Here is a 60,948-nt window from a genome sequence, read left to right on the forward strand (position 1 = left end):
TTGATGCATGAGACACGACACAGTCACCTCTCCACAAAACGAGACATTTCCAAATTAATATCTTTTCTCTTCTGTTACTTCCTTTTCAGCTGTGGCCTTGCATGAGATAACCCAATTCTGCCAGTTTGTAAAGGAAACACAAAGGCCAGCAGACACAATGACTGAGGATATTGAGCAAGGAACCATTCACCCAACTGTAACCCCTTGAGCCATTCTCCAGATGTACCTAGAGCATCCCTACCATATCACATGGAATTTTCTGTGGCAGAGAAGACCAGCTGCCATGCCTGGGACAGAAACAGCAAGGCTGAAACTCTTCTAGAGACATTTTATTAGACATTCCCAGTGTAATAGCAAAGCTTGGAGCAGTGTGACATTTCTTGCTTTGGGTGGGACGAATGATATTTCATTAATCATTGCTTGTTTTGGAGTTACATCACTGTCCATGAAATTGAAAAACAGAATATGTTGTGTAGTTTCAATAGGTTTGACCATCAAATTACACAAGTCATCTGTAGTAGGGAAGTGAACAGGTCACTCTCATGCTTACAACGCCCAGTGTGGCTTTTTTTTCCTTCCTAATGTCTTTTTCATCTGAAAGAACTGTGCCTAAGTTACACTGAAAATGACACAACCGAAAAATTTTGTCAGTGACTTCAGCTCTACCAACGATAATGAAGATGCAGACTGTCCCAGCAAAAACCCCTATTTTTCATGTGTTAAAAACGAGGCATAGAGCTGCTAGAGTGAGGCCTGCTTAAAATTTGTCTGTAAAATTTTAAATAACCCACACTAGGGAGTTTTGTAACTTGCCATATTTATGCATGGGAAATAGACAACCAAACTGCCATCCCCCTTCAGCATTACAAGGCAGGGCTGGCCATTTCCAGCTGTGACCTTTGCCCATGCTGGTACATTGCTCAAGGACAGTAAAATGAATACCACAGGGATGGATGAATTCTTTGTGGGATCCAAGCTATGCTCTGCTGGGTACCCAGATCCAGCCAGCTGCCCTTTGCAGCAGGGGGTCCTTGTAGATGTGAGCTCTTCTGGACAGACATTTCTGTGTGCACAGCACAAGTCAGGATCCTGCAGCAGATGCTGGAATTTTTGTGCCAACTATAAGCCTGGAGAGGCACTGGAGATTTGGCCAGTTCTCGTTCCTGTTGAAGGTAATGGATTTTGACATCATTCTCAATGGGCAGCACAATCAGTCTGCCAGGGGGGATTCTCCCACACGTGTGATTAAATGTGTGTACAAGCTCCTGAGTCAGTATTTCATCGGTCATTCCTTTAACTGAGTTTGTACTTTTCAGACATACAAAATAAACATCGATTTCCTTTGTTAAATGGAGAGCAATAAACTGGGGTTGCACACTTTTATTGTCAGGAAATAGTATAATACCCAGGAATCAGAAGAGTGCAGGTTTGTGTGCTGTACAGCTAACCCCAGGATGAAAACTTCAGAAAAAGATTTTGCTCACCAGTGTTCATTCACATACATGTTTATGTTTGTACATGAAGCAAGCCATAAAAATGTAGAGAATGATAAAGCAAGAGAAACAATATATGAAATTATAATTTTCTCCATCTACAATATTCAACTACATCTGTGTTGGATCAGAGTTTGGCTGCTGAGGATGAGCTTTCAGAATATGTTGTTCCCATTTTTGGTTCTTTAGGGAATTGGGGAGCTTTTCCTCTGAATTTTCATAAGCTCATCTTTTTATATGGCAAAGAGCTCACCAATTACAGAGTCACAGTGTGGTAGACAGGCAGAAGAAAATGCTAAATGGAATTTTATTCTTTACATTTTTTAAAATTCATGTGCCCACAAAGTCTTGGGCAGAAAGCTCCTTGGCACATAATCCTTACATGGCTGGGAGGCAGACACTCTGATTTCTGAAGTGGAAGAAACCAAGATGTTGGAGCCTGATATGCTACTGCAGAGGCTAAAATAACAATTAGTGAATAGTTTCCACCCTGAAATTCCAATATCCAAATATAGTCTGAGACCCTACTGCCACACCAGGGATGGAGCTGGGAAGTCCCTGTAGTAGCTTGTAACAGAAATGACTATTGAGAGACAAGGTTTGAAGTAATTAAAGAAAATATAAAAGCCAAGAGTACAAGTAGCTGGCTACATTTTAAGACCCAAGACTCAGAATACACCATCTGTTGTATGTTGATTTTTAATGAATATCTGTACAGTTCAGTTCTTATCCCTCTTTGAAGATCTATCATTTACCAGGTAGAGAAAAAAAGCTCATTCACTGCAGTTGTTTTCCATCAACAATTCATGATCAAGAGTTGACCACATCCATTGAAGCTGCTCAAAGAGTGAGCCTGTAATTCAGAAATGGCCAATTTCTGTGTGCTTGAGGGCTCTCTTCATTTCCAGCCCCATATTCACATGGCAGTTCCCATAACCCAATAACCCCTGCCTGACCCTGCCACAGGCAATATTCCTAGGGGCCAAATCAAAATCCATGGCTTTTCTGTTTCAGATCTAGCTCCTTCTCCTAAACCATAACTACATGGCTGATTAGAATTGGGGGTTTTTAGTAATTGGGGTTGTGCACTGCAGGCTCAGTCTAGGAGACCTCATTGTGTGATGTGTCCACCCCATGATGAGCACAGTGGTGATGCTGGAGCCCCACAACTGCAGTGCCCCTCCTGACAGTGCCTGGGTGGAGGTCATTTAATCAGTAAATGTTTTCAGCACAACAGTGGACCTTTTCAGCTTGACAGGGAGGGATTCTGGATTGAATATTCAGCCCAGGTAATGCTGCCTGCCCTGTCCTGTTTTTGCTCTGTTATTTTTAATCCTTTGTTGCTATGGGAGGTCTTGCTGGGATGTTTCTGATTTGGAGAGCTGTGCTTTGCATCATTTCCCCTCTAAACCAGACTTGCTTTCTCTGTTGTGGTAAGCAGTGAGACATTATAGTAGTTCACATTTGTTTAGGTTTGTGGATTTTTTTGATGGTAACTACTTACACATCCCCTTTTTGTAGCAGCTGTTTTTCTGTAACTTGCATCTGTGGCATATTTTTGAGGCCAGGAGATAACAGATTTGTTGCTGAATGCAGACATAATGTATGTTGTCAAGGCTCCTACACAGTGAAAATCTGCATTGCTTCAGAATGCACCAGGGTTTATTTGTTTTCTCAGTTCAAGCCTTCCTCAGTGATCACTTGCTGGCTGGAGTTTGGCATAAATTCTGTGCCAGGATCAAGGCAGCTGATAGCTCAGGAATATTTGAACCACTAAGTCAGTTTGGGGTATTGAGGGTGGGGAGGGGGACTTTTACTCCTACAGCTGTGGGGTTTTAAGGCAATAAAGTACAGGATTGTAATAGGATACTCTTTGGTTTCTTATGACACTTAAAATGTTCACAAGAGGACACAGGAGCCAGCCTTGGTCTGTAGCTGCAGGGAAGGAGATGTTTGGGCTGTGTGGGGCTGTCATGCTCCACAGCAGTGATTTGCTGTAGAGGATGTCCACAGTGGCCAGCACAGGGAGCAGAATGTGAGACACAAAGTGTCCCATGTCCCTACAGCAGCCTGGCAAAACGGGCTGAGCTCTCTGAGTCCCACACTGAACCCAACACAGTTCCTGGGGTTTGGAATCTGAATCTCTCCATCTCTTTGGCAGCTCTGACCAGTGATGGGCAGATCACATCCCCTCCACCCCCAGAGGCTCATCAGACATGGGCAGAGGCTCCTGCTGCTTATTTTGCTGTTCTGAAGTGAGAGTATTCATGTTTTCCATTGCAGCAGTCCTCCTTGCTCTCCACCAGCTGGCACCAAACCCCTCAGCTTGGCAGTTCACTAGAGAGGGGAAGGAAACCTGACCAGAAAGTATGAGAAGGGCAGAAATAATGGGTTTTAGGGGAGGGTCTCCTTTATCTGATCTACAGTTTCATGCACGCTGTCAAGACTCACATGTCTTGACATGTGTCATACATCAAAAGAAGATGCAAAAGAAGAAACAGATTTTTTTTTTTTTTTTGCTTACAACCCAACAGAATGGAGGATTTTCTGAAATTTAACAACAGAAGCATTTTCATTTTCCTTCAAACTTCATTTTCTGATGCTTTATCTATCTTCTGAAGGATGCCCACATCTATCTCCTTCAAATTTCTACCTTTAATCATTCAGCACATGGAATAACTATTACAGAATTTGAATGTGCCTGAAGTCTCATTTCACATGCAGATGTAGAAAAACAGGATAAACCTCTATTACAAGTTATCAAAGGTAACACCAATTACCCTCTCAGCATCTTTCCTTGATATCTCATTTCCTAAAGAACAGGAATGTGGTAGATCGCACCAAGATTTCAGTAAAGGCTTTGGTTAGTTCTCACCAGGAACATCAAAGAAACTGGGGGAAAGGGGCATTAATAAGGAACTGTTGGTAAAATAATTTCCCCAGCTAAAGAGAAAACATTGATTTTTCATGGAAAAGGGAAACACCAAATCAGCAGCAGAAAAAGGAACTGTTGACTGCCCACGTCACTTAGGGAGTTCCTCAAAGACAGATTTTGAGAAGTGACATCCTCAGTCTACACAAGTGAGAATGGACATTGATTGCTTTCTATAAATGCTTGGAAAGGTAATGCCTGTGAGAGAGAAGAGCTATTTAAGAACCATTTTTGCAGGGGAACAGATGAGGTTAAGTGACCACAGACCAGTCCAGGCTTGGCATCAGGCACCATCAGAGCAGTGGGGTTCTGGAACATCCTCCAACAGGCAAAGAATCCAACTACCTGCACCAGAAATTGTGGCATTCCCCAGGATGGGGCTTTATGAATTATTTATTCCCAGATTTATGGCACTGCAAACCCCTGCAGGATGTGCCACAGAGGTGGCAGCTGCTCTTTAGCCCTGCAGGTATCACAGACTGAGCAGCAGAGGGTGATGCTCCAGCTCCTCTCCCAGTGCCCTGCTTTACACTCTGGCCTCTGGGCATTGCCACTGAATCCAGGCTCTGGCTCCTGCCTCCTGCAGCATGGAGGTGTCACGTTCCAGCATCTGAAAACCTCAGGGAGAAATTTGTCTCTAAAATAAAACAAGACTGAGCTCAGCAATGCCAAAGGGGTAAAAATTCTCATGTGCTGCTGGCGTTCTGGGGGCACAGGAGGGCTGGTATGGTCTGTGGCATAAACTGAGGGTCCCTGAGCCCTTCATGAGGATCAGCCCACACCCACCCCTTCTACCACCTTCCTCCCTCTGCTCTCCATCCTTATGCCTGGTGTGCATTCCCCTGAGGGAACAGGGAGGCAGACAGCCCAGGGATGATGCCCAGCACAGAGGTGGACATGGGGTTCTAGAGAGGTCATTGGCCACCTCCTCTGTGGTCTGTTAAGCTCCCTGTGAGTGGTGTAAATAGGTGAAATGAAGTTGCACATCCTTCCCAGGCAGTGTGGGGCTGTGGCCAGCCCTCTCCAGGACTGGCTTTTGTGGGCACGCTGTGCCTGGGAACAGTGGGTGCTGTTTGAAAGGGCAGGAGGAAGGAGATTTCTCTGGCTCCTGCACAAGGGTCACAGTTTGACCCTCAAACCCAAAGAATGTGAAGTCAACTTGTGAGGATTAGAGATGCTGGGATTCGGATTTCTTTGGAGTTTTTCTCTGTGCTTTAAAAATCCCACAAGCACGGAGGAAAAAAAATGCACCCATGCAGTCTGAAATTCTTCTGGCTCCCAGCTCAGCTCAGGATGACTGTGGCACAATGGATTCCAGATGCTGAATTTCCGGCAGTGGCTCTCTCTCACACACACACACACACACACACACAGAGTTCCTCAGACATAACCCCAGACTCCTACAGACAGCAGAGGCTGGCAGCATGAGAAACAGACATTACAGACTCCCAAACCCATTCCCCCAGACCTGACTAGCACACAGGCCAGTCAATATTTTGGATATTTTTGGGAGTGTGCTGGTGGGATGACGTCCCCTGCCTGTGGCAGCCAAGGAGGAGCCCAGCACAGAGCAGCAGGAGCAGCAGTTCACTGAGTTTGGAGCAACGTCATTTCCAGTCCCATGGGATTGCAAACAGCATCAGGATCAGGAATCCAGAGGTGTAGCTCAGTCATACAAGTGTCTGGTTAACCTGTTGGTGCTTGTAGGCAGAAAATTAATGAACTGATTCTAATTATAAATATTCCAGAGAGGGCTAATGATGATTACTGTGTTGTTACTGAGTTAGTCTTTTATGACTTGTTATTTATTGCTCATATGACTGTTCTCACTCGTGACACCTGTTCCTCATGGAAACATCTATCACCTATTAAATATCTCTAAGTAATTTAGTAGGGTAACCATCATGTATAAATAATACTTATGTCACATTTTAATATGGTGAGTGACACTAGAGATAAATTGGAGATAAATGTATAATCCAAGTTTACAGGATCAAACCACCAGGTACATTTTACATCTTGCATTTTGTGAGGCTGCTGCCCAGTATCAATAACAAGAAGCACTTAAACTGCAGCATCTCTTGCTGTGATGATGGAGACCATCTCTGCTTGTCCTGTACAACACAAATCTGTCCTTGCTGCAGACAGGAGACTCCAGGAATACCCACAGGCAAAGGCCCTAGCTGGGACTCAGCACAAGGTCAGAGGAAAGCTAATTTTATTAAGAACTTCTGCCATGAAGATATAAACTAGCAATAAAATGCTGGCAACAGCTTTAGGCTGGAATTTTCCAGAAACTTAAGGGGCAAAGGTCCCCAAATCCCACCAAACTGGTACCCTACTCTTAGAGGTTTCCCTGAACAGCCCAGCCTTTGCTCTGACTCATTACCCATACCACTGCTATTATTTCTTCATAAGCTTTTGTTTAAGTTATTGTGTTCTTAATTTCCTGTTTCACAATCCTATACTGATGCCAGCAAAATATATTAATTCAGGTTTCTGGATTTGCATTTGAGCATTTAAAGGATTAAAATTAATCACAGCTTCTCATTGGCTCAAGGCGATCAAAGGTTCAGGACACATATTTCAGATTAATATTTCTCCTTTGTCAAAGCTCAAGTGAAGAAAGAAAGGCAACTGGATCTTTACCAGCCGTGTGAAGATGGGGACAAGCCCTAGTCTAGCATGAGTAGGTGAGCCTCCACTCACTGCAGTGCAGATCTGCTGGCTCGTGTCCAGCTGGCTCCCAAGCAGGGAAGGGCACGGGCAGGAGTCAGGCAGTGCTCACCGTGAGTAACACACCCCCACAGCCCTCTGACTCAGGGCTGCTTCCCCAGCACCCTCATTATTTCATCACACTTTAATCCTCTTTTTTTTCCTCAGCAAGAAGCCCTTTCTCCCAGTAGGTGGACAAAAACAGGTTAAGTGAATGTAAAACTGGGAATGAGCAAAAAGATCTGTCAGCAGAAGTATCAGGTTTGTAGGAAAGGCTTGGAGACACCCCAACACCAGGATTTACTTCTGACTTGTGCCTCCAGAGCCTCTGTTATGCAAGACTTCTCTGTAGAGTGCCCAGAAGTGTGAAGGGGGAAAAAATCCAATAGCTGTGAAGCATCTGGACTGCCAGGAATATCTAACTGTGGAATAATTGAAGCGCCTCCAATGAGCCACTTGCCCAGATCACCCAGTGGGCTTGTGGCCAAGCTGGAGTGAGGATCCCAGCCTCCCAAGGCCCAACTGGCCGAGCATATCTCCAGCCAGAAGATTTTTGTGGACAAGATAAATTTACCTGGAGTCCTTCAAGGAGATTTTTTCCCCTGGTACTTGGCCCAGTCCTCCCTCACCAGTTCAGCAATGGAATCCGGCCCTTCCAGTCTCATTTCCATCGCACATTCTCAAACATCTTAGTTAAAGGTCTGGTGTCAAGATGTTTGCTGGCTTTGGTGTTCTGGTCAGATAGGAATAAGGGAAGTTAATTCTCTAGGGGAATCTGTGTGCAGACCTAATTCTTTCTTCTAACCATGTGTCCAGCCAGACAAATAGACAAACATGTGAGTTGGTAACAACTGCAGCCAACTGAATTTTTCTAATTATTTTTCTGTGCACAAGATCTAGTGTGTCTGAAGCTCAGGTTCCATTCCAAGTGTGCTGCAGTTGATGGAAAGACTCCTTTTGGCTGCAGTGGCCTCTGGGTCAGGGCCCTGGGACAGGAGGCAGAGCAGTGGCTGCATTTGCTTTAGAAATTCCACCAGTGCAACCCCTGTTGAGGGAGCACCATTCCCTCAGCATGAGACAGCTCTCAGTGCTCTGGCCTGTTGTTCCAGCCACTGCTCCAGGAAGGGACATTCTGGTTACATAAATAATTACCCTTTGGAGGCATCACTTTTCCTGCCAGCCATCTCCTGCCCCTTCCCTCGTGTCTAGCCCAGATCTACAGACCTTCTGTGAGTCTCAGGTGTGAAAAACAGGCCACTTCCAAGGCCTGAGTGGAAACTAGAAAACAAACCAAGCTAAATAAAATATCCAGGTCAGGCTTTTGTGCTCGTGTAGCAACATGTGCTGCTATCCAGAAAGTCTGGAGGCTCTCCTGGATTTCAGACAGTGAGCATCTTACTGAGGTAAGAGTCTTTTGGGCCATTTTCTCTTGCTGTACTGAAGAAGGGGTATCAAACACCAAGAACCACTCATTTTCCAACCTGATCAACATTTCTAACCTCTGTTTTCTTAGTATGGAACATGTCTTTTTCTTCATTTTAGGACATACCCTGGAAGGTGTTGATTGTTGAGTCCTGAAGGGGGAAATGAACTAATTTTTTAAAAAAAATTATTTTAAGTTTATATTCCTTTTAGTGGTTTGATAAAGCCAGCATTGCTGGAAGCTATGCATAAATCCAAGAATAGTTAATATCCCTCAAGGTTTTACTGTGCAGTATCCAAGCAGCTCAGGGTGAGTCAGCTCTTGTATTGGAACCAGTTGGCTGCAGGGGAAAAGGATGGGAGGGATGGAGCCAGGGAAGGAGGCAGGGAGAGGTGGGGACCATAATTTTGCCTAAGGATGGGGGAACACATCCTGCACCAGGTACAGCTTGAAATCCTCCTGATTTGAAAATCCTCCAGGATTTTCAGGAAATCAGTGGCTGTGTTACTGCCAAATTCCTGATTTGTGGTGCCAAGACACCAGAGCGCCAATGCTGATCAGACCTGGGACCTGCCTGCATTTATCCAGACCTGCTGCATCCCAGGCAGGTGTCCTGGGGACAGCTTTGGGGTCCCCTTGCTTTCAGCAGAGCAGCAGGGAGGAAAGAGGGGGGTGGTGCAGGTTTGGTGAAGCTGATAAACCTGTGGGTGGAAAGGAAGGGACAGCCTGGCCAGCCTGGCCTAGGTCCAGGTGGCAGCAAGGGACAGGTCCTATCCCCACGCTTGGAGAAAGAAATGAAAGTTGGAAGTGAACAGAAGGGAAAAGATGGCTCCAGCAAAGTTAATGGCAAAGCTTCCAGTGACTGCACTTCATTTCATAAAAATTTCACTGCATTTCAAAAAGATTTCCCTTCCACGACTTACACCCATGGTTATTAAAAGTCAGGTGTACTGCTCATTTTTGTGAATGTTTAAATTGATACAACTTCTTGCATTTATAGTATTAATAAAGCTAAAGCCTATAAAAAGGAGGTATTTTGGGGGAAAAAAATCCTGAAAATTTAGTTAACACAGGACAGATGTTTCTTCTCCTACTGACAGTCAACACTTCATAATAATGGAATTTGCTCCCTTTTTAATTAAAAAGGCCAGTGTTCACCAAAAGGTGAATAAGAATAGATGTTTGGCAAAGGAGCTTACAGTATATTTTGAAAGGTCTGCTTTATTTCCAAACTTGCTGCTGCTCATAAGTCTAAATCTCAGAACTGACTCTGTTGCTTTCCTAATTAAATGTGATATATCCCCTTATCTTCTCACTTTAAAAATCACCCAGCATTAAACGCTCCACTGTGCAACTTCATCTGCTCCTGCACGCCTGATTTGGGGTTGGATTGATTCCTCTAGCTGAAAAGCAACTGGAAACAATTTTGCAACAGAGTGCCACAATTTGTCATTTGACATCGGGCAGAACCGGGCGACTTTCCCTCAAAACCTCCCGCAGAAAATGAGGCTGATGCTCCCCTGGCTCTGGGCTGGGTTTCTCCCTGCCCTTCCCTGGCTCTGGGCTGGGTTTTTCACTGCCCTTCCCTGGCTCTGGGCTGGGTTTCTCCCTGCCCTTCCCTGGCACATCCTCCTGGGGAAGGAGCAGGGCAGCCTGCTTTGCAGTGTGTGCTCACCTTTCTCCGGCACTGCAGCAGGAGCAGCATCTCAGAGCCTTGGCAAAGGAGAGGCCAAGGCAAGCTTGGCAAGTGTTGGGGAGAGGAGAGGAAGAGGAGGGAGAAGAGGAAGAGGAGAGGCCAGTGAGGATAAATGCAGGAGGGGATAGCATTCCCAAGCTGCTGTGCAGAGCCTTAGCTGTTAACAACCACGGGGGAATCAGTCCCTCGGCATTGAGATGGGGCCACAGGACAAAGGGACAGACACTTGGCTGGGGACAGAGAGCCTGAGTTATTGGTTGGATAAAGGGAAAAAATCCAGGGATGATGGGCTTCCCATCAAGATTTCCTGTAGAGAAAAAAATCTCTCCAGCAATCCTGCCCTGACCTTTCTCTGTGCTCCTGTGCCTGCCCAGAACTCACTGGTCTCTTACCCAAGCCAGAAAGGATTTACCTTGGCACCCAAGACTGGATCATGTTAGTTATTGTTTGGGCTTTTTAGACTTAGGGTTGGCTAGAGGACAGCATTATATTTAATAATAAAAAATAAATGGAAGAGTCAATATTTGTTTCCTTATTTCTTAGAAATGAAATTGAAACTTTCCAAGGAAATTAGCTCCCCCCAACTCGCCCTCATCAATCTTCCAGTCAACTTGACTTCAAGGGAGGTGTTTGCTTGCTTGCTTTTGTTTTTTTAGTAAAAAGCATAATCAAAATTTCCCAGTCTTTTTGTCTGCCATGGAAGTAGGCAGGGAGAGAGACTGAAAGGATGTTTTCAAACATTTTAAGCCACCCCTAAATAATTTGGAGGTCTGTAAGTTACCACATTTCCTTGGTGAGGGTCAGCTTTCACCCCAGCCGGAGCCAGCTGCAGCTGCAGTTAGAGACAACAGAGTGAGACAGAAATGCCCATGACAGATGGCATATATATAAATATATTTATATATATATATATATGTGTATACATACCAATCCATACAGTCATCCACCTTTGCAAAAGGTTTTATGACCCCCCCCCCCCAAACAAACACTGACTTTTTCAGAGCAAAATATTAATATTGCTTCCTTGTGGCAGGAAAGCAGCTTTCCACCTCAAGAGCTTTATTAGCTAATGGGGAACAAAAAAATTTAACTGCTTGCTGGAAATGCAGAAATTAATTGCACACAATTTCATTGAATTCCTAGCAAAAAAAAAAAAATTTAGTATTTTAACAGCTTTTAAATAAATGGACTGCCAACTGCAAACAGCTGAGCTCCAGAGAGAGGGCTTGGCTCACAGTGGGAACCAGCCCAGGGCTAACGTGGCTTTTATTCAGTGCTTTTTTCCAGGTATGGCTGTCATCCAAGAGGATGATAAACTGCAACACCTTATAATTATTCCAGCAAAAACAACCTGGAACAATGCATTTGAAATTAAAGGGTGCCTTAAAGATAGAAAGAGCGGTGAATATACTTTCAGTACCTCTTTGTGTTATTCTTCAAGGACAAAACTCTGTCTTCCCTACAATCTATATGAAGTGAGAGAAAATTTGACAACTCCCAAAACTACTGGACACCCCATGTGCCAGCAGTGACTTTGGATGGTTGTTCTGAACCATTCTTCCTGCAGGCTTATCAGTGGAATATGGCTAGCTCCCCAAAAATATTCTATTTACACTTTAATCTTCTAGCACTTCAGAGAGCCTCTCAGCAGATCTGTGGTGCTCCAGCAACTGCAGTCCATCAAATGCATTTAAGAATGCAAAAAAATTGATAAGAAAAGCTGTGGATGAGATGCTGGGCTGGGAGTCAGGAGGGTTTGGTGCTGCTCCAGCACAGCCAGAGACCAGCCAGGCAGGGTGGGGAAGCTCTCCCCACCACCCCACGCTCCCCTCCCACTCTTTGCTTCATCCTTTGAGGGCATGAAGCCTTTAGGGAAAGCAGCATGTGTGTGAGGCCAAAGGCAGCACGGAGCATGGAGCAGCTCCACTCTCATATTGGGCTTTTAGGCATCAATGAAATATCAACAAGAATATATTGACTTGGACAGCAGCACTCCCCTCCTCTCCATCACCACTCGTGCATGGCAAACGCAGCCCAAAACCTCAGCAGCACCTCCCCACACCCAAAGTCCCCCCAGGCTGCCCTGGCCCCCCAGGAGCTGCCTCTGGAAAATGGCTCTGTATCTGCACCAGGAAGGTCAACAGCTTCTGACACTTGTTCAAATAAAGGCTCGAATTCATTTGACTGCTGTGGCCTCTGAGGGCTTCCTGAAATTGTGTGGGGTGTGTGTGTGTGTGCCCATGGAAACAGGATGGTGAAAGGCAACAGGCTGGTGCTGGGCAGGAGGGTGCTCATCTGGGTATTCCCCCTGCGGGGCTGCTGTGCTGCCACAGCCTCTGGAGAGCAGAGAATGAGCCTGAGGAATTTAGCAGATACCTCTATTCATTTCTGAAGGAGGAAAGGAATTAGGATATGAAATGAAAGCTGAAGACAGGATTAGGGCCGAGGGAACTAAAGGGTAGGCATGTTGAGTCAAGCGCCCTATTCCTAAAATCTTATCCAATATTTTTTAAACAAAGTTAATGAAAATTTTTCCAGCCATAATTCTCTTCAGATTTGTATTTTCTTCTCCCATGGTTTGTAGCATGACCTTGTTATTTATGAGAAATGTGAAAGCAAAGGGATATATGTGCATTAGGAGCACTGAAACTCAGACCTTTACAGGGCTTTTCTCATAGAACCTCAGAACATCTGTTTATTTTATCACATCCAATTACCATGGAGATGTGAACACCCTGTGTTATTCACAGGAAGATGACATAGCTATTCTTCTGCAAAACAGAAATTGCTTTTTAAGTATTTCCAATCATAAATCAGGAAAACACCCAAAAATCCACGTTCCACCCATGGCCCAAAATACCACACCCTATTCTGTCAATTTAAAATAAATGAGTGTGATAACCTTCAGCTCAATGTGATCATGAACTATTGATTTGTCCTTCTGGGAACAGGCAAGGAAAATTGTCCAGAGAGTGCAAGCTCCCCTACATGAACCTCATTTTTCTGGTTTCCTTTCAAACCCCACTTTCCATTACCTCAGAGTGAGTTATGTCCCATTTGCATTACCTAAATAAGGGGATGTCCCATCTTTATTTAAAACCAACAAACCCCAGCATCCCTCAGCGTGTCACTGAGGTGAGGGATGATGCTGACTGAGGTGCACCCCCAGCATCCCAGGGAACACCAGCACTGCTTTGGAGCAGCTCTGGGAGCACCATGGGGGATGTGCTGCTCCTGGGTCTCCTGATCTGTTTGGATAATTAGAACTCAACTGTATTGGGAATTAATTCAGCGCCTCCGGCTCCTCCAACATTACAAGGACAATTGCCAGGCACAAGGTTTTCCTTTGTAAAGTGCAGCTTTAGTCTCATAATCCCAGCCTGATATTTCAGCCTCCAGCAATTTCCCACATTTTTTTAATGATTAAAGTAGGCTTTCAATTAACATGTCTTATGGATCAGATACCACCTGCAGATACAAACATAAACATTAAAAAAAGAAAGGTGGCTCAAAGGCTAGAGAAAAATCCCATACTTTGTCACTTCTTTAAATCCAGCCAGCCTGACAGAGATAAGATGATCTTGCTGGTGCCTCTGGAGGAGGTGAGGTTGAGTTTTCTGTTTGTTCACCATTCAGCACAACTTCCATAAGCACCAGCACTGCTGAGTTCTGTGGGACACAAAAGGCACCATCCTATAAATGAGTGACTTGTTTAATGCAAGAAGAATACAAGCAGGCATGATTATCCATTTTAAAACATTTTAATAAATAGCTTCATTTGTCAGGCTGTTTTTCTGCAGGATTGTACACATTGCCGAGTGAGAGGGAATTCCACTCTCTTACACCCTTGCACCATTAGGAAAGCAGCCCTCAAAATCTGAAATGACTGGCTAATATTATCAGAATAAAACTACACACTGCAGGAACTCCAGCTGATATGAAATGAAGATGACTTATCTGGCTGCAATTTCCACTGGGGAAACCACAGGTTTGCACAGCTTTAGCTCTGGGCAGGGGCACAGCCAGCTGAGATCATCAGAGCCCTCAGCAGTGATGCAAAACAAGGATTGTGCAAGTCTCTGAGATAACTTGTCTGCTCTCCTGGGAGAGAGAGCAGCAAGGTTTCAGAGGGCTTCCAACCTGCAGTGGAATATTTTCTTGTGGAGTACAATCAGAGGCTCACAAATGTTTAAGGTTATATAGGCTGTTAAGTGGCCTGGGATACACAAATGTAAATGTTTTGTATTTTTTGCATTCTTTTACAGAGTAAAAAACGGTATAGTGGGCTATGTTTACACTTGAAAAATTTTAGGTGGTCACTAAGTTAAAAGACCTTTGCTTGGCTTAGTCCTGAGTTTAGCTCATCAAAACTTGGCCATCTCAGCTCTCAGAGTTTTGTACCCACATGGGCTCGGTGTCTGTGTGCCCCTGCCCTCCCTGGGCAGGTCAGTCAGGGTCTGGCAGGGCACGGGGCAGGGAGGGGACAGCTGGCACATCATCTGTCACACATCTCAGGCTCCCCAACACCTGCTGTGTGCAGGGGGCAGTTTGCTGACTAACAGCCTATTCAGGCCCAGCAGTCACAATTAGGATCAAATCAGGACCCTGCTGTGCTGAGGAGTGTGTTCTTCTGGAGAGCTGCAAATTTATACATGATGAGAGGCAGGAGGATGCAGGGCACAAAACATATTAATGTTTTTAAAACAGGTAATATTCATGGAGTGGTTTTTCCCCCAAATTAACACTAATTCTACTACTTTTGACTTTTTGCTATGTGAGTCATAGCTAGTCAGGTAACAGCAGCAAAAATAAAAATCAGAGGGAGATCTGAGGGTGAGGAGTCCTGGTCTTTGGAGTGAAGTAGGGCAGGGGATCAAGACACTAAAGCCAGGAGAGAGGCAGAGGAAGGAGCTGCCACATCAAGGAGAAAGAGCCATCACTTTTGGAAAAGGACAGTGCAGGGCAGGAGCAGGTACAAGGGATGGTGACAGAAGAGGGAGGTGCGGGTTTACAAAAACCCTGGTATATGGGTTCACATGTGCCTGAACCAAAACACTTCTGAAGGTTTACCAAGAACCAAAGACTGTTGGTTGAAAATAGGTATTTATCCCCAAATCATCTTACCTTCTTATTAAGACTTAGAAATTACTATTAAGTAATAATATGCTTGTAACCAGGTCATAAACTCCACCCCTTTCCCTGCAAAGGCAGCTGTGATAGCAGAGTTGATTTTCCTTCCCATTTCTTACAGGCAACTGAACAACTGTGGAAAATCCAGTGATCTGTGTAAGCTCTGCTTCGTGGCTGGCCCAGCTGAGCTGGACTTTCTGTGGAGCAAAATGTCCTGTGTGGGGAAGCTCTGCAGTGCCTCACTGCAGGCACAGCCAAACCACGGGGCACACCAGCCTTGCTCCTGCTGTTGCTCCTGGTTTTGGAATTGGGACCCCAGGACCCTCAGGACCCTCCTAAAATACCCCACTGGGCACCTGTCCTGTGCCCCTTCACCAAAGGCAAAGGCAGCCTGGTTTGTAGAAAGCAAACTGCAAACCTTTTATACCATTTCTTTTTAAATGGCTTGTTCTCCAGCTCAGCTTCTCAGCTGTTTTCCAGAGATGAGCATCCGGGATACTTCCTCTGAAATGCTTGGAAGTGAGTAGTTGTCCTTGGAGTTGTGATTAGTCCCTCTGGGAAGGGTACCAAAGAGAGGCAGCACATCACAGCCCCCTTTCTAATATTATTAAGTGCACATGGATCATCTGTATCACAGCCCAAGGCTGCAAGGCCAGCTATTGATTAGAGGGAAGAAGCAGATCTAAAAGAGCAAAGGGAGAACAGTGATGACTTTGAGCTGGCATTCAGTGCTGGTCTTTCTTCAAACCAGACCTCTGCCACTCCCAGAAGCACCCAACCCTCCTCCTCTTTTCTGGGGCCAGTTACACCTACTGAAGCTCAAGTATCTTTATGTTACAGCTGATGGCTTGACCAGAGCACCTGAGTGGTTACAGAAAACTCCTGAGAATTCTGTGGTTTGGGTTATAAAGCAAAAATGACAATTGCTCAGTCCCCTGTAACATTTTGAAACCTACTTTTTATATATTACTAAGCTATGTATGAGGCAATGATCAGTTCTGACTGAGAAAAGCTGGGATTTGTGTGTTCAGCTGTTACTTGTGATATAGGAAGGAAAACATCTGCACCAATTCAGTCACCTCAGTGAGCAACAGTGTAGATCAGACACTACAGAGCAGGCAGGACTTGTATTAAAAATCCATGATTAGGACATATTTATGCAACATTTTAAAATCTTTTAGTACATTTAAAAATATCACAAACAACTAACAAACAAAAAGCAAGTCTTTTACGCCTGCCCACAGTGGTAACTGGGCTAAACCCAGAAATATCTGGGTTTTTTTACAGCTTGGTTATATGGAACATCACTTTTCCTGGGCATAGCAGTGCAGCAGTTCAAAAACAAAGGTCTTTTATGGACAAGCTACAGGCCCTTCAAAATACTGCCCAACAGCTCTCCTGCCAAATGGGGATTTTACACCATATAACAACATAGTGTAATACACCCAACACACCCTGTGACGCACCAAGGAACTCTGTGTCACTAGCAAAGTTACTGGAAGTGATGCTAACAGAGGTAGTTTTCTTTAAAAGTAGTTTTTCACCCGAGTTATGTGGGTTGGCTTTTTCATCTGAGCTGAAGAGGTGGTCTGAGAAGCCTCATTTGAATTCAGTCAGTCCAGCACGAAGGAAAAATTTCTTTTTTAGAAGTGTTTGAATGTTTCCATTAAATCACTTTTTTTCTCTCCTAGAGACTTTATAACCATGCAAAGCACTCCAACACCGAATTTGCATACACCACCAGTCTCAGTAGGAACAGCACAATTACCCACATTCATTGCATAAGCACTGGAGTGTTCTGTAGGGCCGTGATGAGCCCATACACAGTAAGAACCAGCCAGGTCCTTTGATCTGAACCTCCCCACCTGACACTTGGACAGAGCAGGACTGAGGCTGCAGTCTGCTTTTCAGTGAGAACTGACAGAATTCCAGAACTCTCCCATCCCAGAAACAAAGGGTATTTCTGCATTGGCTTTGTCACTGCTGGCTCTGGAGCAGATGTCCCCTCTGCATTCCTGCATCACCTCCACTCCCCTCTGCCCTCTGCAGCCTGGGCTGCTCCTCCTCTTCCATCTCTCCCATGGTGATGAGCAGAAGGTGACTTCACCTGCTGCACTGTGTTATGATTTCCTTCATTCAGCGCTGGGCTGGAGCAGTTTGTGACAGGGCCAGTGTGTTCCTTAGGGCTGTACAAGCCTGCAGGATGTACACTAGAAAGATGCACAGAATAAAACACCCTGAACAATCCTGACCTCTGCAAGCATCACCTCAGCACCAGAAATACTTAAAGGAAAACTGTGTAAGCTGAGAAAAACACAGGTATGTTCTGAATCTCTTCAGGCAAAGCTCCAGCTGAGAAGCTCTTTTTTCCTATCAAACAAGAGTCACAGGATTTGGGCTCTGTAAGGAAATTGGCCACAGCATCCTCTCATAGAAAGGAAAACCTTTTCCCTCTGGCTAGAGGGAACCCACACATCTATAGTAAAAGCTCTAAATACATTTTCAGCTTGCCCTTGTTCAGACCCACTTGGGAACACCTCAGATTCACCATTTCCTTAATTTAAACATTTTGCATCTGAAAGCTGCAGACATCAAAGGTCAGTTGTGGATCCTTATCAGCTTTACCAGAGTTTTCCATGGGACTCTCCCATTAGGGTACTGTGTCTCCACCAAACAGGGTGGAGATGCTCTGATTACTAATGCTCTCCTTAGCCCCATTTATATCTAATAGCAGGACACTGAGGGAGTTCCTGCCTGTCCTGGCCAGGAGCCAGAGAATTGAACCCCTGACATGCCACAGAGCTGAGGTACAGCTCTGCCAAGCTAGGGAAGGACACAGCCTTTAACCTGCTCACCCATCAGTAATGACAGAAGAACTCTCTTCTGGGCCAAAATTTAGTGGAGCATCACCTTATTCTCTAGGCATGCCCATGTTGTCACTTGGGCTAGAAAACAACACCAAGTGGCAGTCAAGGGACACATTTAAGTATTACACCATGGGAACCACCACCAAGAGGGTTGAATGGCAGGGCTTCCCAAGTCAGAGAAAAACCTGTACCACTTGGCCTTTCAGACTGAAGTGCTGCTGTTCCTGAATGAAGGCCTGTGACTTGCCTCTGAGAAATTCTATATATTTTTTTTAAAGCCAGGACTGAGAAACAAAGCTAAAATCATTCACACCACTAAGCAAAACCAGATTGTCCCAGTTCTACCTCCATGCTAGTGTTTATTCACAACTTAGGTTGTGAATCACACAAAGGAAGGACTTTGTCCTGGACCCTGATATGAGAAGATGGAAGGGAGATTGAGGTTTTAGGTTCTGTTTACAGAGCTGGGCAGGATCCTGCACATCCACATCCCTTCTCCAATAAATAGCATGTTCCCTGCTGTCCTGAAATTAAATAATAGAGAGCTGACCAGCCTGCTGGGGACATCTCCAATAACGTGAGCCATCTGCACTCCTGCCATGGGTGGTTCCTCCCACGTCACCACAGTGAAGGTTACTGGCAGGACACCCAGTCTACTTCAGGACTTGTTCCCAGAGCTGTCCTATCTTCCCATCCTGAAGGGAATTTTACTTACACACTCTGATATTTCTGCAAGCACCACCCTTCTGAAGCAGCATGTTGCAATTACACGTCAGAATTTGGCTAAGTTTGACCAGCAATTTCATATCAGTTACTACTTCTACATTCACTTAAGAACAAATAAGTCACTGCTAGCAAACCCCCTTATTCTCTACTTCAGATGTGTCTTTCATAGGATGGCTTACTATTTTTTTTTTATGTAAGCTTTACAAAAAATAACTTTACAAAAAATGCAATGTCATTGAGGAGCCATTTTTGCTATTAAGAGTTGCCATGTGATTTACCAGCTACTAGGACACAAAATTAATATTCACTTTTCTGGAAAAGCTGGGGTTTGGCTCAACTGCAACTCTGGAAAGCAGGAGGACTGCAGTGGTAATTCATCTTCCAGATTATCCAGATGAAAATGAATGAGGTTTTACTGGTAAAAGTTTAATGAAACAAAAGGTTATATTGCCACATAAGGTAATAAGCACCTGCCTGAGACAGGCTGGCACTGAAAAACAGAAGACACAGTGACAAGAGTGTATTGAGAACAGATTTAAACTGCTCAGAAGTTCTGCAAGATTTCAAATTCTGGCCAGTTCCTTGGAAAATTGTCATTTCTTCTAAACTGTAGTTTGGAACAGAATCCCAGCATGCTGCTGCAGAAGAAAAGTTCTGGTTTGTCAAAATCAAGACGTAAAAGCTCAAACACAATTTAATTACAATAGGCTTATAGTTCAATCCTGAGAAAACTTAAACAGTTCAAAACAAGTGGAGCCAAGTTGAATCACATATTCCTGTGACAATATCCATTTCCTAGAGCATTTCCTAGGGCATTTCTGCTCTCCCTGCTATAAATGGATCTATACAGATATAAGAGATTATATATTTACATCATATTTTTACAAAAGCAGCTACACCTGCAAACACAGGCCACATAAGAGGGTTCAGCCTCCTGGCACTCCTCACCTGGGCTGACAAGGAAACAACTCGGTGGTTATCCCAGTGGCCAAATGCAGGGGTTGTTGTCCACATGTGGGCGTTTGTAAGGGCAGCCTGAAAGCAATTATAAACCCAGTCAAACAAGAAACCTGAGGTTAGATTGTCTTAATTTTATTTAAGACGTGATTGAAGCTCTGCTTTTTAGGCCATAGTAGACTGTCATAACATGTCAGTTAATTATATAAGCCCAGTTATTAAAAAACAAACAAGTTTTCGCTTTTATTGGAGCTGAAATATTTCCAAAGCCAGCAGTAAACAAAGTGTCTGTATTAAATAAATCTCAGGATGAATGCATTATTGACACATGGATTAACTGGGCTGGATATTTCAAAACCACGTCTGTGCCTTTGCCCGTGCAGATGCTCTCACCAGGCCAACAAAAAGAATTATCTTATCACAAACCCTGCAGGAATATTTGCCAAAAAATGCTTCCACTGCTCCTGTTGCCACTCAGCTTGCAGGGGAGAGGGATCTGTATATTTTGCCTGCCAGCTGGAGGGTGGACTCAGCCCTGCCTGTCTGACATGCTGCCCTGGCTACCTTCACACCTCTCAGGAGGATTTTGGGCTGGAAGAGCGTTTCCCTTCAGCAGCCCTGGTGGCTGATGCAACCAGTTTAATTCAGCTTTAGTTCAGGTCTGCAGAGTCTGCCTGAGCTCGCTGCTGCTCCCAGCCCCGGTGCTCTGCTGGCTCAGCATTACCTGTGCACTTCCACAGGGAAATGATCCAGGAAGGATTGCAGCCAAGCCGAGACAGGCTCTCCTGGTTACACGGCAAAGGAACTCATGGGGGGAAAGTGTCTGTAGAAATGTCAGGGGCTTGAGATTTCGTGGAAAAACTGAAAAACTTGGAAGCAAGCCAAGTGCTCATCCTCTTCAGAAGCAGCCTTCCCACCCCTCCCCTTTCTAGAAAATCAGATGAAGCTTTGCAAAGACTAATTCTTTAAAAAAACCCAAAAGTGATGAAATGAACATGTGCTACCACCTGCTGTCCATTATTTGGAAGAGCAGGGTCCCCAGCAGGGCCTGGCACCCACAGTAACCCCACAGCCCCAAGTCCCACTCTGGCCCTAGGATGCTGAGAGCAGCTTCAGTCCATGCAGGGCCAGTCCTGGGGAGCTCAGGGGCACCAGTCACCCCGGAGAGAAGGCGTTTTGTTGAATTCTCCTGAACAAACAGCACATCGAGGAGAGAATTAGGAAATCAGGTAAAAGGAATGTCAGAAAAGCCCAGGCTGGTGCAGTTTCTTGTGGTGTCAGATGCATGGACAGACATGGAGGTACCAAGATGGAGAAAACAGCACTGGCAGCTCCGGACATCCTCGTCCTGGGCGCTCTCTGGGGCCCCTCCCCAGCCCTGGCACATCCCTGACAGGCAGCTGCTGTCACACACAGCCATTAAGGCCAACGATTCACCAAATAAATATGGGTTTAAATAGACCAATTCCTGTACAGGTCACTTCACTTGCACACATCCCCACCAGGGACTGGCAGCTCAGATCTGAAGCAATAAATCACCTCGGGCTGGCAAGAATAACGGCCCAGAGCTCACGAACACAAAGAATGCATTTAATCCTTTTCTGTTGCTGTGGTGAGCAAACAGAGCGTGCCCGGTGCATTAGGCAGCTCTCTGTGTTAATGTATTACCTATAATTATTTGTGGAACAGAACAGAGGCCAGTGGAGTCAGTCCAGGTACTCACCATTCACTGTAGCCAAAGGGCTCCCAGGAATCATCATCTTCCCAAAGTCTTGACGAAGAAAGAATTAAGGGAGTAAAAGAGTTTGGTTCTAATTGTAAAAAGGGTTTGGTTCTATTTGTAAAGAGCCACATATGTCCTGAACCTATGGTAACACATAAGATCTTACAGAGAAAGAAAAAAAAAGAAAAAAATTCTGGATACATCAAAAATCTTCCTTTATCCTTCTCAAGCTGTGCCCTCTTTTTGGGAGGGCCCTGGGCATCAATGTCACCCATCTCAAATCCTTCTTGCAATATGTCACTGGTCCATGGTGCCTCCCATCCAAAACCCTCAAAACACCTCTACAGCTAATAAACCAAGAACATTGTTTTACAAAGATTAAACAAAGGAATCCCTCACATACAGTGTTACACAGCTGAGCAGCAGACTCCAAAGATACAGACATGTCCCAGACAGCCAAAGCACTCAGCTGGGCTGGCAGAGACCACCCATCAAACAATTCTGAATAAGAAATTGGGAAGAAGTTGCCTTTTCCAAGAACATGTGTCAAAATAAAGTATGGCTAAATTTAATTAATAGATGACTCAGATATAATACTCTGATCAACTGCAACAGAAGGTTGGATTGCAGCAGGTATTTCATTGGTAACTCCCCTGGACTTCCTCAGCCTGCTGCAGTTTGCTCTGAAAGGAACCCTCACCAGGACAGTTTGGAAGTGATCATTTTCATAAGCAGGTGCACCCCAGTTTTATCTGAAGCCATTTCTGTACAGCCAGCATGCTGGAACAATGGAATAAAAAGGCCAATACAGCATCAGTAAAAGTAGAAAGGCAAAAGGTAATCGGAAAAAAAGCAAAAAAGGCGAATAAGTTAATCCAAGCTTTACAAATATGTCAAGGGTTTTTCTCTTACTTTCCATCTGCCATGAAGACAAGAAAGAAACATTCTCTGGTGAAATAAAAATGAGCAAAGGAAGAAAACAACATGTGTGTTAAAGCCATTTTTCCAAAGCCTCAATGGCATTTCTCTGCCACAGCACTCCACATCTCTCCGTAGGCTCGAGCCAGCGAGCGGATGCTGGGTTACTTCACTCTCATAGCATGAACTCGTACTCCTTGCTATTCTCAATCTGTCACATTCAACAATCACATGTGAAAATGACTCAGGCTGCCAGTTGTCTCCGTGTTGGGCTCGTTGAGCATTTGCCAGTTCCTCAGGAGTAGGCTTGATATTGAAAGCTGCACTTTGGGAAACGTGATTTAGCCTGAGCCTGCTGCATTAGGCTCAAACATTTTGGGTTTTTTTGTCTGACAAATTTTTGTCCTTTTTTTAGTCTTGCAGACCGACAGTTCTGGACACAGAGGAAACAACAGCAGGTCAGATCAGTGGCTTGTTCAACTTGACATTTTGTCCCTCCTGGGGGCATTTAATCAAAGTGCCTAATATTTTGGAAGGAATGGAAAAGCCCTTAATGTACCACACCAATCATCAGCTTTAACAGACAAATTTTCTTCCTGTCACCTGCAGTGATCACCTGGGAAGCAGGCAGTGATTTTCATCCTTTTTTTGAGCAGAAGCTGTTCTGTGGTGCAGCCTTTTAGCCAGCATGGCTGCAGACACTGAGCCACCTCCCATCCTATGTTCTCACAGCTCAGTGAGGTCTCCCAGTGCTTGAAACAAAACTCTTCCAGTTTCATCACCTCAGCCCCAATGCCTGCCTTCAAAGCCTTCAAAAATTAACAGAGCCCCATGGTGCTGCAGCCTCCTCTGAGTGCAGGGGCATCCTGTGGTGATCTCTCACTCACATGGATGTGCCCACACTGCCTTGGGTGATCCTGCTCCAGCATGTCCCAAAGCAATGGATCTGGCCCTACAGGTGGGGAGCAACTTAATGTGTTGCTCCCCAAGAGAGGCTGAAAAGTTTTTTTAAAATTTAATTATTTTGGCTGTGCTGGTGTTTGACCCAATACTATGTTGTCCCCTCTCTCTGCATACCTGATGTCCTAAGGAAAGTATTTTGTCAATTCAGATAATATTATTACAGAAATAGCCACACTTAACTACCAGCTGAAATTATTCGGTCATTTTGTAATTTTTTTGCAACCACCAATGAAAAAACCCCCAAGAATAGTAGGCCCATGATAGCCTCAAGATTAAAGGGTACTTTATAAATTCTCTGGAGGGTCTTTTTCCAACCAGAGATCACCCTTAGCCAAAATTCTTCAGATAAATAATAATAATCTATACAAAACATTCAGTAATGAGGATATTCAACATCTTTGAAACGTGAAACACATTGCATAAAGAAGACAATGTATAATTTATTGGAAGTTTTATGAAGTTGCTCACTGTTAAATAAGCAAAATTTGGGCCTAAGATTTGACACGGTAAATAATAATAATAAGAGATTGATTCCAAAATCCTCGTGCAACCATTTTTATTGTTATTCAAAGTAATTAATCCGACTCGCTAATTTACAAAAGGTAAACAATAAATCACTCATTCTGTCCCTCAAATATCAAAAGTAAGATCATGGGGATAATAAACAGAGTTTGCTGCATTTCCTAATAATGTAGTAAATTAACTTTTTCTTCAGGAAGCCTCTCCAGCGTCCCCCAGTTCCACAGATAGCTGTCGGAAAGCATACGGTTTGTGTAAAGCCCGTGTGTGCCATATGCACGTATCACTTCACTTGCCACCGAAACAGTTGTGTCATGGGTGGAATGTGGCAACTCTACCCACACACAGTAATGTGATACAACAGATGAAGATAGTGGAAAGCCGTGAGACTGTATGGAGAAATTTAAGTAGATTGAGTCCATCTCTACTTCAATGGGAATTAGATCAGGCCCCAAATGAGAATTTATGCATGACAGCTGGATTAACATATATATTTCCTGAAAGACAGTACCTTTATAAACTGAAGAGTTCCATAGTGTCACACTGGAGCATTAGTTCATTTTTTATTAAGAGAGAAACCATCATTTTGTAATTCACGGTAATTTCCTCCAGGACATAGGTCTCCTTAGTTATCTCTTTTGATTCCTGATCCTACTTAATTTGCAAGGGATGAGACTGCAGCAGGGACAGCTTAGCGTATATTTGAGTTATAGTCCTCATATATTCTGGTTCATGAGCAGGAAGAACTGCGAGCACGAGAGACCCAATTAAATTAAAAGTTCAGCACTCTTCCATTTCAACCAACACTCGGGCGACAAATGATTACAGTATTATTGCATTTTCTTACACAAGAAAAACTGCCCACCCCCTTTTTTTTAAAAAAATCCCCATGCCCAGTGGGCAGTGTCCTGCCTGCCTGACCCACGGTGTGAAATCCTGGCACTGTGGAAAGCTGGAGCTTCCCACCCGTCGCACGAAGCTCCATCAGCCATGCAGTGCCACGGCAGGGGGAAGCTTTACAATGCAGGAGCACAGATGGGATCAGCTTGCAAGTAAATATGTTTCTGTTGCTAGAGAAAGGCATAGAAAGCGACGATGAATAAAGATGAAAAATAAGATGCTGACAGAGGAAGAGGAAAATGCCGCCAAAATGGGGACAAAGGGAAGAGGATATGGCAGAAAACACCAAAGATCTGGATGGGTAGTTTAAACACTGGCTTTCCTTCCATTAAAGAGAATCCTTCCCTCTTACACCAATAATGCCATTATTTGGCATTTAACCTCTCTGTTGTGACTCCATAACTGGGCATTCAGGTATTCCATAGCAATTTGCTCTATTCACTCACATACATAAAAGCTTTTGCCATGAAAGGCAAAGCCTTGTGCTCTTTTTGCAGAGCTTTGAATGCAACCAGGAGCTCTGCAGGCAGTAAACACCATTAACATTTCCTTTCATATTATTAACTTAGTTCTAATATGAAAAGATGGGTATCTTCTTGGAGAAAGGTGACCAAAAGTTGGAGAGGTGATTCTGGGAACAAAAACATGCAAGAATCAGCCTGTGTCTAAAAAATGACAATGAGGTAAACAACATCATGGTTCATAAATCTAGCTTCTTAACAGACTTCAGATTTTAATATTTGATTAGGACAAGTAAGAATTATGGCATTCTTAGATCTGTTACTTCATTGCTACAGTATAGCACAAATGTACACACTAAGAAGTATTAATGACTCAATGCTCCACAGACCTGCATGCTTGAGATAGAGAACAAGATTCAATGCACATTTTAAACTGCTGCAACCCTGACAGTTTATCAAATATCTAAATAATTGTAAGAGTCATCTAAACATAATACACAAGCATCTCAGGTGGTGGCAGTTATATGGTAGTATCCATAAATGGCAAAAAGGAGTTTGAAACTCTTCTCTCACTGTGAAAGTCTTCCTACTAAAATGCAGATATTTCTAGAAAGAAAGCTTTTGATCATATTCAGTTCTTTCAAAGTACTTATTCCACTTTTGTCTAACAATGCATATTAAAGTAATTCTAAGGCTGCAAAGCCCTTACCTACAAATTGTGCCATCCCAGGATTAAAATTCCTGAATTCATCTCTGTTGTGGAGATGCATAAGGGGAGATTTCAATTACCTTTTTACATACAGGTCTTCTGGAAACCACTGAACTCCATTCCATGCAGAGAAAAGCAGGAATATTAATTGCCTCAATGCTTTTTGTATGGAGCTTTCACTGTAGTTTTAATGCTCAATAAACATCAAAGATTTATCTTTACTATCCAGCTGTGAAAGAAGATGCTCTTACATTCACTCGGTAGATGGAGAACAGGCCATAAAACTTAAGGCTGAAATCATTAAAAATGCAATGATTTCAGAAGCACAATATGAGTGTTCCAAGTCCTCATTTTTCAGACTAGCTGTCATTTCAGGCATATGCCATGTTCAGAGCAGCTATCCCACTGATCTCAGCCATGGAAGCCATCCTGCAGTTCAGATCCCTGTATCTATACCTACACAGACTGAAAATGCAGACCGTAATGAGGCTCAGCCCTCCTATTTGGGATCTCTCTCCATCTCCCACTTACTCCTTCTTTCCTTCTCATTTCCGACTTTACTATAACTGTGCTCTCCTCTCTGATTTCTTTCCTGCCTCTAGTTATGTTGCTTTTGTCACATTTCCTGGGCACAGAAAGTGAGGGAATGGGTAGGACTGAACCTCTCCTTGGTCACCTCTTCTGTTACTCCAAACACAAGAGATCCCACAAGCCACAACCCCTCTGTGCCTGCTCTCCCTCAGGTTGGGATGATGTATGATCCATGCAGGATGAGGGACATCCTTTACTACAGAGAACTTAGAAGTCAAACAACCCTCTACTGTGCAACTGTGTGATATTTCAAGAGCACATCGTTACCAAATTTAGCAATTTAAATAAAGCAAAAAAGTACCATTGCTCCACCACAAAGACAACTCTCTACCACAAGTTTCACATCCCTCTGCCAGAGCACAGAGGCACCAGGACCTTGAACCAGCTGTAAGTGTTGGTCAAATGGACCCAGTGGCCTGCCTGAGCCCTCCCAGGGACACTCCCAGCTCCACTTGGACATGTGCATTCAGAGAGGAGATGATGGGGGGTTACTGAGATTTTTTTAAACCACTCACAGCAAATACTCCTACCTGCAAGTGTAGGCTGAGAAATGTTGTAGGACATTCACCTGCATAGTGTGGGACATGTGATTGTGTGGTACAGGAGATTTGGCCGAGCTGAAGGCTTATTCCACAGCTTAAAAAGGCATTTTTGGTTTAGAGTTAATGAAAACTTACAGTTTTCATTCAGAGTACAGTACATGTTGTGTTTTAAACGGTGGTCAATTTCTGCTTAACCTGGTTGTCTTTTGCAGCACTACTGTCCCAAACTCAGGACAACAGCACTCAGTATGACTTGGCAGCTCCTGAGATGTATGGAACTGTCATGGGCAGGTAAAAGATTAATGGGAAGAGCTCTCTCTTGATTGATGAATCTGTGACCTTGAGCATCCAGAGCACTTGCACCAAGTATATCTGCCATGTGAGACAGACAAAATGAAAGAGGCTCATGTTACACTCTCAGATCTCATTAAGCACCCAGACCAGAAACACCAATACTGGCACTGGCCATCTGCTCTGCTGTTTGCCTGGTTACAGGTCTGATAGCACTTTCAGGGAGCAAAAGTTAATCAGACGTACAGATGAGCAATAGCACTGCTGCACAGGAAATTCAGTGGAACAAAACAGTTTCTAAAAAAAAAACCCACATACCTGTTTTTACTTCATTCTGCTCTTTCAAACCACACAAGCTGGCGGTTAAAAAAATTGTTGACATAAAAGGCTGCAAGTTTAGGCTCTCCAAATATTGACTTTTTATATAAATACCTGTAAAATCATAATAAAGTTAACTAGATTGAAATCTGCCAAATTGCAGTGATCTCCTGTTAATCTATACAGGATTATTTTTAATTGCTTTTAAATTATTTTCTCTAAGGTTCTCATTTGCTTATCTCAGTTATTCGAGAATTACAGTATTTTCTGCCATTGGTTCTCCACTCGCAGTGTTGCAGGCCTTTGTCAGTAGACATTTCCATGTTTAATGTACTATTACCCCAGCATTCATCCCTGAGGAATGAAGGTTCCCTGCAAGCATTTTTCGAGAGACTTATGATCAACTGAATTTTCTTTGCTGAGCAGCAATTCCTGGAAAATCCTGCAACGTATTCAAAGACTTTCCTACTGCTTTTGGAGAATTAGCTCTGGGCAAAATGATATAGTCTATTGAGGCCATATCTGACCCAGAAAGTATTAACTGAAGAATGTGCAGGACAGCTGCTTATCAGAAAGAAAAGACATGCAGTGCAGAGCTACTCGAGTCAGTTGTGAATGACTGTCAGCTCTCCAGAGCCAGCCAACACGGGGAAGCAGATACGGCATTCTGCCGGAGCCCGTGCGCATCCGTAATGGAGCAGGCTCGGATATCTTAGCACAGGACTGCACCATGTGGAGAGGAGATAGTTTATCATCCAAGAGCATTTCAGATATATGATATGATAAGGCTGAACAGAAATCTGAAGTATAGCAGGATTATTTCCAACCAAGTGTCAACCTTTCCGTGGAGGACGTTCTGTGAGCAGGTTTGGTCAGCAGCGTGCCCGGGTCATGTTTTCCAAAGCACTGGCCTCCACGGAGGGGGGTGGTGCTCCTCAGAAGCTGGACCTGGTATCCTCCTCTTTCACACTGAGTTAAAAGAGAGTGGCTCACTGCACAACAGCGTGAGTGCCATTTATTTCCAGCTACATATCCACTTTTACCTAAATGGAGGCCTCAATTCCTATTCAGCTTTCCCAGATCATAAACAGGGTTCTGGGACAGTTCTGGGTGTCTGGGACAATGTCGCTGTCTTCACTATTCCTTTGGATGAAGTGGTGTGTACCAAGTGATCACTTGCAACATCAATTATTCAGCATTTTAACCCTCTGAAAAACTGTCGAAATCTTCATTTGGAAGTCATTATGTAGGCATTTTGCTAGTATTACACCATGGATGGCACTTCCCCACCATCATTTCACTTGGCATGTCTCATCATAAACTTTTGTTGTGCAGGGACAGTAATAATAACACTTAATGAGAATGTACTTTATTTTTCTAAATATTTTGGTTTGCATCCAGTAATCAGTTCATGGAGAAAATTACGTGAGCTACTACATGAGTTTCAAAAAGGTGCTGCTGGCAACTCTGGGGGACATTTCACAGTAAACATTGTTCCCGAGTGTGTCCCAGCGAAGGATCCGAGGCACTGGTTTCCCATTAAAAACACAAGCATAGAAGACACGTTGCCTTTCCTAAAAAGCGTTTGGCCTATCACCCGCATCCACTTCAAGGCTGAGTTCCCCACTTGGGCTTTTGCAGGAGAATTTAAAAGTTCTTTTCCAAACAAGTGACTATTCCCATTCGCCTTCCTTGGGCTCCTGCTGGGAGCCCCTTCCTTGCCATGCACCACTGGCACGGCTTTCGAGCCCCACTCCGCAGCCCACTCCTTACTTTCACCCACTTCTCCTGCGGCCGTACCCCCAAACGCGCTCCGAACTCCTCCCTCCGCATCCCCCCGCGGCCCCCCCGAGCCTGCCGCCCCCTCCCCGGCCTCCCTCCGCGGCCGCGGAGCGTGCGCGCAGTGCGGGCGGCCTGGGCAGGTGGGGCGGAGAGCGGAGCGGAGCGGAGAGGAGGAGGAGGAGAGGAAGGAGGAGGAGGAGGAGGAGGCGGAGGAGGGGGGCCGGCCCGCCCGCAGCCGCCGCCGCCGCCAGCGCCGCCATGATGCTTGTTTGCTTTCAATGAGTGTGAGGAGGAGGCGGGGGGGAGCCGCTCTCCCGTCCGGCCCGCGGCAGGAAACAAAGAGCCAGGCAGGCGGCGGAGCGAGGGCGGCGGGGGGACGGGGATGCTGCAGCCACAGGTAGGGGCGGCCCCGGCGCCCGGCCCGGAGCGGGGGGCTCTGCCCGGAGCGGGGGGGCAGCGCTGCGGGAGGAGTGCGCTGAGGGGGGGCACCGGCGGTAGCACGGCGAGGGGGCACCCCCGGGCTCGGCGGGGAGAAGCCCCCGCGCCGCGTCATGTGGGGGTGTCAGGGGGCCCGAGGCCCCTCTGGACGTGGCGGCGGTCCGGGGGGGGGGGGTGTGCTGGGCCTGGGCAATCGCTGCTGCGAGGACGCCCGGAGGAGGCTCCGCGGCCGGGGAGGCGGCTGGGAACGGCGGCTTTCGAAGCGGGGGCGGCGGGGAGCGGGCTCCGCACCCCCGGGCCTTGCCCCGCGAGCGCCCACCGGCGAGCGGGAGGCAGGGAAGGAGACTGGGAGGGAGCCGGGCCGGGCGGCGCCGCGCAGGAGCCCGGCTGTGTTTGCATCGGAGAGGCAATTAAGAGAAATTAGTGTAATGGCATCGGGAAGCCTGAAGTTGTTTTTTTGTTTTTGTTGTTGTTGTTATTATTATTGGTGCTGGTAGGTTTTGTTGTTTTTGTTGGGTTTTTTTTTTTCCCTCTCACCGTGCAATTGAGTTTAAAATAATTTAACAAAAGGCCGAGGGAAATGACATCAATTGGGGGAACTGCCCGTCCACCCTCCACGCACGGCGCCCCGCGCCGCTGCCTCCCCGGAGGCCGATCCGCCTGGCTGGGCGCGCACCGAGGGGCGGCAGCGCTGCCTGTCAGCAGAGCGCTTCGCCTGCTCCGGAAGGAGCCGCGGCAGCCGCCCGCCCTCCGTCCCTTCCCGCCCCGCCGGCAGCGGGAGCCGCGGCCGCGCTGGCGCCGGGGCCGGAGCGCCGCTCGCTCGTTCCGGCGGAGGGAGCGGCGGGGCGGGTGGAGGCCTTGACTGGCAGCGGCGGCGGCCAATGCGGGGCCGCGGGCGCCGCGAGTGACAGCGGCGGCGGCCAATGGGGAGGCGCGGGGGGCGGGCGCGCGCGGCCGCGGGACAGGCGCATGCAGGGATAAACAGAGGGAATTGGGGCGGGGGGCGGCGGCGCCGGGGCCGGGATCGGGATCGCCGCGGCCCGGCTGGCGGTCCGTAACCGGGCGGGGCCCGAACGGGATCACTGCCTCGGCTGGGGTACGGGGAATGAGCGCCTGGGCTGCCCGCCGGACCTCATCGTGGGGGCAGCGGGCGGTGGGCAGCTCCCGCACCCCCCGGTCCGTCTTGGGGCTCACGGGACAGCCTTTCCTCCTCCAGAATTTTATGGAGAGCGATAAGCCTGGGATCAGACAAGGCTTTAGAAAAGGAGATATTTAATGCACTTGTCTGTGTCTTGGTATCTATGGTGAACATGTATTTTATCAGCATTTTTTCCACAAACATTAAAAAGCCACATGAAGCCTACTAGGCTGTAGTCCTAGGTTGGACTTGATGATCTTAAATGTCTTCTCTAACCTGATTCTTTACTGCTTTGCTTTGTGTAATGTAAGAACTATATTTAAAACAAATTCAGTAAGCTAAAGGTTCTGTTGACTTTTTTTTGTTCTGTTTTTTTGTTGTTGTTGTTTTGTTTCTTTGTTTGTTTGTTTTTAATACAGCCATCTGTATTTCCACAAATGCATAGAAGATTGTATCACTGAAAATAGGAATTCATGGATGGATATTTGCTTTGTAACTAGAGTTGCAGATTGCCTGTTTTTTCATTTGATTTCTGGGGCTTATTTTCATAATCTAGATTTCAGCACAGTGGGTAACTAATTCAAAATCCAAGGGATTAAGAAATACCTGTGGTATTTGTCTGGCTTAAATACAAAGATGTGCAAGTGTTGACTGGTAATTGTATTGTATCTTGCATTTCTTTTCATTCTAGAGCAGGTCTCGTAATTGGGAATTTATCAACATTTCCACTGGGGTAATTTTACAGGATTATCCGCCCTCTGTTCTTCCTGCTGGTTCATCTGGACTCTGTGGAGTTTGCTGCTAGCAATGAAGCCTTCTGTGGGGGTTTATTCATGCTATTACTGAAATGGAGCCCTGTGCATTTGGATTAACTCTTTGTTCACTTTTCACCTGAATCACCTCGATCTGCCCATGTTTAAAAAGGATCCTACCAAGCATCTCTTTTCTGTTTGCATCCTGAAGTTGAACTCTGAATACAGTCACATGTTCAGGCTGATTACTGTGCTTGAGTTTTTGTGGAAGAATTGAAATATAAAGATAGATGAAACTGTAATATTGCAGGGGCTGGTAAATACATCTGACATTTTATACATGAAGACTTGAAAATGTCTTATGAAGGGTCACAAATTAAATGAGCATGGCACCTTTTTAAGATAGGGCTGTACTCGATATTAGGAAGACATTCTTTTAACCAAGTACAATGTTTGTGATGGAAACCACTGTCTTCAAAATGGTTCCAAGACCAAGCAAACTAAAAATTCTTTCCCAACATATGAACAAAAGAATCCATATTTGAAAACGTGGCTGTATAAAGAAATGGTTCTGTTAATCTGTTGCCAAAAAAACTTAAATATTAGTGCTCATAGCACACTGTGCCATGCTGTTTGGCTCACCACTGTGCCAGGAGTCCATGTGGTGAACCAGAATTCTTCCATCCACTTGTGCAGTCCATGTTGCAGAGGCCGTGGTCCTGTTTGCTAGCAGACTGGTGAATTTTAAGTTATTATCTGTTTTTGGCATGTCCTTTTGACTGTACACTTTTGTATGTGCAGTCTGGGCATTATATCCCAGTCTCAAACAGGGCCACATTAGGCAAAGATGCTACACAGAAATCTTTAGGCATGAGGATGCCTTCAGTCTTCAGAAGGGATGTACAAGAATTGACACTTATTTCTATTTTCAAGAAGTATATATAGTATTCAAAGATTACAGTTGTGTACATTGGGCTTTAAAAAGCTGCCAGTGACCTGAAAACACCACAAGAGTATTCTCCACAGACCCAACCACCAGATTGTAGTTGTAGTTGCATGAGGCAGAGGTTGAGCCATGCCCAGTTGCGTACAAAGTATCTGGGGTTTTCAATCCATATATTGAGGTTTTACACTACTTCCCATGTCAAAACACTGACATTATTGATTCCAGTCTAAATTTAGCCTTCTCCATGGTGTAATTTTGAAAGCTTTATGCATAAATTGCTCAAGCTGAGTCACTGCAGGGTTTCATCTGTTTTGTTCCTTCTAAAGTGTTGGTGCTTCACACTTGGAAGTGTGATTATTGTACAATAGCCTGCAAGATTATTAGCATTGTGTTAAGTGACATAATTTATGCTCTTACATTGAAATTGGGCTGTACAAGTCCACTCAACAAGGGAGTCTTGGCATAAGCTTGGGGACCTGCGCTCTCAGTTTCTACATGGAGCAATTTCTGCAGCTGACATCTTTGAGAGTTTACAAATGCTTAGGCAGGTCCCAAAGAAAAAGCTGTTTAAATGCTTAACATGTACTTTTAGCTGCTAATTGCACTTCCAAGATGGTGCTTGTTTAAAAAAAAGATTGGCAACAACTCAGTTTTTCCTTTTGTAAGCCTGCAACATGAATCCTTTCGTTAATGCCTTGGAGGCCTTTTTTCTAGTGTATAAATCAAGGAGGGACTAGGAGCAGTAAATATATACAGTTGTTTATTTTAGAACTAAAATACTTGCTGTTAGGACTCCAATTTATGCTGCAATGGAGATCTGCAGGAAGAGATTGATTTGACTTCAGATTTTTTTAGACTGGGAATGCTGTTAGTTGTTCTATGGAGGCTGCCAACTCAACATTGTGATCACAGCCTGGATATTTGGATGGCTCTCTTGTGCATCTTAGTTCATGTTCCTGGTATGCAGCCTGTATTCTGCAAGTGAAGGGGCTCCCTACCTGAAGACCTTCCTTAAGTTTTTGTTCCATTTTATAATACCAGTATCTCCAAAGCATCCTTTGAGCTTCCCCCTTTCTTTAGCAAGGCAGCAGTTTCAGTTGGAAGACTGGGGTTTTCCAGAACATGCTGAAGCAATTTGAGTGATGGATCCTGTCATGAAGGTGCAGCATCTTGACATGGTTAGGAAACCAGGAATATACAATAATTTCATATCCTGCATGTTACAAATAATATGCAGCTTTATTGCTTGAGCTATTTTGGAGTGTATTGATGGGTGAGATGTGGAATCCTGCACATTGATCTGACTTAAATGCTTCTCCGCAAAACTATCTCTCTGCATAAATCAGTTTGCAAAGTCAGGGATCAGAAAAAAACTTGCTTCAGAGACAGATCTTCCATGTATTTTTGCAACAAAGGCCACGTTTAGCCAACACCTACAAAGACAGAAGGCTTGAAACTAAACTAAAACACCACCGGGGTTGGCCGTGCGCCATCTGATGTGTATCACCTGTCAGAGCAAGGAAATGGCTTCATAATGGCCGAATGCAAAAGGTATTGGGGAATGTTATGCCACACTCTGACCATTAATACTTTTAGATATTGTTTTAAAGAAGTTTTAACAGTTGCTCACCCAACAGAGGAGCTTTGTTTGACAAAGCAAAGGTCCTGTAGATTAAGAGGAATTTCAGTGCAGCATTAATCACAGTTTATCTGCAGAGTACTTTCAGGAATGGGAGCTTTTAGGAACAACTAATAAGGGTGAAGAATAATTAAAACTAGTAAGGAATCCTGTTTTGATGAGGAGCATGAGAGATCCACCTCTGGAGATGTGCAGTGGCCAGTCATGGCGTAGGTGCTTTCTGTATAGGGAGCAGTGGACTAGATCACCTCATGGTTTCTTCTGATTTAGTAGGTCAGGACTTCTCTCTAGTGGCAGAATTTGGAAAGCTGCTGCTTTGGTTGCGCATCGTCCGTGTCAGTACAAGCATTGCCAGAGTAATGCTTAAAACCAGCCAGTGATGTGGCTGTGCAGTGATACTTCACTGTTAAAAAAACCCCAACCCCCACAACCTCAAAGCCCCACTTTCTTAGCTGAATATCATTCTTGGTTTTCAGTATTGTCTCACAAACAGCTGCATCAGCACAACTGAGAAAGGTGATGCAGTGGAACATGGGGACAGGAAAGAAGCCTTGAGCTGGCTTTTTGCACAAGAGCGTGGTTGTGGAAAAACATTTTAGGCTTGTTGGTTAAATTTGAAGTAAAACCAATCTGTGAATAATTTGCTTGCTGTCAGGATGTGGCTAGATGGGTAGCATCAACTGTGCAATGACTTCTGTAACATCCTGACCTTCACTTTGTTTAGCAACACTAATATTAACAAGAATTTAAGTATCTTGAAATTGTGTTCTAGGAAGGCAGAGATTTTTGAATTTAGACGCTGACATCTCTTGTCAAGCTCTAGTTCAGTTCTATGGCAGGAATGCTGAAAATGAGCTCCTGTCCAAACTTAATTTAAAGTAACTGAGTTCTCTCTTACTCCTTAGTTCTGTTATAAGACTAAGAAATAGTGTTTTGTGTGGTGAGTTCTGGTTTTCCCCCATGGAACAACAGAAATGTGGTAAGCATTCTGCAGACACATAAAGGAAAATGGGGTAAGGAACATGTTGGTGCATGTGCCAGTATTTAGAATAGCTTACTGGGTTGGACCAAGATGAGAAATTTTGCAGTGGGTCCTCTAAACAAGAATCAGTGTTCAGTGTATTGTGAAGAATCATAACTAAGTGGTCAAATATGATTGGATAGAACCAGTGGAGTGGGAGTTGGTATTATATTAATGTTTTGGAGTGTAAGGCTATTCTCAGCTTTCTAGAGACATTTGTAGGTGAAGCTTTTAAGCCTTGGTCTTTCTGCCTTTATAAATCATGAAGCTAAATGTTTTACAACACAGCTCTTCCTTTTTAAAGCTGGTCTTTTAGGTTCCATCTGACTTGTACAGTACACAGTTATGTAATGTAATGCAATTTATTTAAATTCTTAAAGTAATTAGTGAACCTGACATCTCTTTAATATATTGGCTTTTCAGAACACACTAACAGAATGTGCAAAAAGCTGAATGCTGTGTAGTACTCATTAACTAGCCATTGTGGTTCCAGGGGTACCAGTTAAGGTCAGGCTTTGCTTTGCAATTTGGTTTTGTGTTAGTGTTTGTTTTGTATACAGCAGCCTTTTACTACAGTCATAATTAGATACAATATCTGATCATTAAGAACTATTCTAATCATCTGGACCATGTTTGCAACACTGAGAACATTTGGCCATCGTATTTCTAATGATTATATGTTGTGCAGGGGAAGGGGTGGGAATTTGAGGGTTTTTTATCATGAGTCTGATAGAACAGGTCTGTCTTGGAGGTCTGTCTAGAAGATGGAGGAGTCGAGGAGCTCTGTCCTCCATTGTGCCTTTTTTACTCTGACCATTTTAGATTTCTCTTCTGAACCTAAAATAGTTTTTGTAGCAGCTGAACATGGAAGTGGCAATTGCTTCTTTGCATTAGTGAAATGATGGTAAACAAGTTTTTCACACTGTGCAAGGTTTAGAGGATTACATGTACACCATTAAAACATGGGGCTGCACATTGCTTGTCTGTGGGAAATTGTAATAGGCAGGGGTTGGGTAGAAAAAGTAGAAATTGGGCAATTGACATCCTCCCTATGCCTGCCACTGCCAGCTGGAGCCAGCCAGTTTGTGTTTCCATAAACAAGTTATGAAGGACAAAGAAACCTTAATTAAATTTGAAATACCTGCAGGTCAAAATTTAATATGGTCTTCTTAAAAATATGAAATGACTGAGTTGTGAACTTAACAAAATTTAAAGCCTGTTCTAGTCAGTGCTCTCTAGTCTAATGGAGTCTTCCTGATTTGAAGACATCAAGTAAATCCTTTGACATTTATGGCCCAGTTTATCTGAACCAGGATGCTTTGCTTGGGTTTCAGGAGGGTTATGTTTCATTTTAGTCAGCTTTGGCTAGATTAAGGGGTTTGCTGAACTTTAACAGCTTTATAGATTTTTAAAAGAATATTAAAGCATTTGTCAGCTTCTGAGCTTTCTCTAGTAGAACTTATACATGCAAATTCAAATAACTCATCTGATTAATAATATCCCAGATACATTTCCATGAATTAATAGATATTGACTTAATCAGTATCTTGTATTTATTATTCCACATGTTCACATGCATGTTCACATCCTACAGCTTTATCTTCAGTCTGAAAAAGAGGAAGGGTAACTCGTGGGTTTGTATTTGCAGTCATGTAAAATTACAGTTTTAGAAGTCCTCAAAATAGGATGGAGAAGCATTACATCCCTGATGAAGCCATTAAATCTTAATATGCTAACAGCCACTAAAATGTGATCTTAGGGAGTGAAAAAGTACTTGGAATGAATCAATTGACTTCGTGTTGACTCAACAGCTTTTCTTATAATTTTAATTTAGATTATTCCAACATTAAGCTATAAATTGGGTTAGAGGGATCTTGACACCTTCCCACATGTTATAGTTGAGTCTCTCAGGAGGGGGGAGTGTTTTAGGAGTTGTCCTTGTGCTGCTGCATTTCTGCCTGTGCCCACAGCTGGTATGTGCCATGCCTCCCCACACTAAGCAAAAGGAAATTTTTAACTTTGAGCATGTGTTCTGAAAAATTCAGGTGTTGGCCTTTAGCTGATTTCCCAGTCAGATTTTTCCTAGCCTTATTTTTTCAATACCAAATACTTACTGTAAAAAAAAAAAATTGCATGAACAGCTTTTTTCAAGTAAAATGCCACGAATGTTTGTACTAGTCCACAAATAATAGGTGTTTACACAACAGACTTGATATTTGCCTTGAAGTAGCATACTAGTAGGGAAAAAATAAATATGTGGTTTCTTGCAACACTGGTGTTTTCTTTGTATACATTTCAATAGCGGGATCTGGTTCTTGCCTACAAAGTTAAATGTAAGGTTTTATTTCAATAGGTATGCAAGTCCTTAAATTTCTGTTTATTCATCCTCAGAATATTTGTGATTTTAGTTCTAATGTACTGTAGTATTGATTGCTCAATTCTGAGGCAGATATTAGTCTTTTGGATTTTTTTTTTCTCTTGAGTGATGGCTCACACCTGTTTTCCTGAATTTTGGTTTGTCTGCTTGTGTATTGTAGCAAAATATATTTTGCAGATATATTGTATGTTACAATACATTGTAGAAAAATACATGCTGTATGAAATACATGTATTAACTATGTGTAACATAAATATATATTGTATACTATATTGCAACAAAGTGTGCATTATGTAGCAAGTTATGTTTCTTAGCAGAATGCAAGTATTCTTCCATATTATGGTGTATGCCTGCTAGTAGATGGGAAATACAAAACCACAGGCATGTATTAAGATTCATTTTTTAAAAAACAAAGTTTCAATTTAGTATGCTTTGAATAAGACATTTATAAAATTAGGATAACATGAAATTTAAAAGGCTTTGTAAGAACAGTATAAGGATACAGAAAAAACATCCACTTCTTTAGTTTTATGTCTTAGATGGGTGGGTTGATGTCAAATAATTTTAAATAAGAATTATCTGAAATACATTAAATGTACTTCACAGGGCACTTGGGGTTTAGCTTGGATGCATTAGGTATTCGTTTCCTTTCCTCATCATGGTATCTTGCCCATGCATATTTTTCCATCAGTTTTCAGTATTGACATCACTCTCGAGTTTGTTGCCCAGGCATGGAACAGGCTGAGGATAAATTCAGTCATTGACTCAACTCATCAAGTCAAGTGTGTAAATTCTGCAGGGACTGACCTTTATCATAAACCCTGTTCAAGCTGCTGTGGCTTTTCTGTGAGGCCGTGCCAGATGTTGCACCTTGTCATCCTGGCCAGGGACAGTGTTATTTGCTTGTACTTCAAGCTGAAATGTAATTAAGTTCTCATAGAAATTCATGACTTGCTGAGTAAAGCACCACCCGGGAGAGGACAGGGTAAGCAGCAAGCTTGATTCATGTTGGAAAAGCACTTTTTAAACAAGGGATAGTGAGTCTTTGAGTAGGAAAGAGCAAATCTGCAGTTTTATAATAAAACTGAAATACAGCACTATGAAAATATCTTAAAATATTTTTTTCCCAAAGTACAGTAGTTATCTTTTAGAGGCACTTCTGTTCCCTTTGAAGAGGGTCACTGTTTGGAGTTGAAAGCAGAAATTCCTGTTAATTCTAATAAAGCTCAACAGTAGAAATTAACCCTTTCAATGCACCTTAACACATCTGATCAGCCTATACATTGCTAGGCCTGCTACAACCTTAAGTTATCTGAGTTATCTACAATGCAATGTACTTTGCCTTCAGTTAGGATTTCAGACTTTGTTCAGTGTTACTGTTTAACTGGGTGAGGGTAGCTGGAAGCAAGAGTTTTCTTCCTGCTATGGAAGAAGAGATTTTGTGTCAGTGTGGTCAGAAGCGCCATTATGGTGGTGTCCCAATTTCAACAGCTGCAAATCCACACGTGCATTCCATGCTATACAGGAATAACAACACAGAAATCTAGTCTCCCTCAAATATATATTTTTTTCCTCTTCCCCCCCTAGCCAGTTTAATTCTCTTCACCAACTCCTTTGTTATCAGACTAAAGTCGATGCTGATGCAAGAGTGAAGTGGAAGTATAGGGTCCTGGGGAGGAGGAACTGCAGCAGGACCAGCTTAGTTCTGCTTCATGCATTGTAAAACCACAGTGCAAGTGGTAGAGGGTGTGGAAGATCCTAAATTAACTTTGAATTCAAAACAGACCAGTCAATTTAAGAAACATTTGTATTTGTGGGGAAAGTCATTGGAACCCATTTTTAAGTGAAACTTGGGATTGCATGGAAAAGAGCTTCAGGGTTAAAGGCACAAGGTTACAAAAGAATGGCCTGGGGTGAGCTTCCAGTTGAGGGTTTGGAGAGAGAAAAGGGAAAAAAAAGTCTCTCATATGTGCTATTGTTTTCTTATGAAATCTTTGAGCAACTTAATAGATTGCTTTCTATCCTGCTACTTTTCAGCAGTTGAGAAGTAATTTATTTGGCAAGTAATACTGCACTGCATCAACAAATGGAAAATATTGTCCAATTGTCTTTTTACTTCTTACTTTATTAGGTCTAGATTTGCATCGTTTATTCACTGTTTTTAATTTAAGTAGCAAAAAGTTTGAGTAATTCTACACTTGATCAGGTGTGGTGCTACTTTGTTTACTTTCCCCTCCTGGCTATCTCCAGATCTGCATTAGTGTGTCAGTGACAAGTAAAAGCAAGTAAAGGGGAGGGAGGGGAATTCAAAAGAAGTCACTGACATGTGTTAGGAAGTTTCAGAAGCAGAGCTGTAATGCTTCAGCACTGTGATTGAATTGAAGCATTTCTAAAGGTACTCCCAGATTTGTAAATGGGTTTTATAGATAGATCATAGTAACTATGGAAATAGTTATTTTGGAATAGTTGATTGGATCAGTTGAAATTACATCTGAACACTGTGTTGCTCATACTTGTTCATCATTTTCTACACAGTTTTAGAATTCACATTTTCCTAATTGAAAGATGTGGTTTTGGGGCAAACTTGGTATGTACATCCATAGTAATAGTATAAAAGATTGTACTTGGCCTACAGGAGTTGTCCAATACATTTAGTTTTGAAATTGAGTTAATTTATCATGGTATTGTAGAAAGCATTTCAGGAAATGAAGAATTGCTGTAGTATTGGGTGCTTAAAAAAACCCCCAAAACCTTAACCTCAAAGTATCTGCTCACTTATTTTGTTTAAATCTTCTCCTCATCATCTTCTAATTTCATAAAAATGGCAGAAGGGTAGAAGAGGAAAAAAAAGTCATCATCTTTCCTGCCCTGTCACTCAGGGCAGGCTCATTTCTCCATTTTGAAGACATTATTTATTGGTAGTTTCCCCAGTCACCTGTAGCATTAACTACCTCATAGTCCAGCTTCTGCTTTGCTCATATCCATAGCCAAGGACACTTATCATTCCCAATGTCTTGTCAGGCAATGAGCTGAACTCCCTTCGTTCTAAGAGGTGCAGTGTATCTAAACCACCTCGGCCTCCAGAGTCCTTTCTAGGCCAGCAGCTCCTGCTGACATGGTGCCCTCCATGGCCCTGGTGCCGTGGCTGGGAGGGCACCCCAGGAGCTCGAGGTGCTGGTGATGACACTGTCATTGTCCAGGACAGCCCCAGTGCCCAGGCTGGCTGTGCATGGCCTGGCTGCAGCCGTGGCTGTCATCTGGAGAGACGGGCAGCAATCGGGGCAGGTGCGGCTCCACCTGGCAACACTTGGCTTTGTCTGCAGTGTTCTGTTCTGAGGGAAGCCTGAGCCAGAGCTCCATCACCCACCTGCTGCAGTAGCCAGCTTTGTCAGCTCTCTTCCAGCAGGTTGCCCTCCCTTGACATAACAATCTTCAGGTTTTTCCTTCTCTTCCTGGTCCCTGTCACCCTTCCCTGAAGGGGCTGTCAGTCCCTGCTGCCCCTCACCCTGTCCCAGTGCCTGTCTCTCAGCACCCTCTGTACAAACAAGGGCTTGGGGCAGTGTCTGCACTGGAGGCTTGAGCTAGAATTCCTGTGTCAGACCTGGGCACTGTTTACCTCCTGGGCCTTCCTTGGCTCAGTTTCTGTGGGGTAAGGGGCGTTAATTCTGTGTGGGGACTGAGTAACCCACGGTGGGAGTGGGCAGCCACACTCAGTACAGCTCTCAACCTCTTCTGTTTTTACAGCTATTAAAAGTGACAATTTCAATAACCTGGTACAAGATAGTAAACTATTTCATTTGCATTCAAACATACTTAAATGTCCTATTCATTAAATGTATGTAGTCTGGAGCATTTTCCAGGAGTCCATGTCATATCTTTGTTATAAAGATTTTCTCCATTACAAACTGATTTACTGTATGCAATAAGAACCTAACATTAAGGGTGTTTCACCATCTTTACTGGTGTAAGTGAAAATTACAGGTGGTATAAGCTCTTTTGAAAATTACCATGATGATTGTTAAGAGTTGCAGTTATCAATGGTTCTAAGGATGTTCAACACTATTTTATGGGCCTTACTAAAAATTGCTTTAGTCTGACAAAATTCTATTACTTAATCTGATGTTTACCTTAGCTTTTATGTTTTACTGTAGCAGCTTAGCAGGTGCTAAATTTGGATTTGGGGAGGTGGAGAAAGGAGACAGTAAAAGAGACTGATTTTCTTGAACTACTGCATGCTGTGAAGTTTTGAAATGCAGTTGAAGGTGTTGTGCTTGTATTTTTTGCTGTACTGTGAGATACTATCCAAAATTAGCCTTCCTGTCAGTTCCTGAGAAATTTTGAGTTCTGGGTGATAGATGAAGATGTGCTAATGCCTGGTGTGACAGTATCCTGGATGTGCCTGGTGGCAGTGATGCTCTTGGGCAGCAGTAGCTCCTTCAGCCAGGAGGCTCTCAAGCGTGTGCTCCTTTTTTGGCGCCTGGTAATCCTAAACAGCAGGGACTCTCCCTCTGAGAAATGCAGCAGTGAGAGAGGGAAAACCATCAAGAGCAGGAACTTATTGTAGAGAGGGAGGGTGACTTTATTGAGATGGAGTGACTGGGAGCGCAGGATCATCAGGATCCAGTGTTAAACCCCCGAATTCTTAAATCTCTAATTGTTTTAGTGTACATTAACAAAACCCACCGGAAAAGTATGTCATCCTCTTCTAGCAGTGAGCAGTGATACACTGCTGGTACCAGCAAAGCTGTTAATTAGTGCATGTGATTGAGTGTGCTCTGGGGAGCGTTCGTGTTTCTGTACTGAATGAGATTTCTGTCTTTGCTCTACCTGCTTCTCGAAAAATTGGAACATATTTATTAATTCAGGGAGCAGCAGGAAGAGAAAGCAGTAAATGTCTGACTAAGGTAAATGTTTCCTGACAAGCTGCAGCATTCCTACTTGGTCTTTGTGAATTATATATAATTATATGTAGAAATTTCAGAAGAGATGCTCTGTGCATTACTCTGATACATATTTTTGCACCAGTTGCATATTTAGTGCAGGAAGAAGTTAGGCTTTTACCTTTTTGGAGATTGTAATCCACTCTCCTCTTGTTTAATTAGTGAAGTTTGATGAAAAAAGTGTTACACTTGGAAATTCCCACACCCTGGGTACTCAAATGCCTTCACTCTGGCAGGAGCCTCACCCAGCTGCTATTTATAATCTGATCCTTTTACCCACAATTCACTTCTTAAAGGGGAATTTCTTTTCACTGCAGAAATCTGGTTTTGACCAGTAGTGGGATTGGGAAAGGGAAGGACGAGTGTGACTTAGTAAAAGAGCTGTTATATTAAAGTAAGCATGTGATACCTAAAAGCTTTATTTTAATTAAGATGCATAATTATCAGAAAGTTTTTGGTGGATTTCTTTTGTTTAACATGCAGAGTAAGCATTTTTCAGTAAAATCAGTAAACAAATTATAAGTCTGGTTGACAGTCTTATTTACTAGGAGTTATTCTTTGATTTTTTTGTATAATGACAACATTTTTCATTTCATCACAGGAAATGAAAAAATGAGAAAGCCTTAAAAGACTTGGTAGGAAGATGTCCTTAGAAATTTGACCAGTATAGCAGCTTGCTTATTGAGTGCATTTGGGTAGTATTACAATATTGCTGAAATGTATTTTGATGAATAATTGCATAATATTGCTGGTAATGTGTTTTTAAGTATTATTTGAGCCAGCATTGTTTAATTTCTCTATTTCATATAAATAGATTTATAGCTTGTTGTTTGTTGGAGAGGAATGTTTATTTCTCTGTCATGGTGCATGACTGAGTATGGTAAAAAGAACCTAGAAAAATTATTCTTATCAAGTTACCAGGAATGATGTGAAAAAGAATGAGAAGAATTAAGTTAAATTTTGCTATTAAATACCTGGCTGAAGAAAGTGATAGAAATATTTACCTTGTGTGCAGTCTTTTCAGATTGCAGAGAGTAGGGTGAAGCTTGGATTAAAACCTGTCACTTCTCAGATTTAAAGAATTGAGGATCTTTTTGAAACCTTAATTCTTTTCTTGATGCTGATTTGTGTGAAAAGCTGAGAATTGCAGTAAACCTGGAACTGATGGGTAATCAGAGTTATTAGCAGATATGTTCTCTAGGGGTATGAGATCCCAGTGGTCATGGTCATCCCTTTTTGTAGTTTCATTGTTGAGTAAGCAAGAGCCTGCAGTGGGATGTGTTGGTTTTGAGGCGCACACAACATAGCCATGGAAGGTAGTGGGACACAATTTCTAAACTGCTTTGCAGATTCTGGTAAATTTTGGGGGGTGGGGAAGAGTAGGCTGTTGTGTGCCATTCTAGGAGTATTAGGAATCTCTGTTTTTCTAATTTATAGCAGTGTTTCCTATTCAGCGACATTTGTAAATTGGCACCTTATCTGTAGCTTTGAGAAGTATTTGGTACAAAAGCCTAGTATGAAATTTAACTGAAATGGGAATTACCTTCTAAAGAATTCTCAGTATGTAATATCTCAGTTAATCACTTGCCTTTTGGTTTCAACAGGAATGCCCAAGGAAAAGTACGATCCACCTGATCCACGGAGGATGTACACAATTATGTCCTCAGAGGAAGCAGCCAATGGAAAGAAATCACACTGGGCAGAGTTGGAAATAAGTGGTAAGGATCTGAGGCATGGTCCTGAGTTAAGAACTCACTGCAAGTAGTGTGGGCTTGGACAAGTCTGGGGTGGAGTTACCTACCTTGAAGTGAGCCAGCAGAGCACAGGGATAGCAGCTGCCAGCTGGGGGGTGTGTGGAGGGAAGAGCTTGGGCTGGGATAACACAGGGAACTGTGGGAGGGGTAAGGTGGGGCAAGTGGGAAATCCCCATGTATAGGAAAGTTTTCAAGGTGAGGATATGGATGTGAACTCTTTGTGTTTTGAGATGATGAAGTGAGTGAGAGCATGAATTTAAGATTTAATTTCTCAAAGAGAAGACAATGAAGTTGGGGTTGATCTGTAGTGGTATGTCCTTACTATAGGTAATGTAACAACAAGGTATTAGTCCCTGAAGCAAAAGCTTTCTGTTTAAAAGCAGTTGTAAATTTTGCTTTGTTCTTAAGATTAAAAACAAACACCAAAGCCTCCAAAATAATCTTTTCTGAAAAATAAGATAATGGCCAGAATTCATAAGCATGTATTTCAACTGGTCAACCAGTCTCTTGATTTCTAGAGTAAATCCTGAGTTTGCTACAACAAGTATTAGCAAGGAAATTCACACAAACATTTTAAGAATTGAACAATTTTGTGACATTTTAAACTTAGGCTGTAATTTTGCGTGGATACGGAGGTTCTTTAAGCAACTGCAAAAATTGCCACGTGGGATTTAAAAATGACTGTTCAGTAGAGAAATTTATGGAAGAAGGACTAAACAAACAGTTCTTCAAATTGTGAAGAATCTTTCCATCCAGTTCACTGAATCTATGCCTTGCTTCTAGTACCACGTGCCTCCCCATGTGAATAGCATTCTTTACTGAAGGTTACAGATGCAGAAACCCAGTTAAATGCTGCTTCAGGAATCAGCATTATACATCAGCATTAGGCTTGGAATCCTCTTGGACATCTGCTGCTCTGCATAGGAAGTGCATTAAGTGATGGCTCTTTCTTTTCATGCCTGGTAATCTCACTATAGACTGATTCCCGCCAAGGGAGGTGCTGGAGTGGAGAGCCTGGATCAGGGATGTTGATTGGAAATCCTTTCAGCTGCAAGGCTTTCTATGATCACATTCACCTGTTTGCATTGGGGGTGGGGAAGAGGTGCTAATTCACTTTTAAAATGCAAAGAACTATCCATTTGTGTTTAAAACCTTTCAAAAGATTTCTTTACGAGCATTAGAGAAGCATCAATCCCTTAAGAACTGTATGCATTTGCCTTACAAAATAAAATGTGCAGTGTTTTTTGTTTCATTAATGTTCACGCTGTCCTTTCCTAGCAAAGGACTTGGTCACATAATAGGGAAAGCCACAAATGTTTTAACTGATCTCATTTAAATCATGTTTTTTCATGACAGGCTTTTTTATGCTTTGTTTTGTTATAGCTCAGTGGAAGTGATACCACTATTAAACATTTTGCTGCCAGAGACTGAGTCCTGGATGCCCATGTCTCAGTTTAACCTTCTCTGGGCACTAAATATGAATTCTTATTTTGGAGAAAATAATTTAAGGAAAGGAATTACAAAGTGTGTGTGTTGGTATAATATTAACCAGTCTGTTGTTAACCTTGATGAGTCACAGTGGGCATTTTAAAGTAGTTCCAGCTAACTTTTTGCCTTGGAAAAACTGGTGTTGGTACTCCTAAAGCTTTTCATACAGTGAGATGATTTATGTAGATGAAAAAGGATTTGCCCCTAGAGGAAAAAAATTTTGGAGACAAGAAATATTTTGAGACCTTCTGATGATATCTCACATTCCTTGCATGCAGCAGTGTAAAAATCTTGATTCTGTCACACAAATCCATGTTTCCACACTTCAGTTTACACAAAAAATCATACCTTTTTTAAAATATCTGGCAATAGTTGATACAGCTTTTAGTTGAATGCCAGATGGAAATCCATGTTCTCAACTAAGCATCTTAGTCAGCCTAAATATAGTGTTTCTATCTGTTCTTGGCTGGATTAATGCCATAGAGTAAAGATTTTTTGGTTTGAAAGATGTGCAGAAATAAGGGATGAACCAAAGCACTGTCTTTCATCTCAGACATAAACTATAATTGAAAAAAATCTGTTTCTTATACTTCTGTTAATGATAAATTCATGGTCAGCTAGTTAATATGTTTTGTCTTGTATGGAACTAGATAAAGACAGATGTTTAAGCCTTAAGAATGGATTGGGAAAAACAACCTCAAGCATCCCTGGCAATATCTTGCATATTCTCACACAATGACAGATTTTTCATCTATAAAATCAGTGATTATGGAATTTACATTGAATAAAATAATAATAATAAAACCCACAAAAAACCCACAAGCAAAACTCCCCCTCAAATTCCCCTGTTCTGTACATACGTGAGAAATGTGCTACTATTGCCAAATCTATGGATTTTGAATGTCCTGTTTTCTCTTGTACCTTTCTTCCACAGGGAAAGTGAGAAGCTTAAGTTCATCTTTGTGGACACTGACCCATTTGACAGCTTTGCATCTCAGTGACAATTCCTTATCCCGTATTCCTTCAGACATTGCCAAGCTTCACAATCTGGTATATCTGGACTTGTCCTCTAATAAAATCCGCAGTTTACCAGCAGAGCTCGGAAACATGGTGTCACTCAGGTATGTAAATCCTAACAGGAGTTAAAATTGTTCTTTTATTATCTTTGTAGCAACAGTTCACATTTCAGCATAAGTAAATTCCCTTTTCCTCCCTTCTTATCTGCCTCCCTGAATACTTGCTGTGGTCTGTGCAGCTCTAGCAGTGCTGGCTTTTGTGTGATCTCCTGTTCTGATGTATGACAGCACAGAATGAGCCTCAGAAGTGCTTGGTTTGATGGCAGTCACCATTTTATATTTTTCCAAATCAGGTTTCCTCTCAGGCATCTCTTTCCAGATTCTTTTACAAATATTTTATGTGGTGTTTGTCTTAAAGAGTAAGTGAAGCACCAAAAAAACAATTGCTTTTAACTCATAGTAAGGTTGAAAAAAGATCAGATTAAACATTTGTATTCGTGTTAACTAAAATGTTGTCCTCTTTATTCATATTTAGTAATTATACTTAACAATAGTTCTTGTTCTGTTTATTGTATAACAATTGCAACATCTGGTATCATCTAGTATGTCAGTATCATCTCCTCCCCACCTTTGCTGTGATGTAACTGCATTCCTGTGCAAACTGGGGAGGAGGAAAAAAATGTTGTAATCACAGCTTTTCAAGTTTTTTTTCCCTTCAGTTTTGCAATACCAATATGTACAAAGTTAGCCTGGAAGTCAAATATGAATAATGGTGCCTATTTAGATTATACTTAAGGCTGCAGCATTTTGCTTTGTAAAAACACTGTTACATAAATACATAAATTATTTATGTAAGCGTAAATATTTACAGGCGACAGTCTTTTGCCCTTGACCCAAAGGAAGAGCCTTATCTTGGGTTTATTAGACAGTTGCCAGTAATTTTCTTCATTGCTATTAATTTTGGAGATACTTCTGAACAGCTTTCTCAAATCCAGAAAATAGAGAGTCTGAAAGTAACAAGAATGTTATTGGAAGTAAGGGCAATGATAGAGCAATGGACTGCCAGCACAGCTTTCATGAAATTGGAAGCAAAACAAGTTTGCACATAGAAATATCTGTCATTGCATTTTCCTCCCCTTTAGAAAAGTCTGCTCTGTTGGAGAGGATTAAGCTAGCTGATTAAATTGGTGCTAAAAGCTCAAATTCCAGAGCAGTTCAAGCCTCAACCTTGGAGGCTGAGCAAAGGGACCTTGCTTTTTGAAGTATAATTGGCAGCTCTGTTTTGTAGCATGTTGTATAGTTGCTTTCAACTGGAGAGGAGTCTGTTCTAAGCTCTAGTTCTTTGCCTTACTATTTCAATCAAAAGCAGTTATTAGTTACAGGTTTCTTCCCTTGTTTATTCAATTCCTTGGATATTGTGAGGTAGCAACCCTAAATTTGCTGGAATAGTCTCAAATTCGTCTTTGTACTTAATTAGCCTTCTTTCAGTCTTTTTAAAACAATTTTGTAAATGTAACACTTGTGATGTGGAGATAGCTTAGCAGTGCAGAGTCATCAGTAATGTCAAATCATTATGCCTTCTTCCCAAAACTTCTTATTCTTCCCAACACTTCTCCTGATTTATTCTGGCTGATTCTATGAAGCTTCAGCTCTTGAAAGTCCTAAGTTTCTTCTGAGCAGAGAAGGGTAAATCTTGTAAATGTGAAATGTGTAGCTAAGGTCTAGGATCACATAAGCTTTCTATTTATGACCAAAACACAGCACTTGAGCCCAGATCTCTAGATGTGCAAAGCTGTGTATGAAGCCACTGTTCTCCTCAGTTAATTGCAGCTGCTCCATGGTTTTTTTACTGTAGTATAAGTGAAGAAAAACCCATTAGCACATCCTGTGTGTGAGAGCACATTGCAGGTCCCAGCTGGGCCAGGGTTTTCTGTTCCAGGCTGATGTTGCTGCAGACTCTTCTCCTGGATTCTGGGAAGTTGTTCGAGCTAACAGTAATTCAACCATGGGCATTGCTGATATCCCAAGCCGCAGAAATCATTTGTGCTGTCAACACTGAGAACTGATAACAGCTCTCCCAGCTCCCACACCTGGAGCTCTAGGTTTGGTCTGTACTGTAGAGCTCTCGAAGACTCCTTTCATCTCCCTTTTTACTGCAAGTAGTTGAAAAAAGAGATGTCAGAGCAGTAGGATTTCTGATCTTTGCAGAAAAAGGAGGGAAAAATAAACAGTGTAACATGTTATCTTGGCAAGCTCAGCTGTAAAACAGATCCTCTTGATATGCTTGAAAGAGCTTGAGTGCACCCCCAGTACATTTGCAGATGACACAGAGCTGTGTGGAAGGGTTGATCTGCTGGAGGGCAGGAAGGCTCTGCAGAGGGACCTGGACAGGTTGACACTAAAATCAAATCCGGGGGTCAGTTCTGGGCTGTTTATGACAAGAAGGACACTGAAACCCTCAAATGCTGTTCTGTAGAAATCAACAAGCGTTAAATTAACTCTTGCCCTCCAGGTTTCCTTTCTCCTTTTGTTGCCCAGAAATACTTGTTAAGTCTCTAGGTACCAAGTTCTCAACACTTTTGAACAGCTACTTTATATTGATTGATTCTATGGAAGTCCTTCCCGATTACCAGGAATCCATTTAGGAAAGTGAAAAGTCTATTTTTTCCGCCCGATTTGTTGGGATATCAGAATTCAGGACATGAATTCTGTTCCTGCCTGTATATTGCTTTTGTGAGTTTCAAGGCACATATTTTGTCTTACTACTGAAATTATGAACCCAAACCAACAGAAAATTACCACTGTAAATGACTACTGCATGGTAATGCCATAGCTGTAATCATACTGCCGTGATCCTGGATTTTTTAATTTGATTTCAGGGATATAATTTCCCTTTATTTCTTAATCACAGCTGACCTGTTTCATGGTCTGGTTTGTCTGAACTGTTACTGCATTATCACTTGTAGATACTAAAGTGTTTAATTATTGCTAATGTTCACAAAAGTCTGACTGTTTAAGATAAACTGTCCAAACAGATCCTTTTCCTCTGTACTTCAACATAATGTGTTTTGTCTGGTGTGTGTGTCTGAGTACAGCAGGATTTCCCTAACAATTGCTGTTTAGTCTCTGAATTTTTCAACACTGTGGTTTGCTACTATATTGATTCTCTTCTAGTTCAATTTTTGTACAGCTGCAGATAAACATTGCTGTTTACAGACCCATATGATTCTTGCTCTGTCTACAGGGAACTACATTTAAATAACAACCTGTTACGAGTTTTACCTTTTGAGCTGGGAAAACTGTTCCAGTTACAGACTTTGGGTCTGAAAGGTACTGCTGTTTTTTTCTTGGTGTCTGTGCTTATTTAGTGATACTGCTGCTGAGCTGTAATGGCTGTAGTCTGCTAGTTCATAAAATGTCACTGATTAGCAATCCAGATGTAGCTGCTCACTCCACATTTATAAATACTGTTACTTAGGGATTATTTAGAAAAATAACAGGTTTTGCAGAGCAGTGCCCATAGAAAGAGGTTTCCTTTTCTTTTTGCAGACTGTGCAGAAGCTTTCTGTTGGTTGCATGGGGGTTGAATGCAATTCTGTTTTAAGTAAGAAATAGTCTGTGGTTAACTGTGGTACATCTCCAGCCAGAAAGAGAACATCCTTTGTACAGCTGCAGGGTTCTGTGCTGTTCATGCAAACAGCAATTTAAGTCTTTTCCTTCCCCACCCCTGAACTTTATGGATTCTAGCCATAAAATTGCTGACCTTGGGGAATTTTGAGTCACAAAATCAGAAGCACAGGAGATATAATACCTCTATACACTGTTAAGTCTCAAAAGTCCATTTATCTCCCCCTTAAAACTGGGCACTTGCTGTGTGTGTTGTCCATGACAACTTCTGCAATCTGCTTATGTTTGGCAGATGGCAGTCTCTGCTGAGGTCTGGCTGTCAAATCAACTGCTGGGGGGTGTTTCACACTGAGCAGAAGTGGCTCCTGTGTTTGTGCTCATCAGCTCTGTCTGTTGTACCACAAGTTCTTCCCTACTTTTAGTCCAAGCACCACCTTTGGGATGCTCAGTCCCACAGCAGAATCAGCAGGGAATGTTGTTAAACTTCACTAGGGCTGTCCACATATCCAGAGTTTGGTGGGACTGAAGACCTGAGATCTGAAATCCCAAAGTAGTTCATAGTAGATCTTGTCTCCAAGATGTCAGCTATCAACACTGATATGCAAGTCTGCAATGGTTCTGTGTATTTTATTCAATATTCCTGTGAATTGGTTTGTAGGAAACCCACTTACACAGGATATTCTGAACCTGTATCAGGAACCAGATGGGACGCGACGGCTACTGAACTATTTGCTTGATAATTTGGCAGGTACTGCAAAAAGAAGTAAGTGATCATTCTTCAAACATTTCTTTCTGCTGTGTTAAATAAATGTGATTATCACTTGTTGTATCTCTATTTTAAAATGTTCCCGTAGTTTCGACAGAGCAGCCACCTCCAAGATCCTGGATTATGTTGCAAGAACCAGACCGTACAAGACCAACAGGTACTGTAACACTTCAAGGATTTCTCATTTCTTCTATTTTCCTTTTAATAAAAGCTGTTGATCTTTACTGGAAAAGAAGTTAATGCTTAAATTAACCAATCATCTTGGCAGTGCTGACCAGCCAGCTGAAGTCATTCTATCCCAGTTGGAACACCTGTTCCAGATTTTCCCATCTTCCACTCTAAAGTAATTTATTTTTAATTAACATCCCCCTCACAGGAATTGAAACTGTTGTCCACAATTAGTTAAACAGTGGAATTATGAAAGGCTTAATTTAACTTTTGTTGAAGAATAAAAAAATTGAAGCATTTGAGCGTGATTTCCAAAAAATGTACAATTGTTTTAAGTAACCAGAGTATCATCCTTGATTCAGCATTTTTCTTGCTGTTGGGATTCAGGTCATGTGTAATTCTTTGCTATTTTTTTTCCCTGCATAAATTGTTTAGAATATAGTCTTTTCTATTTAGCCACACACCAAAAATTTTAGTGTATTTCTCAATTATTGCAGTGTCTTCTCTTTCAGGACTGGTAATTTTCCCATTATTAAGGTGATTGCTTCAAAGATCACGATGTTAATGCAGTGTCTGTTTTGCTGTCACCTATTTACTGGTTTTGAAAATGCTAGACTTTGACCCTAGTCAGACCAAGATTCTTTTCTTCAATTTTCTGTCTTCAAACAGTGGTCTTGTTTCTTTTTTCTACATTTGAGAGGAGCTTCCAAGAATCTCATTGTTGTACTACAAATTCTTTAAGTGCTTTTTAAAAACAAACAAACCTATAAAACCCAAAAAAAACAACCCCCCAAATCCATGCTGTTGGATTACCTGTCAAATTGCCCCAGCCTGTCTCATTATTACTCATTTCAAATTAATATGGAGAGGAGATATTTCTTGTCCTATGCCTGAATGGCTTTTTGAGGTGGAAATATTTGAGGGGTTAATTTGCCTACGCTTTTTCTTTGTGTGAAAGGATCCTCATCCTGCCTATGGATTGCAGTTTGTGGTGGCAATAATTAAAGTAGATTTTAAAGACTCTAATTGTAGACTTGCAGACCTTTGTGTAGCTGGCAGATACAAGCGTTCAAATACACTTATTTTGTTTTGGGTTTTTCACAGTACAGCACCACTTAGCATAAAACACATTTTTTTGCTCTTCACTGTGTTAACCATATAAAGGGGGGTGTTTGTTTCCTAATTAAATGCTAGAAGACAGCTGCCATAAGTCCAAACATGTAATTTGTCTCCCCTAGAAGAACGAACAATTTTTTTAGCACTGATACACATGCTGTGTTTTGGTTGAAACAAATGAAGCGTGAATTGATAAATTTGCAGAAGACAAAAGTCAGGAACATAATTGTATTTTTTTTTGTTGTTTAATCTATCAGTGTGTAAGTAAAATTATTGTTCTGCAGCCTTGTTCTCTGTCATGTGTTACAACGTCCTCTGTGACAAATATGCCACCCGGCAGCTGTATGGCTATTGTCCATCCTGGGCCTTGAACTGGGAATACAGAAAAAAAGCCATTATGCAGGAAATACTGAGCTGCAATGCTGACATCATAAGTCTGCAGGTAAAAAAAATGCACCATTCTTTCTTTTCCTTTTCTATTCTCATGTGCTGGTTTCTTCACATGAAGTGTATTTTTAGTAAACGGTCGGTTTTCAAAACCTTCTGCAAACAAAAGAAAAAGAAGTGATGTTTAGAACATTATTTGTTGCTTGACATCAAAAGAAGGCTCTCAGCCCCCGCAGTTGGAATGGGAACCAGCAGCCCCTGATCAAAGCAATGTTGGTGGGGGTGTCTTCGTGCCTGTGTGTGTATGTGGGGCTGTAATTGACACATTTTCAAATAAGAGGCTTGAGATAATCATAACTCCAGGGATTACAGAAATTCATTTATATTTTCTTAAAATAAGGATATTGCTCTTGAATTTGCATTCTCTGATGTACTTAATTCTTAGATTTTTTTCCTCTTAAATCTAATTTGAAAGTGATTTACACTTCTGAAGAGTCTAAATAATATCTGTCTTCTATATTTTGTACTATATGAATATAGTACATTCATGCTGTGCTGCTTTAACTTTACAGGAGGTTGAAACGGAGCAGTACTACAGTTTTTTCCTGGTAGAATTGAAAGAACGTGGCTATAATGGATTCTTCAGTCCAAAATCTAGAGCTAGGACAATGTCAGAACAGGAAAGAAAACATGTTGATGGTTGTGCAATATTTTTCAAAACAGAAAAGTAAGTGATGTGGTTTGCCTTCTGTTGTCTCTTGCTGTCTTTTACATAATTTCTCAGGTGGGTCTTATAGTTCACACAGTTGGGCTTTAACTGTCCTGTTGTAGCCAGGCAGGGTTTTGTTATCAGAGCATTCCTACCCCTGGAAAGACTGGTTTATATGACAGAGATCATTCTGTGTGCAACTAGCAATAAAAATTTAACCTTGAAATACTGAATTGAATGAGATTTCATTCCATTTGAGCAGTGCTGGTTGGGAGTTCACTGAATTATCCTTCATTTGTTGAGTGTAATAATAGAAAAAGAAGGAAATAATGAAAAATGAAGCAGAGTTTCTTGCCTTTTGTTTTGTTTTTTTTTTTATTGAAGGAATTTATAATCCCCCAAATTGCAGAAAAAGGCCTCAGATGACATTGACTTTTTGATACATTAGCCTTTGGTAAAGCAGACAACAAGGGATCACTGCACACTTCTGTAAAAAAACCCTAATCATTTAAGAGCTGCAGCACTTACTGGTTGTGTCATATTGCACTGTACAGCTCTGGATGTGATGGTAATAATGTCCCTTCCTGCTTCCATTCCTGTGTATCTATAAGTAAATATAGGTGCCTGGTTTGCAACCTAGTGGCTTGGAAAATTATTTGCTCCCTCTTTGTAAAATCTGCATATTTGAACTAGGAGCAAATGCAGAGTTAGAAACAAGCATGACTTTTCTAAAATACCTCTCTCTCTCTCTCAACAGAATCTTTTAATTGTAACTAAAGTACTGTAAACTACATGAAAATTGCTATGAAAACTTTATCACTTGATTTCAATTTGGGATTTTATGAAATGATGTGACTGGCTGCGATTTTCACATCATAAATGTGTTTGAGCTTTAATTAAAAGGAGAATTACTGATAACATTTCCAACTGTATCTGGCTGCTGAAAACAATTACATATGATGTTTTTCTTTCAGATTTACTTTGGTCCAAAAGCATACTGTTGAGTTCAATCAACTAGCAATGGCAAACTCAGAAGGTTCAGAGGCTATGCTGAACAGAGTTATGACAAAAGATAACATTGGAGTCGCTGTTCTGTTAGAACTGCGAAAGGAATTGATAGAAATGTCATGTAAGTCCCATTTCATTCATTTTTAAAATAGATGGTATTTTGTGAATGAAAAAAAAAATTGCTCGTTATAATAAACAAGAGAAACTAGGTTCTGCAGGTGAATTTTTCTTTGCAGTTTGTATGTTCAAATTTATTTCCAAAAAGGATTTTGGGGAAAAGTCATATTGCTTAAATGATGAGGGTTTTTTTTTTTTCCCCCACTTGTATTTGTAAGGGAAAAAAGATATAAAAACTTGAGTGATTTTGTCGTTTGGGTTTTTTTCTTAAAACTATGTACAAGTATTAAAGAATCAGGTGGTGTTAGTTGTGTGTTCCTGGATCATGTATCTCCATTTTAACTTATTTTCTCTCCTGTCATGCCTAAACAAACTGTTTGTTCTGCCCTGTCATTCTTAATTTAGGAAATGTAAATTGGCTTTATAAGTATCACAGTGGGAACCTACTCAGCCTGTGTTATATTTATCCAAATGATATTTTATTAATTCAGATTGTAGCAAACAAGCCTTTTAAGAAACACTTCCAGCAAGAGAGGTAACTTAGAATGTGGATAACTTAGAATTCAGAGCTCGCTGCCTAATAAGATATGAACAGAGTTTGTTTGCTATCATAGCCTGAGGAAAGCTGCTGTAATTTTTTAGAAAAACATTATTTGCCTGTAATTAGGATTATCCATTACTTATGTTAATTTTCAGTGAATACAAAAGCATTACATGTAACAAGATAGTCTGTTAATGGTCTTGAATGTGGAATATCATTCCTAATGCTTTCTATCAACTAAAACACTTGTTAAATGTAAGAGGAGGTATCTTGATTTGAATGTTTTTAACGCTCTTGAAGTCATACTGCTATTTTATTTTTTTGTCCCCTTAAACATTTTGTTTAAATTTTTGTAATAGTGTTTTCTGTCGCTGACTGATTTTAAATAAATAACTGATTTTAAATTTTAGCTGGAAAGCCACATCTTGGGATGGAAAAGCAGCTAGTTCTTGTAGCTAATGCACATATGCATTGGGACCCAGATTATTCTGATGTGAAGCTGGTTCAGACTATGATGTTCCTGTCCGAGGTAAAGAACATTATTGATAAAGCTTCTCGTAGTCTCAAACCTGGTGTTTCGGGAGAGCTTGGAACCATTCCACTTGTACTGTGTGCAGATCTCAATTCTCTACCAGACTCTGGTAAGAGTTCTATTTCTTATTCTTTAGACTGTTTCAAGTGTGTAACAATTGTAAGTTTTTCTGTTTAGAAAATGCATTGTTTGATAATATGAGCTCTAGAGGTGCTAAGGAGAGAGAAGGGGAGAGAGAACTGTTTCATTTGTGAGTGACCTTATTGCTTGTGCTATAGTAGAGTTGTGTCTGGTCTTTCAGAATCCTTACCACTGTAATTTTGTTCCCTGTTTATTCCTGTATTTTAAAATATCTTCCAAAAATAACTGGAAACATGAGTGTGTTGCTGATAATTCAGTTTTCTTAATTTTAAGTGTGAAAAGATATTTTTCCTTTAAATTTGCTACCATACTATCATTTTCTGTCATGTTTTAGAACTTTTAAAATTCAATACATCCCCTTCAGAAGGGGACTTACCAGAGCTCTTTTTTAGCATGAGACTTTGTTTCTTGACTTGGTGGCAACTTTATGATGTGCAAGGAAAGGACACATTCAGTGACTGCCACCTTGCTTGGTCAGGTACCCAGCTGAAGTGCTGTATTCAGGAGCCATCCTTCATCTCCATTCCTGGTCCCCTTCCTTCTGGCTTCATCTTGGCAACTCTTAACATCTGTTAGGGTTTTAAGGAGCAGTTTTTGCTCAGCAGTAATGGATCTGGGTTTCTTTTTGATCCAAGGGAGGCCAGTATCACTAGTGGTGATTGCAATGACCAGTTCATGTGTCTCATTGTGTCTTCAGAACAACTTAACTGCCTCTTTTACCTTCCAGAACTTTAACACAGATGTTCTGAAATTCAGGTACAACCATCGTTTTATGTGACACAAATCTAATCAATTTGACTTTGCAGCCTCTTTAAAGTTAACTTCTGAAGTAGTGTTTCAGAAGTTTGCCTTTTTGCAACACTTTAGCTGAAGAACATTAAACAACAGGACCTGAGCATAAAAGCAAGAAGAGGCAGCCAATAACTAGCATTGATAGAATTTTACTTCTGATTTTTTTTTTCATCTTTCCCTTCCCAATCTGTTTTATTAATCTTCTCTTTTTTCCTAATCGAAGTGTGTCACTTTGTTCTAGGTGATATTTGCTCTTGATACACATTGCCCTTAAGTATTTTAAAAGAACTGCTGTTGATTGTACTTTGTATTGTTAAGGTTTTGTTTATATAAAGCCTAAAGTTGCATGTCTGACTTTAAGTACCTACACTTATTTGCTGAATGTTTGTTAATACCTTCTTGTTTGTAATGTGTCTCCTCACAGGTGTTGTTGAGTACTTGAGCACTGGTGGAGTGGAAACAAACCACAAAGATTTTAAGGAACTGAGATACAATGAAAGTCTTACTAACTTCAGCTGTAATGGAAAAAATGGGACAACAAATGGAAGAATTACACATGGTTTCAAGTTGAAGAGTGCCTATGAGAATGGTCTAATGCCTTACACAAATTACACATTTGACTTCAAGGTAAGGACTTGCTTATATTTTGGAAAGGTTTTCCGTTTTCAAGTGTAACTAATGTGATTTGCTCTGTGAAGTTTTTATATAAGTTAATCTGTGTAGGTAAGTTCACCAAGTTAATACTTAAAACATAGCAAACTAGAATGCCCAGCTCTTGAGTCTCCTAGAAACCATCTTATTCTTTTTAATAACTTGCAACAGCTTTACAAGAGTTGGGGTGCTCTTAACCTCCCCTGTAAACAGTAGGAGTTTGTGTTTTGATACTCCAAGCTAAATGACAGGGGCACTTAAGCTGTCAAGTGCAAGGAAATAATCCATGTTGCTTCTGGAAAAGTCTGAGCTCTCCATTGGGAAAACAGAGATTGTTTTTTTCCTCTTAAAAATCAGTGAAATGTGATTTGAAGCTCTCTAGGAGGTTGGAAATTGAAACCCACAAAAGCATAGCAGAAGTGATAAAGGGTGGCCTTTTCTTTTGTTTTCCTAATCTATACTGAGGATCCCACTGGATATAGGGAGAAGAAATCTCCTAAATTGTGATGTGCTATAGAGAAGGAGTGGGATATTTCATTACTTGTAACGCTGAGCTCACCTCTTGTTTGGAATAATAACTTGAGACAAAAATAAATACTAACAATATCTTTTTTTTCCCCTCTTGTTTTAGGGTATTATTGATTACATCTTCTACTCTAAACCTCAGCTAAACATACTTGGCATTCTTGGACCTTTGGATCATCATTGGTTAATAGAGAACAATATAAGTGGTTGTCCACATCCACTCATCCCTTCTGACCACTTCTCACTTTTTGCACAACTGGAGCTTTTGCTGCCTTTCCTGCCTCCTGTAAATGGAATCCATCTCCCTGGCAGGAGGTAGTCAAATACATTTTAGAGGGCAACCTCAATCTAACTTGTACAATTGTAAAATCTGAATATAGAGGAGTGAGGTATGGCCAACAGGGATTTTTTTTCTTAATAATCTTAATCTTAAATCTAATTATTTGCTAAAGACATAGTAAAAGCCAGGTGCTATCAACAGACACAATTCTGAGCCCAATATACTTTGTATACTGTTCCACAGCGATTGGTGCAATTTGCACCTTTCTTTAATACATTACAATTAACCTTCCTGTTTCTTTTCTCCAACGTGACATTTTCATGCCTTGAAATAGGGAATTGTTATACAGTGTATTCTCTTTGCACAGTTATCTGTAGCACTACTTTTTTGAGGCCAGTAGGAACATCCACAGAACATTCTCCGTACTTCACTCCCTCCTTTTTCAGACTTGTTTGTAAAATATAGAATTTGAATTTAGCCTTTATTGATTGTATATGAACAACAGAAAACCTGATTTATGAGATTTTGTACTTTAAAAAAAAAAAAGAAAAATCAGATTTGGAAAATGATTGTATTGTAAACTAAGGCTAAATTTTTATCTGTTTTCATGTGTTATAAAGGCCAGCGTGTAAAAGAGGTTGTCACAGGTTTTCTCTGCTAATGATTTGCACTGTTAGGGTTTTGTTAGCCCTTTTATACTACTTTTTATGTTCAATTGAGAACGTTGCTTTCAAAATCCAAACCTATAAAATATTAATATCTTACAGAGATAATGAAATACATTCTATTTCTGATAAAAAAAAAGAAAGAGGCATAGAGTTCTCACAGAACAGATAAGCTGAGCAGTGAACATAAGTAGACCTGTATGGATTGAAAGTTATTGCTTATGTGTACACAGTCAGACTTTTTTTCATCTCTAACTTTTGAAGTAAAATCTAGGATACTTGTGTACAGCTTCTTCATTTCTGTTTTAAATATTTGTCCTATCTCCACTGTGCCTGCTTAAATTTGTTCTCAACTAGCACTGCCTGTGCATGCAGAGAGATCCTGTGCATCCTCTTTTATTTTTTTAAATAATGTTAACACTTGTGAAAATTTTATGAAGATACTTTTGTATAAGCTGTGGCATCTTTTTTCCTTTGTGAAGCATTGAATATCACACTTTGGAACATGTTCAGGTTATGGGTACACAGTTTCTAGCTTCTAATGCCCATGCACTGCTTCTTTCAGTGTCATTGCACAGTGCCGTTTTTCCCACTAAGAGTTACTATCATGTGGATTCTCTTTTGTTTGTGTGTTCCTCAGTTTCTGAAAGTATAATTCCTTGAAGATAAAAACCTAGCCCTACATTTTCTATTAATGAAGCAGTGTAAAATAAATGCATCTTCAATACAGGTCCCAAAGACAATTCTTCAGATCATATTTTAAAGTGACCAAGTCTTATTTTAAAGTGTCAAGCAAGACCGAAGTTATAGTGTACCCTCAGTGCCATTTGTGTCATGAAGCCAAGTATGTAACAGCTTACAAATTTAACTTGTCTATTTGTATCCTGAAAGGGAGAATTCATCATCTCCTTAAACTAATACAACTTGAATAATAAATGTAAAAAAAAAAAAAAAAATAATAATGGAGATAGAGCTTGGTCTTAAACAGCTTTTGTTTCAGCTGCGGGCAGGGAAGCAAAAGGACACTGAGCATTAAGAGAAAACTTTCTAAATATTGTGAATTTTTTATATGTTAGAGAATTGATTGGTAATAATGATTCAAAATTTTATTGAAAAGTCGGCAGCACACAAGTGTGCTCAAACCGTTCTGTTTTAAGCTCAAAGTAAAAATTGCAGACAGTTCAGATATGTAAAATGTACATTTTAAAATTTCAATACCAGAAATTTTGATCTTGAATCCTTGTCTGGGACCTGATCTCTTGGGGTTGTTTTGGTTTTAGTTGTAAAAACACCAAACATGTCCAGTTTATAATCAGTACATTGAAATGCTGGTAGTATTGCTGTAGTAGATTTAATGCGTAGTGTTATTTTTTTTCTGTTTGTTTTTTGGGGTTTTTTTGTAAAGTGTGAATAAAAGGTGTTTTACTCATGTTTCCTTAATGATGTCTTGGTAATGTACATCTTGACAATTTCCAGTAATGATGAGCCAATTTAGCTTGTCAGACTAAGCAAACTATTTTTCTTTTCTGATATCTGGATTGTGTAAGGAGTCCAGAAAGCTTTACAGAAGGGGAAGGGAAGCACTTACTCATTTTGTATTTTTTTAGAGGGGGATAATTTACTTTAATAGATGCTGGAGCTTGAGTGCACTTGTTAGATTCTAAAGGTTTGAGCTTTATCCAGTATGTGTTCTCCTCTATTGCTTAGTCTTAAAAAAATATTTGAATTTATGACAGCATGTGAAAATATGGCCCTTTG

At 41.7% G+C, this 60,948-nt stretch overlaps 1 protein-coding gene across 2 annotated transcripts; it reads left to right on the plus strand.

The window, feature by feature from the left end:
• The first annotated feature begins 29,946 nt into the window (after positions 1-29,946).
• On the plus strand, positions 29,947-60,619 carry CNOT6 (CCR4-NOT transcription complex subunit 6). Of its 2 annotated transcripts, none has more exons than XM_084216035.1 (12): positions 29,947-30,053; positions 44,512-44,625; positions 47,084-47,270; positions 50,410-50,495; positions 51,451-51,555; positions 51,647-51,715; positions 53,127-53,284; positions 53,802-53,956; positions 54,913-55,067; positions 56,015-56,245; positions 57,494-57,696; positions 58,352-60,619. In XM_084216035.1, exons 2-12 carry the CDS (start codon positions 44,514-44,516, stop codon positions 58,562-58,564), a joined length of 1,674 nt encoding a protein of 557 aa, XP_084072161.1. In that variant the 5' UTR covers positions 29,947-30,053; positions 44,512-44,513; the 3' UTR covers positions 58,565-60,619. The 2 variants fall into 2 exon arrangements, with proteins under 2 accessions (XP_084072161.1, XP_084072162.1); XM_084216036.1 differs by having other exon boundaries at positions 51,451-51,540.
• The last annotated feature ends 329 nt before the right edge of the window (positions 60,620-60,948 follow it).

The sequence above is a fragment of the Fringilla coelebs genome, assembly GCF_963513975.1.
Source record: "Fringilla coelebs genome assembly, chromosome: 15".
Taxonomy (NCBI): domain Eukaryota; kingdom Metazoa; phylum Chordata; class Aves; order Passeriformes; family Fringillidae; genus Fringilla; species Fringilla coelebs.

Bases quoted from the DNA above. Each gene is read 5' to 3' on its own strand.
- CNOT6 (XM_084216035.1), top strand. From the start codon at position 44,514: ATGCCCAAGGAAAAGTACGATCCACCTGATCCACGGAGGATGTACACA. The intron at 51,556-51,646 runs GTAAGTGATCAT...ATGTTCCCGTAG, and splicing joins GGCAGGTACTGCAAAAAGAA to TTTCGACAGAGCAGCCACCT. The intron at 56,246-57,493 runs GTAAGAGTTCTA...GTCTCCTCACAG, and splicing joins CAATTCTCTACCAGACTCTG to GTGTTGTTGAGTACTTGAGC.